Source organism: Vicia villosa, linkage group LG1 (genome assembly GCF_029867415.1).
Source record: "Vicia villosa cultivar HV-30 ecotype Madison, WI linkage group LG1, Vvil1.0, whole genome shotgun sequence".
Taxonomy (NCBI): Eukaryota; Viridiplantae; Streptophyta; class Magnoliopsida; order Fabales; family Fabaceae; genus Vicia; species Vicia villosa.
The window spans coordinates 127177262-127249350 of record NC_081180.1 but is presented as its reverse complement, the minus strand read 5'-3'; the positions used below and the strand labels follow the sequence as shown (position 1 = coordinate 127249350).

General features: G+C 35.0%; 3 protein-coding genes and 1 non-coding gene across 4 annotated transcripts in view; 1 reads left to right on the top strand and 3 right to left on the bottom strand.

Moving 5' to 3' along the window:
- Positions 1-37733: 37733 nt before the first annotated feature.
- On the bottom strand, positions 37734-41770 carry LOC131644149 (transcription factor LRL3-like). The gene is made up of 7 exons (XM_058914567.1): positions 41192-41770; positions 40926-41069; positions 39133-39255; positions 38986-39051; positions 38781-38846; positions 38588-38665; positions 37734-38379 (listed from the first exon to the last, which is right to left on the bottom strand). The coding sequence occupies exons 1-7, from the start codon at positions 41579-41581 to the stop codon at positions 38149-38151; spliced, it is 1098 nt and encodes a 365-aa protein (XP_058770550.1). The 5' UTR covers positions 41582-41770; the 3' UTR covers positions 37734-38148.
- Positions 41771-70306: 28536 nt separating this feature from the next.
- TRNAR-UCU (transfer RNA arginine (anticodon UCU)) lies at positions 70307-70379 on the top strand. Its single transcript has one exon. It is a non-coding gene; the product is annotated as a tRNA-Arg (tRNA).
- A 232-nt stretch (positions 70380-70611) lies between these two features.
- Positions 70612-71406, bottom strand: LOC131644146 (sec-independent protein translocase protein TATA, chloroplastic). The gene is made up of 2 exons (XM_058914566.1): positions 70981-71406; positions 70612-70851 (listed from the first exon to the last, which is right to left on the bottom strand). The coding sequence occupies exons 1-2, from the start codon at positions 71275-71277 to the stop codon at positions 70732-70734; spliced, it is 417 nt and encodes a 138-aa protein (XP_058770549.1). The 5' UTR covers positions 71278-71406; the 3' UTR covers positions 70612-70731.
- Positions 71407-71773: 367 nt separating this feature from the next.
- The window catches only part of LOC131644145 (light-inducible protein CPRF2-like), a 4152-nt gene continuing 3836 nt past the window's right edge, over positions 71774-72089 (bottom strand). Inside the window, exon 6 of the mRNA XM_058914565.1 lies at positions 71774-72089. This exon is cut by the window's right edge and continues 293 nt beyond it. Within this exon, the coding sequence (XP_058770548.1) occupies positions 71984-72089 (106 nt within the window). The 3' untranslated portion in view covers positions 71774-71983.

Below are 72089 nucleotides of genomic sequence, written 5' to 3'. Positions count from 1 at the left end.
TCTTCTTTGTCCAACTGTTAAATTTGGCTGCTACTTGATCAACAATGTATTGGAAATCATGTTTCCTTAGTCTCCGACCACTAAGAGGCACTCCAAGATATTTTCCAAAAGACGTCGTATGACGAAATTTAGACAGATGAAGTAACTTCTGCTGCATGCTTCTCGTGACATTACTAGAAAAAAGGATACTGGTTTTATCATGGCTGACCTCCTGCCCCGACATACGGCAAAAAGTCTCAAGCGTCCTTACAACACAATTTATCTGTCGTTCCGTAGCCTCCCCGAACAGTAATAGATCATCAGCAAACATGAGATGTGACACTTTAATGCCATGCTTCCCAAGTTTAATTCCTTTCCATCTATTATGCCCAACTTCCTCCTCAATCAAATGTGAGAGCTTATCCATGCAAAGAACAAATAAATACGGAGAAATTGGATCTCCCTGTCGAATACCTCGTTGAGGCCGAAAAAATTCATCCCGAGATCCGTTCCAGTTAACATTTGTCTCCACACTAGTAACTGCATTCATTACAATGTTCATCATGTTTTCTGGAATTTTAATCTCCTGCAGGATACGCCATATAAACTCCCAGCTTAACTTGTCATATGCTTTCGATAAATCGACTTTGATAGCAAAATAGCCTACTTTGCCTTTCTTCCTCTCCATTGAGTGCATGGCTTCTTTAGCTATAACAATATTTTCATGAATACTCCTTCCAGGAACAAAGCCGGTTTGGTACGGAGAAATCAGCTTGTCCATCAGATTCTTTAGTCTTCCAACAATGATCTTGCTTACCACCTTATAAATGGTATTGCACAAAGAAATAGGCCTAAACTGACTAACCATGCTTGGATTCTCTACTTTCGGTATTAAGCAAATGTCCGTCTGATTAACTTGAGCAATAGCAGGCGGATTTTTCCAAACAGATTCAACAAAAGAGCACACATTATCACCAACCACTTCCCATGACTTTTGGTAAAAACCGGCTGGAAATCCGTCAGGTCCTGGAGCTTTCCATGGCTTCATGTCAAAGACAACCCTCCTAATTTCTTCATTGCTCACCCTTGCATTCAGATTATTTATCTCCTCAGCCTGCAGCTTCGGAAAAGATATCCTTGTTTGAAACCAGTTATTCCAACCGCCTCCTGTCGAGAACAGGTTTTTATAGAACCCATTGACTAGCTTCTTTAAACAATCTTCATCCTCAATCCACCTCCCACTATCATCTTTAAGCATAACAATCTTGTTTCTTCTTCGTCGCGTAACAGTTTTGAGATGATAATACTTAGTATTTCTGTCTCCGTCAGTAAGCCATTTCGCTCGTGAACGTTGGAACCACATGAGTTCCTCTTTCTTCAAAATCAAATTTAACTCCATCTGAAGCTTCTTCTCAAGATTCAAGAGGCCTTTGTAGTTTTGATTCCCTTGAATACTCTGCTGAATGCCATTCAATCTTGCCATTAACTCCTTTTTAAGCCCAAGCACATGGTTTACATTACATTTCCTCCATTCCTTGGCATCCCTCTCAATTTTATTTAGATTCATCTTGAGATCATCATCCTTATTCCAGTATCCTTTCAGTCTATCCATATATTTATTCTCCACCATCCATGCACTCTCAAAACGGAAAGGCTTTGTCACCCTTACATGATTATTACACTGAAGAGAAATCATGATTGGGTGATGATCAGAAAAATTCACTCTTGTAAGCACTTTAACATGAGCTTCAGCAAATCTCAGTCTCCACTCTTCACTACACAGACCTCTATCTAATCTTTCATATATCCTTTGACCCCCATGATAAATAGGACCTCTCCAAGTGAAATTAGGGCCACTAGCTCCAAGATCACGAAGGTTACAACTCTCCATGTTATCTCTAAAAGCACTGCACCTTCTGGAAGAAACTTGGCCACCTCCCTTCTTTTCACTAGCAAAGGCAATATCATTAAAATCTCCAGCTACAAGCCATGGTAAATTCACATTATCAGCCACATTTTTTAATTGATCCCATGCAACCTTCTTTTTCTGCTCATTTGGAATAATATAAACCGGAGTAAAATTCCAGTTTGTCCCTTGCCTATCTTTAATAGTAAGATGAATATACTGCTCTTCAAGGGCCTCCAGAATAATCTGTAAATGCTCCTCTCTACAAGCCACAATTATACCTCCCGCATACCCTGTGTTAGCAACTGATACAAACTTTTGGAAGCCCATCTTCTTTAACGGATTATAAAGTTTCTTTGGATCGCACCTCGTTTCCATGAAAACAAAAATATCAGGCTTATACATATCATTGTAGTATTTGCTAAACCTGAAAAATTCTTTCCCTGCTGCTCCTCTACAATTCCACACTATAATGCTATGATTATCAATCATCATTAAAACACGCATTTGAAAAAAGGAACTAATATCCATGGCTCAACAATTTGCCATAGTCTCCCTTCCCACATCCTCCACTATTTTTACTGTTGTTAGCTCCTGCATAGTCTCTCCCTCCGTTATGTTTAAATCACCTGTGTGAATACATTCTAGGATGGGCTCCCCAACTGAATCACTATCTATATCATATTTATCTGGGGGGCGTGTAGCGTGTTGTTGTCTTTTGGAGTGCAGTTCTTTGCGAGAAACTACTCCATCCCCATCTATAGATTTTTTATTCTCCATATCACTATGAACATGTGCCTGAAGATGATTATGTGAACTGTTAGCATGTTGCATAGGGATGTGACTGGGAACAAGGAATTCCAAGTTCTGACTTTTTTCATACATATCCTCTATAGTACGCCTCATTAATTCACTTGTTTTTTCTTTAAACTCGCCGTTGCCACGTGTTGCTAGTTTAGTCGCCTTTTGAGTTCTACCCTTCTGATCCACAATTTTCACTTTTTTATTTCCCTTTTTTAAAGCCACCTTTTTGTTTGCCACTATAATTGCATTTTTTGTAGGCCCACTAATGGTTGCTTGATTACTACTGTTGACTATATCATTAACTGCCATATCTGTAAGAGACTGAATTAATTCCTCATCATTACTCCTGTCTGTCTCTTTCTCTTTCCCCATTAAAATATCATCATTACATTCCTTTTCTATTTCTATCCCATGCATAATTCCTTTTTTGACTCCACTTGTTTCGCCGCCGTCAGTTCCGAGGGATGCAAATCTGGAACCAGATTTGGCCACCCATGAATTCGCTTGAGGTTGCTTCTTTTTTGTGTCTGCCGTTTTCCCTCCTCGCCGCTGTTTCTGGACAACCTGCCATGGCCCATCATCTATGTCTCTTCCCTCTACCACAGTTCCATGACTCTGATCTCCTCCAGGACCTCCTTTATCCCCTTGAGATGTCATAATTTCCTTCCCTTTAATTTTCGCTGGACAGACATCTTTATAATGCCCGAACTTCCCACACGTCAAGCATAACAGATGCAGCCCCTCATATTCAATCTTATAACTGCTATTTTTTATTGAGAACATGGCAAGCAAAGGTTTTGAAATATTCACTTCAACACATATCCTTGCATATTTCCCTCTCTCATGTTGCAAGTATTTTTATCAACTTTAATTGTTCTTCCAACCAAATCACCAATAACATGCAGCACTTTTGGATCGTAGTACTCAACCGGTAATCCTGCTATGCGAATCCACACAGCAACGTTAACAATAGCATCACTCTCAGGATGGAAATTAGGTGTCCACTCTTTTACCGTCAGGTAATGATCATAGATGAACCAAGGTCCATCTGATATAGCTGCATTTTTATCTTCTTCATGCGTAAATGCAACCAGATAATAATCATGGCTTAAGTCGATTATGCTGATAATACCCTTTCGTACCCACATTTGCTTCAGCCGTGTTTCCAGAGCCTTGTACCCTATTTTCCTTCCCAGCCGTTTCACAATAATTCCACGTCGCCATGGCTTTTGTATTCTTTTCTCCTCATCTTGTGATAAAATAATCTGTGGGCAATCTTAACCTCCAATCTTGCACTCCTTCACCGTGATTCCCTCTGTTTCAGTATCACTATCAGCTTCCTTTTCCAGATCTTCATCTCCTTCCATATCTAGCATTCCACCATCATTCTCTCCCGTCACTATACTTTTATACATAATCGAGCTTTTTCTTTGACTTGGATGGAGAATCACATCCTTCATGAGATGATTCGTAGCATCCAAACCTCCTTCATTGTTAATATTCGAAATCAATGGCAGCACCGGTGACAGCACCGACACTGTCGCAGACATATTTTAGAAACCCTAGCATAGCAAAATACGCTAATCAGCGTTCAATGCTTTTTTTTTATTGAAACATTTTTTTCTCAATTCGTATATTTTTATATACATTTCTTGACCATAATTATATAATACTTATTTAATATTATTAATATCCTATTCTCAATTCATATTATTAATATTTAGTTTTAGTTTTATTATGTTGTTCCAATTAATGTGATTAAATAGCTATTTTTATGTATTTTATTATTAATTTTTTTAAGATAAATGTGTGTTAATAATAAATATTCCAATCAGATTAATAAAAAAAATTTAAAATTGTTTTTGTCATAACAACCGTAAAAAAAACATTTATATTGTATTAAATAGAATGAAATTTCTTTGTGTCCTATGTTTTTGATTTCATTAATCAATACATTCTTTCCATTCAATTTATTTCTTTGTGTCCTATGTCCTATATTTATGGTAATAGTTTAAAGAAATTATTTTTATGAATTTTTTTTTTATGATCCAAATATTTTTATTAAGATAAATGGAAGATATTTATATGACAATCATCATTTAAGATAAATGGAAGATATTTATATGACAATCATCATTTAAGATATTTTTTCTTTTAATTCGTACATTTTGTCTGACAGACCTATAAAATATTACTTAAATTGAATAGATATTAAAGATCATATGTTTAATGACTTCTGAATTACTGTAACACAATCTCTTCATTCCGAACAAAATAAATAAATAGAAACAGACAATTAAATATCTCTCTCCTCTTTAAGTGCATGAAAATAAAAGATTTGAATGTGACATATTTTTTTAATAAGACATAAAGAATATTTTTGAATTATCATAAGTATTTAATAGTTATAAATTATTAGGAAATTAAAATTACAATTAGGAACATAAAATTTTAAAATTGGGATTAAAATTTTCTCACGTAAATATGGAAGGATAAGATTTCAATTTAAAATTGAGATTAAAATTTTCTCATGTAAAAATTAATTAATTTACTTACCAAATTCTATTTTATTTTATTTTTTACAATTTACTTATCACATTCAATTTTTCAAAAAAATTTCTTTTAAGTTTTTCAACCATTGTTATTTGTCCAAAATTTATGAGAGATTCCTTATATAACTTAACGGTGTTTAAATTTATTTTATATTAGATGATAAAATCATATAATATCAATAGAATCCATAAATTTAAAATACAAAAGAACTTAAAAATTATAGCCATGTCCGACGGGCCAAACCTATTTTTCTGACGGGCCGACAAAATATTTACTTAAATTGAACAAATATTAGAAATTATATGTTTAATGACTTCTGAATTACTATAGCATATAACTTCTAAAACTACACTAATTAACAAACATAATATTATTCAATTCACTAAATCTAATCAAATTATTAAACCAATATGTTTTATAATATATAATATGTTTTATTTTATAATATTTGTTAATAGAAATTGTAAAATTAAAATTATAAACAATTATAAAAATTATAGGCATGCCCGATGGGCCAAACCTGTTTTTTCACCATGAAAAATGCTACCAACACTCTCCCTATCATTCACTTTTTTATTGGTTGAAACATGTGTGGATCCTACCACTTTATGTGTGATCCATAGCAATTACCAAATATATATATATATATATATATATATATATATATATATATATATATATATATATATATATATATATATATATATATATATATATATATATATATATATATATATATATATATATATAGAGGAGGTTATATTAACTCCAGAGTAAATTATTATAACTTACTCCAAATCTAGACCATTGATTCTTCTCAATCTAATGGTTAAAAATAATAAGTAATATTACTTATTATTTTTAACCATTAGATTGAGAAGAATCAATGGTTTAGATTTGGAGTAAGTTATAATAACTTATGCCTGGAGTAAATATAACCCTCCTCATATATATATATATATATATATATATATATATATATATATATATATATATATATATATATGAGGAGGGTTATATTTACTCCAAGAGTAAGTAATCAACACTTACTCCCCATCTTGACCATTAATTTTTTTCAATCTAATGGTTAAAATTAACGAGTAATTAAATATGGAGAGAGAAAATCAATACTCATTAATTTTAACCATTAGATTGAGAATAATTAATGGTCAAGATGGGGAGTAAGTGTTGATAACTTACTGTTAGAGTAAATATAACCCTTCTCTCTCTATATATATATATATATATATATATATATATATATATATATATATATATATATATATATATATATATATATATATATATATATATATATATATATATATATATATATATATATCCTGACAACTACCACAACATAATAAATTAAATTAATATTTGTATGATAATCAATATTGAATTTTTTTCCTATTAATTCCTATAAATTAATATATATTTTTTAATCATAACTATATAATATTTATCAACTTTACGTGACCCGTGCGAACGCACGGGTCCTTTACTAGTTATTATATAAGGAGACTCAAACCTAGTGTTTGAGGTGTGTGTGTATTGAAGACTCTTTGTGCTAGAGTTTCTATTTTTGAGTCTTTGTTTGAGTTATTGTTGTGCACCACTCTATCGCCTGAAATTTGATCTTAAGGCATAAAGTTCGGTTAGTTAGTTGAGTTGTAATATTTTGTTCCAAAATAGTTATTGTTGTGCACCACTCTATCGCCTGAAATTTGATCTTAAGGCATAAAGTTCGGTTAGTTAGTTGAGTTGTAATATTTTGTTCCAAAATACTAATTCTATAAACTTGAAAACAAAGTTTTGGAGGAAGCTTTAGATTTGTTTATGTTATCAATCATATTGTAATTATCTAAACAATTAAGAGAGTGTTTGAAAGAAAATGCGAGGATCCTAATATTAGGAGTTATGAGTGTCTAAGTCTCTCTCATATTTCTAAATCATTTCATTCACATTACTCGCTATTTCTCAAATCATGACGGATCTATAATTTGTCTTTAAAAATTGTCTCAACTTTTTATAATAAAGTACAATTAATTTAGAAGGTTGGAAATAAAATTCAAATGAATTGGACTTCAAATTTATTTTATTGAGCCTTAGTCTTTAAGTGCTTTAGTTATTATTTATTAATAATACTATATAATATAATCTTATTGAGATTGAAGATCAATCAAAAAGCAAATGAATCTCCATCCTTAAAATTTATGGCTTTTATTAATTTATTAATTTATAATTTTTACTTCCAATGAGATGTATTTTTTTTAGTTATTCTATTTTTTATAACTCACCTACTTATTTACTAATATACAAAAATAAAAACAAAATTACTGTAATAAAATTAAGATTGAAAATAAGTCGAGTCAAACTCGCTCAGCTTAACTCAACTCGTTATAAATTGGTTCAGCTCAATCTCGATTCAAATTTGACATGAATCGTTATAAGTTCACGAACAAATTGATTCAACTTGTTAAATTTATCTCATTAGTTTCAAGTTACTTACTTCAAGGTCTTGAAAACTATTTTTTAAAGTCTATTATATATATATATATATATATATATATATATATATATATATATATATATATATATATATATATATATATATATATATATATATATATATATATATATATATATATATTCAACTTGTTAAATTTATCTCTTTAGTTATATATATATAAAGTAAACTTTAAAAAATAGTTTTCAAGACCTTGAAGTAAGTAACTTCAAACTAAAGAGATAAATTTAACAAGTTGAATATATATATATATATATATATATATATATATATATATATATATATATATATATATATATATATATATATATATATATATATATATATTTATATAAATAAATAAATAATATTTAATTAATATTTTTTAAATAGAAATTATAAAAATAAAATAAAAGATTATAATTGTTAAGTTATTTTCTTAAAAAAAAATTATATGATGTTGATTTTATTTGTATAATTATTGTTTAAAATATTTTTGCTCACTTGAGAATATAAATTATCAATTAAAACTGTTAGATAAGGTTAAGAGTTTGAGTAAATTTTTAAATCTATTCTTAAAGACAATATAATACATCTCATATATAATTGAGTTGACTCATAAAGCTAAGGAATAAAATTATGTATAGTTCAAATTTAAGTAATTTAATAACGAAGTTAGTTTTTCGCTCATATTACACTCATTTGGACTATAAACTTAGTTCAACGACTTAATTGTCAAATCGAATTCTAAATTATTTTTCGAGTTGATTTGATTCATTGTGAGTCATAAATATAACTTTATAATTTTTTTAAATGTTGAATTTCTCTCCATATAAATTTAAAAATAAATAACATCAATTTTATTAAAGCAACTCATCAGAAAGATTGTAAAAATCGAATCAAATTAAACCAATTATATTTGTTAGTTCAAATTCATTTTCATCTATAATTAAATCAACTGCACCCGTTACACCCCAGGTCAAAAGTATAAAATTTAGAGTCCCAATTAAAAATATTAGTCTCCACATAATTCTTTTTTTCAAGATCAATCTATGGATCTTCCCATAGATCCGAACCACCATCTCGGGTTTTTTTTTTCTTTTTTCAATAAATAGTAGGAGCTGGGAGATGATTTAATTTAATGAGAATGTAATTTTTTTTTAGCTTAATGATATGTAAGGTAATATTAAATAAAAGATATTTAAGTTCAAATTTTACATAAATACTTTCTTCCCTTCAAATGTTACACATAATTAAATTACTTACCGCATTCTTTTATTTTAATCATTTGCTACTTGTATACCTCTATAGTTGATTTGTTATACCAAGCAATCTATATATCGGGCTTTCTATTATGAACGGGGCTATATAAATAAGCCCACTGTGTTGTAAATGATAAAGAAAAGATAATTTCTCTTTACACCCTTGTTCTATGGGGTGCATCTCTGGAAACCGCAAAATATCTTTGGGTTTATTAGGAGATGAAGATGCATCTCCGAATAAATCTAAGGTAAATTTGCAGATACATCTCTGAAGATATTTTTTTATTTAATTTTTTTAACCACTCAGTGATATGTTCAGAGATGTATCTCTGAAAAAGCCTAGAGGGAACTTGAATTTATGACCACTTTGAATGATCATCTTCCTCACTCTTCAAACTCCTCCATAACCAAAAAACCCTTTAAAAAAATTCATTGTCAATCAATTTTTCAATTCCAAACCAGATTTATTGCATGTTATCACATCAAAGGGAGCAAAATAAGTTATAATTTAAGGTAAAGTTCCCTCATTTCAACCCTTATTGCTTGCATTAATCTTGAGTTTGAGATGAAAAAACGTTCTCCTTGCCCAGATATAAATATCTGAATTCATCTGTTACTGGTTTTTAAGCATTTTCCTATTTTGGTTCTTAATAAATATGGTTCACCTATATATGCTTCCCAAAGTTGATATACATAACGATGTAAAATGGGATGTAGCGAAGGTTGATGTTAAACCACTTGAAGTGAAACATGATGTTAAACTGGAAGAAGTGAATGATGATTGTTAAATCGATTGGTCAACGTTTCATAAATGAACAAATGTTTACTGCTTGCAAACATATGCTTTAATGGGTCCACGTGGTAACAAGGAATTTGGAGTTTGACATTGTAATGGGAAGGTCTGACAATGGTCAAATAGAAGACAAGCATTTGTAGCAATGAGATGCGAGCGAAGTGGCACGTATGTTCCCCCGATTCTGAAGTTGAAACATGAGGACACTGGAACGAGAAAATATGGTTGTCTGTTTAAAGTGCGCGGATATTGTAACATGGATGAAATATGAAAATATAATGTGATTTCTGGAATACATAACCATGCCTTGCAAAAAAAAGCTAGTCGGTCATCCTATCGTATGTCGTCTTAAACCGGGGGAGAAAGAAATTGATTCAAACATGTCTTTAATCAGAGTGGTGCCAAAAAACATACTTGTAGATTTGAAAGGAAAACACCCAGAAAGTGTTTCAAATATCAAGCATGTATACAATGCGCGTCATCAAAAACAACATGGTGATAAGGGGTCCAAGATCCAAAATGCAACAACGTTTGAAACCTTTGGATGAAAACCACTATGTTTCTAGTTACACAATATGTGATGATAAATTCATTGTTCATGACATATTCTAGACTCATCCTGAAAGTATTAGGTTGTTCAATATATTTCCTACTGTCTTTATTATCGATGCAACGTAAAACACCAACAAGTATAGGTCTCCGCTTCTTGAAATTATTGGTGTTACTTCTACAGAAAAGACTTTTTCAGTGAGATATGCTTTTTTGGAATCCGAAAAAGAGGTCAACGTTACATGGGCTTGGAAGTGTGCAATACTTTGTTGAAGGACCAAGAAAACATGTCGAGTAATTGTCACTGATCGAGACAAGACACTAATAAATTTGGTTGCAAAGGTCTTTCATATATCCTACGCATTACTTTGTCGATATCGCATTACAAAAAATGTGAGGAGTCGCTTCAAACCCGTGATAGGCACCAAACAAATCAAGGGTGAAGACAGAAAAATGGTCAAACCAAGTGTGGTGGTTGAAAAAATTATGGATGCATGGACTTGTATATTAAATTCATCCATAGAAGAATTGTATGTTACCTCTGTAATGCAATTTAGGTGTCCGTGTGTCTGATATTCAGATTTCTTGAAATACACTGAGAGTACTATTCTGGACTAAGTGAAGGAGAAATTTTTGTGTGCATGGACCAAATAGGTTAGACACCTCGACAATACAACAACTAACATAGTCGAATCAGCACATTCAACATTAAAGAAATGGTTGGGTGATAGTAAGGGTGATTTCTGTAGAGATTGGGACGAGGTGAACCAATTTCTCCAAAATCCACATTCAGAAATAAAAACCACTTTTGGTTGAAACATAACGGTGCAAGAACATAGATTCAAAGACAACATTCTCTATTCATAATTGGTTGGGTGCGTAGCTCGGTCGGGTTTGAATTTCACCTTTCATGAAGCAAAACGAGCATAACATACAGGTACGAATAAGGCAAAGTGTGGATGCATAGTTAGGAAGACTTATGGTCTTCCATGTGCTTGTCTCATTGCAAAAAAAATTAAAGATTAATTCCTAGATATGTATGGATGAAGTGTATAGTCACTGGAAAAGACTTTGTTTTGATGAAGATGGTATGATTAAGGATGGTAAAACAGGTATAACTATCCAGACCGGGTGGGAAATAATCCAAGATAGATTTGCAAAGGCAGACGACACCATGAAATTGCATATCAAAGAGCAGTTGACGCAGATTGCATATCTGAAACCACAAATTTTAAACCTTATTTGCAACCGGTTAAAACCAAAGGTTCCCTTAAAAAGGTAAAACCAACTCAATATGACAAATAAAACAAAGTGGTCTACATCATACTTTGAACATGTTGATTCATATTTCTCGGATTCTTTAACTCCAAAATCTCAAAAAAAAAAGTGTTCACAAGGCTGCTCGCATTAGCAAACCACTTCCACCACCGATGCTCGAGATTGAATTCATTGATGAAATGCCACTTTTTATACACAAACACATTGAGTGGATTGTGAATTGTGGGGATGATGGTAATTGTGGTTTTTGGGATGTATCTTGGTTACTCGGTAAAGGAGATGATGATCACCAACTTGTCTGAGCCGCACTTTTGAAAGAGTTGACGATGCATAAGGAATTCTACACGAAGTTATACAGAACAAAAACCATTTTGATTCAATTCAAGATGCATGCATTCCTTGTGTTATTGGTAACACACCATTTTCAAAATAGACGCGCTTCCTTGATATAGGGCACCCTATATCAAGTGCATATGACAGAGTATGTATGGACCTGAACAAGATATGGGTTCTCAGAGACAGTTTTTTCATTACAGATTGGTCCACCTAAAGACTCTTCTGGATGCATCATGTGCATAGGGTGGCTTTCAAAATCGCTACATTTTGTTCAGGTTTATTTTAAACATGGGTGTCCAATACCATCTACATCGATGGAATGGATGCAACATTCAACAAATGAGGCAGAAACTCGGTCATATAAGTTTCGGAAGAGGATGATAGAGTTCACCAGTTTCTTAAGATTGTATTCGGTACACATTTTCTATTTGTATTATCGTCAACGATGTAATCTTGATACGATTTAGTACATATTAATTATAGGGTTAATAGCAGTTTACCCCCCTATAATATGAGCGTGTTTTGGTTTACCCCCCACCGTTGCCAAAGGCAGGTTTTGGCAACGGTTTTTTTTGAAAAAATCGTTTTCAAAAGGTAGGGAGGGGGGAAAAGCAAAATTCGCTAACATTACAGGGGGTGAATTACTATTAACCTTTATTATATGGTTTGCTTTTGGTTTACATTGCATGTGCTTGTTTACAAAGTTTCTGGGTTTTTTTCTGGTTCAAGTAAGTTTTTGAATATATATTGAAAATTCTAGTAACTCACACGCGATGTCGTACTGGATGTTATGACATCCACAATTACACAGTACAAAATGTTAAAACAGAAACGCATAAAAACAGTAAAGAACACAGCAAATTGTTCACCCAGTTCGGTATACAAAAATACCTACTTTGGGGGCTACCAAGCCAGGGAGGGAATCCAATATAAGCGAATTAATTCGGAGTTAAACTCTCCTGTTTACAACTCCTCACTTAAGACCTACCCAATGTAATTCCAATCTATTCCTAGACCTGAGTATCTCCACTCACTCCCCCTCAATCGCATCACTAATTACAAACAAACATTAAACAAATTAGAGAGAAGACACACTTTAAAAAAACACACCTTGATCTGCTTAAAAGCTTCAATCAAGAGACACACACTCGTGCTTAAAAGCTTAGAGTGACAAAATACATAAACAACCTATTCCAATACAATCATCAAAAGACAATTTCTTGGAGTACAAGAGACTAAACACATAGCTACAGAACTACGGTTCTTCACAATTAACAAACTTTCTCTCTGGGTTCCAAATTAGGATTACAGTCTTCTTATATGCAGCTCTTGGGCCTCGGGCTTTTTAAGAATCAAATTAGGGTTAACCAAGTTAACCTAATTTACACGTCATCTGGTTATTACAGAATGTGCTATCATCAAAATCTTCTGGACGAAATATTCAGCACACAATAAAAGGTTTCCTAAATTGTAGATTGAGAGAAATAAGGAAACACAATAATAAAACATAATAGCTCCTGCTGTCAGACAAGGATGTCATGACATCGGTCATGACATTCACTAACAGAACCTGTATTAGCTTAACACATATGCAGCTTGCATAACATAATATAAATCATGTCATGACATCAGTCAAGACATTAAACACCCAGGTATGTTTTACCACAAATGCAGCCAACATGAAAACATCTACAATCTCCCCCTTTGGCAAATTTTTGGCTAAAACAACCTGTCACACTATATCAGAGATAACACTTGCAGCAGAAAAAACAACCAAAAACAATCAGAGCTAATACAGTACAACATACCACAAATACCACACAGACATCATACACCATCGTTATGCACACATCGCCCACATAGCTACACTACCACACCACAAGAGCAGCTGTCAAACATATCAACACAAAGCATATCAGAATTTTTGTTGATTACACAAACACCACATACTTGTTGTTCTGGGGTGACATTACTACTTCTCCCCCTGTTTGGCCACAAAAGTTACCAAAGCAAATAACCGTCTTCTCCTTTGTGTTTTTTTGAATTATGGTTCCTTAAAGATGCAGACTCCTAACGTGCTCCGCAAGCTTTCAAACTGTGTAGCATCAAGAGCTTCTTTCTTAGGGCCCTTATTAAGCATGGTGTTAACTTTAACACCTCTTCTGGATGTACTAGTATCACCATCTCCTTTGTCCGCACCACCACTGGAGCCTTTAGTGTCAATGTCATTGATAATGTCAGGAACCTTCTTGTCATTATCTTTAGGATCATCTTCAGTCTTCTTGGTTAAGTCCTCAGTTTTCAAAATATGCACCATTTTTAACTGTGCATCATTTAGGATCTTATTAGAACTAGTTACCTCAGTATGCATATTTAGATAAGACTCTGCTTTGGACGAGAGGGACTAAGATTGTTGAGACATCTCTATGAAGTGAGTGAGTTTTAAACCATATTCTGTGAGGGGAGAGCAATTTGAGATCACACTAGAGTTGTTGTAGAGAGATGGCAGCTGAAGAGTCTTTTTGTGAACTGGGGAAACTTTTACATCTAGCAGGGCATCTAGATCAGTGGTTGACCTTTTTATAGAAGTCTGTCTGTTCTCCACACGATCTTTGATGTAGCAGGGCATAGTTATGACATCCCTCTTGACATTCTGATTAGATACACCTTGATGTATCCAACTTAATTTAGGCCAGTCCAAATTTTTTGTAGGAATCTTGCCTATCATCAGATTCACATCTTCAGTTGTGATAAGAAGGATCATGCTCTTCTTGCTTTCTTGAGTTCTCAGGTTGATTTGTGAACCCTTCGCTATTTCCATCCAAATTCTTGAAGCTTGGTTTATTTCTAGTGGCTCCTCTCTTAAATGAATTTGAGGGCCAATGAATAGCTTCCTTGGGACCAGGTTCAATACAGTAATCTCCCTGTGGAGAACATTTTGGATATTGATTGATGAGCATTCATCAATTCCAGAGGCTTCGTTTGTCTTAATGTTCACAATTGAGTTCTCAGCATATTTTGATGTTAAGACATCTGTTTTGACATATTCATATTCTACTGAGGTAGTAGTCTCACCTTCTTCTGCACCATCCCACTTTATTGTCGAGTTCTTGCTTGTAGAAGGAATTCACTTGTCCTTTTTGTGACTCTCACCTTGTCTAGGTTTCCTTCTTCTAGAGCTTCCTGTTTTCTTTATACCCTCCTCCTCATTTTGGTCACAGCTTGATGTTAGAACAAGAATTGTTCTGATCAATAATCTTAGTTTTGATGATAACAATGTATATGAATTTTGCTCAAGATAATGTGGTACTCTAATCCTATGCAATTTCCTTTTCAGGAAATATATAAAGAGTATGCACAAATCAGCGCTAAGAAGCTTTGACTCAGAAGGTTCAGTATGCAACTTCAGCACATGGTCTGGCAAGACATCAGAAGATGGTCAAGCAGAATCAGAACATGGTCTATTAGAAGCATCAGAAGAACTTGAGTTCAGAAGCAGAAGCACTGAAATCATGGAATCACGCTCAGAAGCATATCAAGATCAGAAGATTAGAAGATGCTCTGCACCAAGCTGTTTGTACTCTGATGATATTCAACGTAGTATTTACAAAGAACAAATCAGAATCAAGTACTAGATGGCAAGCTACGCTGACTGACAAAAGGAACGTTAGAAGCTATTAACTGCAACGTCAGTAGTCACAGCAAACGCAAGGCTCGAGGTAGTTGACAAAAGAGTGAAACATTAAATGCAATGCTGTACGGAATACGCAAAGCATTAAATGCTCCCAACGGTCATCTTCTCAAAACGCCTATAAATATGAAGTTCTGATGAGAAGCAAGGTTACGAATTTTGGACGCACTTTGAACGAATTCTGAAATATCTCTGATACTATCTTGCTGTTCACTTCAAAAGCTATCAAACTTCATCTTCAACCTCACTACATTACTGTTGTAATACTTTAGTGAGTCTAAGCTTAAATCTGTAAGAGAAATACCACAGTTTGTGATTATCGCTTTTAAGAAGCAATTGTAATACTCTTAGAATTTGTTTACATTAAATTGTAAAGGACTAGAGTGATCGGGTTGTGATCAGTATACTCTAGAGAAGTCTTAGAAGGTCTCTAAGCAAATGTTCCTAGAGTGATCAAGTTGTGATCAGAAGACTCTAGAAGACTTAGAAGTTGTCTAAGTAGAAAACCATTATAATCTCGTGTGATTAGTGGATTAAATCCTCAGTTGAGGTAAATCACCTTGTATAGGGTGGACTGGAGTAGTTTAGTTAACAACGAACCAGGATAAAAATACTTGTGCAAATTATTTTTATCTTACGAGTTTTTGAAACTACACTTATTCAAACCCCCCTTTCTAAGTGTTTTTCTATCCTTCAATTGGCATCAGAGCGCCGGTTCTAAGGTGCAAGCACTTAACCATGTTTAGAAAAGATTCAGGAAGAGAAAAACGCTTCAGTAAAAGATGGCTGGTGAAATTCCAACAAACCCACCTGCATCTACATCTGGCTCTGCTGAGCAATATAATGGTAACAATGGTTATACTAGACCACCAGTATTTGATGGTGAAAACTTTGAATACTGGAAAGATAAACTGGAAAGTTACTTTCTTGGTCTAGATGGTGAACTATGGGATCTTCTGATGGATGGTTACAAACATCCAGTGAAAGCTAGTGGCGTAAGGCTTACAAGGCAAGAAATGGATGATGATCAGAAGAAGCTTTTCAAGAATCATCATAAATGTAGAACTGTTTTGCTGAATGCTATCTCTCATGCTGAGTATAAGAAGATATCTAACAGGGAAACGGCTCATGACATATATGAGTCCTTGAAAATGACTCATGAAGGAAATGCTCAAGTCAAGGAGACCAAAGATCTTGCACTAATCCAGAAGTACGAAGCCTTCAAGATGGAGGATGATGAAGACATTGAGAAGATGTTTTCAAGATTTCAAACTCTGACTGCTGGATTAAGAGTTCTGGACAAAGGCTACACCAAGGCTGATCATGTAAAGAAGATCATCAGATGCTTGCCCAGAAGATGGGGCCCAATGGTGACTGCATTCAAGATTGCGAAGAATCTGAATGAAGTTTCTTTGGAAGTGCTGATCAGTGCCCTGAGGAGTCATGAGATTGAACTTGACGCAAATGAACCTCAGAAGAAAGGTAAGTCTATTGCATTAAAATCTAATTTTAAAAAATGCACTAACGCTTTTCAGGCTGAAGAAGAAGATTCTGAAGAATCAGAATCAGAAGAAGAAGAAGATGAACTGTCCATGATTTCCAAAAGAGTCAATCAACTCTGGAAAAGCAAGCAAAGGAGGTTCAGGAGCTTCAAAAGCTCAAAGAAGCCTGAAAGAGGAGAATCTTCTGGAGGCAGAAGAAATGACAAGAAAAAGGTCGTGTGCTATGAATGCAATGAGCCAGGACACTTCAAAAGTGAGTGCCCAAAACTTCAGAAGGAAAATCCCAAGAAGAAATTGCATAAGAAGAAAGGTCTTATGGCAACATGGGATGATTCAGAATCAGATCAGACTCTGAAGATGAGCAGGCAAATCTGGCACTAATGGCCACAATGGATGACGGATCATAATCTACATCAGAATCAGATTCTGAAGAGGTATTTTCTGAACTATCTAGAGAAGAGTTAGTTTCCAGTCTAACAGAACTTCTGGAACTCAAGTCTCAGATTAGTATCAAATACAAGAAGCTGAAAAAGCTATTTGAATTTGAAACTAAGAAGCTTGAAGTGGATAATTCTGAACTGAAGGAAAAAGTTTTAAATTTATCCAAAAATACTGGATCTCCTTCTGTCTCTGAAAAATCTACTCCAAGTCTGAACAATATTCTGAAAGAATATGACTTAAGTTTCAGAAAGTTTTTATCTAGAAGTATTGGCAGAAGTCAACTTGCTTCTATGATATATGCTGTGTCAGGAAACAAAAGAGCTGGCATTGGTTATGAGGGTGAAATCCCATACAAGCTTGAATTTGTGGATGATATGAAAATATCATACAAGCCTCTGTATAACCAATTTAAATTTGGCCACTCCCATGATATTAGGCACACATCACATGCTCAAAGCTTTCACATAACACACACCAAGAAGCATGTGACAAAACCTAAGAAATATCATGGAACTCAGAACATAAACTATCATTCTGTTCCTCCTATTTCATATAATGCTAAACCCAAGTTCAATCAGAACTTGAGGAATACTAACAAGAAAGGACCCAAGAAGATGTGGGTACCTAAGGAAAAGATTATTCCTATTGCAGATATCCTTGGCTGCAAAGAAGGAAAAGCACAACATGTCATGGTACCTTGATTCTGGATGCTCGCGACACATGACAGGAAGAAGGTCTATGTTCCAAGACCTGATGCTTAAATCTGCTGGAGAAGTGAAGTTTGGAGGAGATCAAAAAGGCAAAATTATTGGCTCATGAACTATAAAGTCTGGTAACTCTCCTTCTATTTCTAATGTTCTTCTAGTAGATGGATTAGCTCATAACTTATTGTCCATAAGTCAATTAAGTGACAATGGTTATGACATAATCTTTAATCAAAAGTCTTGCAAGGCTGTAAGTCAGAAGGATGGCTCAATCCTATTTACAAGCAAGAGAAAGAACAACATTTATAAGACAGATCTTCAGGATCTTAAGAATCAGAAGGTGACTTGTCTTATGTCTGTTTCTGAAGAGCAATGGGTCTGGCACAGAAGATTAGAACATGCTAGTTTGAGAAAGATTTCTCAGATTAAAAAACTAAATCTTGTCAGAGGACTCCCTAATCTGAAATACAAATCATATGCTCTTTGTGAAGCATGTCAGAAGGGCAAGTTCTCCAAACCTGCATTCAAGTCTAATAATGTTGTCTCTTCCTCAAGGCCGTTAGAACTTTTGCACATTGATCTGTTTGGCCCAGTCAAAACAGCATCTGTCAAAGGGAAGAAATATGGATTAGTCATCGTTGATGATTATAGCCGATGGACATGGGTAAAGTTCTTGAAACACAAGGATGAGTCTCACTCAGTGTTCTTTGAATTCTGCACTCAGACCCAAACTGAGAAGGAGTGTAAAATCATAAAGGTCAGAAGTGATCATGGTGGTGAATTTGAGAACAAATTCTTTGAGGAGTTCTTCAAAGAAAATGGTATTGCCCATGATTTCTATTGTCCTAGAACTCCACAACAAAATGGAGTTGTAGAACGAAAGAATAGGACTCTACAAGAAATGGCCAGAACCATGATCAACGAAACCAATATGGCTAAGCACTTCTGGGCAGAAGCAATAAACACTGCATGTTATATTCAGAATAGAATCTCTATAAGACCTATTCTAAATAAGACTCCTTATGAATTGTGGAAGAACAGAAAGCCCAACATTTCATATTTTCATCCTTTTGGATGTGTTTGTTTTATTCTGAACACTAAAGATCATCTTGGTAAGTTTGATTCTAAGGCACAAAAGTGTTTCCTTCTTGGATATTTTGAACGCTCTAAAGGCTACAGAGTATACAATACTGAAACATTAGTTGTAGAAGAATCAATCAATATCAGGTTTGATGATAAGCTTGGTCTTGAAAAGCCAAAGCAGTTTGAAAATTTTGCAGATATTGATATTGATATCTCAGAAGTTGAAGAACCAAGAAGAAAAGTTTCAGAAGCTGAAAACCAAAGCAGCAAAGAATCAGAAGATCAAGTTGCTGCATCCTTGGAAAATCTGAGAACTTCTGAAGAACCAACTATCAGAAGATCATCTAGACTCACATCTGCTCACTCAGAAGATGTCATTATTGGAAAGAAAGATGATCCTATCAGAACAAGATCATTTCTAAAGAATGACAATCAGGAGTAGTGATCAGAATTAGAAGGCGTAAAGCTTTTTCAGAAAAATACAGCTGTCATCTAATTCCAGTTGGTAACAAGTGTCTATCCTGTTTGGACAAACATGCGTGCAGTTGAGGAGGCGCCTTTCATAGGTAACTGTTCTATCACTTCATTTGTCATAGTTTCTCTCTCCTCTTGTCACGTAACATTAAATGCCATTCATCATTTCTTTTATTTTCTTTTTCGTTTTATATTCTTCAAATGTTTCAGTTTTTCCCTCTTTCATTTCTCTCTCTTTGCGTTCAGTTTTTCATCGTTCACCATCTTTCTCTATCCTTCTGCATTGTTGCATAAACCCTAGTCTTATATCTTCAAACTAGCATTCATCATGAACCCTTCTTCAAGTACCTCTCGGTCTGAAGAAATGTCTTCATCTCAACTGGTTCTCAACAAGTTTGGCTTTGTTCCTCTGAAAACTTGCTCTTTGTCTCCATCGGAAATGGAAGTACTGTGTGAGTCCCCTGTGGACTTTGTTGACTTGGCTGCATATGCTTGCAAGCCAGAAGCTAGGTTTATGGCTCAAGGATGGGCTAACTATTTGGGTAGATTGGTTGGACCAGTCTTTCCCGCTCTTGTGAAAGATTTATGGGCGCACGCAACCGTCACTCCAACCGCCATTCTCTCTTTCGTGCTAGGGCATGAAGTGGTGGTCACTGAAGCCCTAATCAGAAAACTGTACAATCTTAATGATGAAGAGGGTGTAACTGGCCCTCTTGCTGGAAGGGTTGATTGGAACAAAGTTGAGAAACTTATCTCAACTGTCACTGGTATGAATTCCAACAAGACTGGCACGTTGAGACCTCTATTTCAGGTGTGGGCTGAGATCATCATGGGTTCTCTTCACCACAGAAAGAAGTCTCTCTCCTCCACTTTCATCAATCCAGATCAGAAGTATACTCTCTATTGTATTGGAAAGAGCATTAAACTTAATATTTCCAACATACTCTTTGAAAACCTGAAGCTGGCTATTGAAGAATCTAGGGATGAGTATCGGGAGAAGTATCCTCATCTTCCGAAGAATATTATTCCTTTCGGCAGAATGATCTCAGATATTCTGATTGAAAGTGATTTGCTGGAGTCTCTTAAGACTTGTGGAACTCCTTCTTTCTTCAGAATTGATCAAGGCAATGTCTTCTCTGGCTTTGATCTTTTAAGAATGAAACTGGTGAAGGAAATAATTTCTGTTCCAACTGTTCTCTCTGATATCCCTATCAGAAGAGTCCCTGTTCAAGGCTTCTCAACCATGTTTCAAGCTGAACTGGTTAAAACTGTTAAGCACTATCTGGAAGATTCTGTGAAGACGCAAGCTTCTGTTGATCCTGCATGGATCCGTGGAAGAGTGCTTCCCTCTCAAACTGACCTTCAGAAGAAGGGTCAGAAGAAGAGAGAGAAGAAACTGAAAAGAAAAGCAGCAGAAGATGCTGAGAAAGAAGCTAAAAAGAAGAAGGTCACCTTTGATCCTCTTAAGGTGGATGCTTCCAGAGCTAAGAAGACAGGTATTTACTCCAGGCAGGAATACATCCCAACCCCCTCAGAATCTCCCTCATTCATTCTGCTGTCTCCTTCTGAAACATCAACTCCCATCACACCCCCACAAATTAACCTGCAACCACCCTCACCCCCTATAATTTTGAACCCTACTCCCTCAACTACTATACTTCCCACAAATATTCCATCCTCATCACACCAAACTACAAATATTCCATCCTCGTCTTCTAACCCTCTTCCTTCTGACCCTTGTCTTTCATATCCCATACCTACCAGGACCCCAAATCCATACTCCTGTCTTTACCCTGATTACAGCTTCACCTTTCGCCCTCCTGCACCAGCTACTCCTATCTTTCTTGAGCTCTTACACTATCGTGTGAACCGTTGGTTAGAGCTTCTGGAAACTGCCTACCGCCATAATCTGGATGAGCGTTCTCTTCGCAACCTCTGGAGAGCTCTTAGACAGAGTTTCCAAGTTGAAGCTATGAATGTGCAGAGAAGATTCACTGCTGAAGCACGTGGTGCTCTTGGACTCTTGTTAGAATTTGATGATGGCAGATATCGTCATGTCATCAGAAACAGAAAAATTCTTGAGGAAAGGATGCCTGAAGATGAGTTAACTGGGAATCCCTGCAGAACTCTTGTGGTCTGGCGACCAAAGTTCATGGTTCTGACTGGTGACTTTCAGGGGCTGTTCAACTGGTTCAGAATGAACCCTTCTGAAAGTGCTCCTGATATGGACTTTCCAGTAGTGGTCTATCCTGCAGCTGCAGCTGGTCCTCCTTCTCCAACAAATCTTGCAACCATTCTTCAAGCCCTGGAAGATGGAAATTTTGAGTTCCCAGAACCAGAATATGCTGAAGCTATTTCTGAGTCTGACTCAGATGTAGAGATGGAAGATGCTGAAGAGATTGACTGTTCTCGTTCAGAAGATCATCCTGCTGAGAATATGGTGGTACATTCTAATGATCTCCCTGAAAAGACTGCCATGGAAGCAGCAGTGGAGAATGATATGCCAGTCAACAGAAGTCTGGAAGTTTCTTCTTCTGGTGAACCCTCCTATCTGGTGCGGACTTTGGAGGCCATGCAGAAGAATCAAAATGACCTGGCTTCTCATCTGGATAGGCAAGATGAGACCAATGCAGAGTTCAGAGCCTTCATGGCAAGGCAGACTGAGAGCAACAATGGGATCCATGAGACACTAGCCAAGATTTTGTCAAAGCTAGGGTCTTAGTCTTTGTGTCTTAGTTGTTTTCTGTTTGTTTGTTGCATCTGTTTTCCTTCTGCTTATTTTATCAATGACTATTTGGTTCTCTTTCCATTTGTCCTGTGGTTACATCTGAATCTTTTACATTCTTTTTGATGTTATGACAAAAAGGGGGAGAAATAGTGATAAATGATTTGATTTATATTAGCAATTGCTGGGAAGAAAGCCCCCAAATTACTAACAGAAGCTGCAAGCTTCATATGTTTCTAAGTTGTTTTGCAGGATTGAAAGCTCAACATTAGAAGCAAAATCATGAGGAATCGCAAATTCTGTAAAAGGAATATGCTCATCAATTCCAGAGGCTTCGTTTGTCTTAATGTTCACAATTGAGTTCTCAGCATATTTTGATGTTAAGACATCTGTTTTGACATATTCATATTCTACTGAGGTAGTAGTCTCACCTTCTTCTGCACCATCCCACTTTATTGTCTAGTTCTTGCTTGTAGAAGGAATTCACTTGTCCTTTTTGTGACTCTCACCTTGTCTAGGTTTCCTTCTTCTAGAGCTTCCTGTTTTCTTTATAGCCTCCTCCTCATTTTGGTCACAGCTTGATGTTAGAACAAGAATTGTTCTGATCAATAATCTTAGTTTTGATGATAACAATGTATATGAATTTTGCTCAAGATAATGTGGTACTCTAATCCTATGCAATTTCCTTTTCAGGAAATATATAAAGAGTATGCACAAATCAGCGCTAAGAAGCTTTGACTCAGAAGGTTCAGTATGCAACTTCAGCACATGGTCTGGCAAGACATCAGAAGATGGTCAAGCAGAATCAGAACATGGTCTATTAGAAGCATCAGAAGAACTTGAGTTCAGAAGCAGAAGCACTGAAGTCATGGAATCACGCTCAGAAGCATATCAAGATCAGAAGATCAGAAGATGCTCTGCACCAAGCTGTTTGTACTCTGATGATATTCAACGTAGTATTTACAAAGAACAAATCAGAATCAAGTATTAGATGGCAAGCTACGCTGACTGACAAAAGGAACGTTAGAAGCTATTAACTGCAACGTCAGTAGTCACAGCAAACGCAAGGCTCGAGGTAGTTGACAAAAGAGTGAAACATTAAATGCAATGTTGTACGGAATACGCAAAGCATTAAATGCTCCCAACGGTCATCTTCTCAAAACGCCTATAAATATGAAGTTCTGATGAGAAGCAAGGTTACGAATTTTGGACGCACTTTGAACGAATTCTGAACTATCTCTGATACTATCTTGCTGTTCACTTCAAAAGCTATCAAACTTCATCTTCAACCTCACTACATTACTGTTGTAATACTTTAGTGAGTCTAAGCTTAAATCTGTAAGAGAAATATCACAGTTTGTGATTATCGCTTTTAAGAAGCAATTGTAATACTCTTAGAATTTGTTTACATTAAATTGTAAAGGACTAGAGTGATCGGGTTGTGATCAGTATACTCTAGAGAAGTCTTAGAAGGTCTCTAAGAAGTTGTTCCTAGAGTGATCAAGTTGTGATCAGAAGACTCTAGAAGACTTAGAAGTTGTCTAAGTGGAAAACCATTGTAATCTCGTGTGATTAGTGGATTAAATCCTCAGTTGAGGTAAATCACCTTGTATAGGGTGGACTGGAGTAGTTTAGTTAACAACGAACCAGGATAAAAATACTTGTGCAAATTATTTTTATCTTACGAGTTTTTGAAACTACACTTATTCAAACCCCCCTTTCTAAGTGTTTTTCTATCCTTCACTTGAGTGTTTAGTGTCAACACATGACTTCAGCTGAGGTCGCTTTATCTTGGCCAGATTTTCCTGTTGAGGGATCTTTCTTTTGGTAGGTGTATGAGTTTCAGGATATGAGAACCTCAAGTGACCTATCTTACCCCATTGATGGAATCTCTTGGCTGAGACAGGTGTGTGTTTTTCTGGATGTTGAGGCTCTTGATTGAACTTATTTTTCTTCTTCTTGTTAGGAATGATTGACTTGCTGATATTTGTGTCTTGAGTACTTCCCATTGTTGTCTTCTTGATAGGTCTTGTGTTTCGCAGTTTTCTCTCTAGATCAAAAATGTTTATCGTGAGACTTACTCTTTCTTCTTGTAATAAGGCATAAGCATTTTTGTACACTGTCAGTCGTTTGCTCAGTTCTCCATTTAGTAGACACATCTCAGAATATCCAGCTGCAAGTTCATTAACGGTGAGTTCTTCAATATAAGACTCATCATCATACTCATGCTCTTCTTTCATATGGTTCTTTGTTTTGGGAACAAGAACCTCTAGCTTGATAGCTCTATCTTGATGATTACCCTCAATTTTTTCTTTGGCCACGGGACAAGTAGAAGGAAACTTGGAGTTTTTAGCCTCCCATAGGTAACAAGTATTCTCAGATCTAACTCCCCTCATGATTTATTTATTTTCTCCATTAGTAACAATGCACTCTTCTTTAGTGAACCTGACATAGAATCCTTCATCACACAGTTCGCTGATGCTTATAAGATTTGCAGCCAGTCCTTGTACAAGTAGGACATTGTTCAGGAATTCCATGACCTCCTGTCTTACCAACACCTTTGACTTCTCTTATTTCTCCATCACCAAGAGTCACATAATTGGTTCCCTCAAGTTTGAAGTCTACTAGTGAGTTCTTTCTCCCAGTCATATGATTTGAGCACTCACTGTCAAGGTACCAATCTTCCTTGGCAGGCATTCTTAGAGAAGCGTGTGCTACTAGAGCAACATTCTAAGCCACCCACTGTTGTTTTCTGTTATGAGTATCGTATTTAGGTTTGGCTTGATGAGTTTGGTTTGGATATCCAACTAGTCTGAAATAGAATGACTTTATGTGACCAAATCTTCCACAGTGGTGACACCTCCATATTTGGAATTTCTTCTTTGTATGGCCCCTTCTTCTGTTTTATTGATGTTGTGACATTGGTGCTGACATCTGGTTTATCACACAGGTTTCAGGTATTGATCTCCTGATCCCAGAGGTGAATTCCTCTTTAGCCACAAATCCAACCCCAGACATACCTCCTGATCTTTGTCCAGACTCCAGAATTTCCTCTAGAGTATCAGTTCCATTATTCAGCATTTTGAAGGATTTAGTCATTTGATCAAGATTGTAGTTCAACATGCTCACTTCACTACTGAGAGAGTCTATGGTTGCAAGATGTCTATTCTTCTCAGTTTCTAGCTCCTTTATGATTATCTCTTGCTTCTCTACTTGTTTGCAGACTTCAACATTCTTGGTACACAACTTCTTGTATGAGGCATCAAGTTCATCAAAGGTTAGCTCGTCATCACTGGAGTCATCATCAGATGCATAGACCCTTGTTGGAACTGTGACATGTTTTGCAGTTTCCTCTTCAGACTCCTTCATCAGACCAAGTGGCAGATAGCCCTTTCTTTTGCTCTTTGAGGTAGGTAGGACATTCAGCTCTAATGTGTCCATATCCTTCCCATCCATGACACTGAACCCCTTTTCCTTGATTGAGCTTCTCTTCAGCTTTGAATCTTCTGCTTGGATCATAGGTCTTGCTGATGTCATTGGAAGTGTTCTTGACATTGGATCTGGACTTCTGATCAACCCTTTTAATAAACCTGTTGAATTGTTTTCCAAGCATGGCTATGGCTTTTGATAAATTTTCATTATTTCCACCATTGCTTTCTCTTGAATTATCTTTTGTGTTGGAAACAAAAGCTATGCTTTTGTTCTTCTTTTCAACAGACTCACAAATACTCATCTCAAAGGTTTGTAGAGAACTAATGAGTTCGTCCAGCTTCATGTTGCTGATGTCTTGGGCTTCTTCTATGGCAGTCGCCTTCATATCAAATCTCTTAGGCAGTGATCTGAGGATCTTTCTTACCAGTTCTTCTTCAGACATTTTTCTCCTAAGGCTCCTGAGTTATTAGCAATCTCAATGACATTCATGTAAAATTTATAAATGGTTTCATCGTCTTTCATCTTGAGATTTTCAAACTTAGTGGTAAGCATTTGAAGTTTAGACATTTTCACCTTGGATGTGCCTTCATGAGTTGTTTTGAGAATATCCCAAACCTTTTTAGCTAAATCACAATGTTGCACAAGTCTGAATATTTTCTTGTCAATTCTATTGAACAAGGCATTTAGGGCCTCGGAATTGCCCAAAGCTAGCTCTTCTTCAGTTTTGTTCCATTGTGCTTCGGGAATTAGAACAGTGGTTCCATCTTCCATAATCTTCTCAGGATGTTTCCATCCGCTTTCCACAACTCTCCAGGCCTTGTTGTCCACAGACTTTATGACAGCTACCATACGAGGTTTCCAGTAGTCATAGTTAGAGCCATCCAGGATGGGTGGTCTATTCCCAAACACGAACAATTCCTTCTCCATAGTACCAGAATTTTCTTGTCCCTAGATCTCACCCAGATGTAAACAGGCAGGGTGCCTGCTCTAATGCCAATTGAAAATTCTAGTAACTCACACGCGATGTCGTACTGGATGTTATGACATCCACAATTACACAGTACAAAACGTTAAAATAGAAACGCATAAAAATAGTAAAGAACACAACAAATTGTTCACCCAGGTCGGTATACAACAATACCTACTCTAGGGGCTACCAAGCCAGGGAGAGAATCCAATATAAGCAGAATTAATTCGGAGTTAAACTCCCCCGTTTACAACTCCTCACTTAAGACCTATCCAATGTAAGTCCAATCTATTCCTAGACCTGAGTATCTCCACTCACTCCCCCTCAATCACAACAGTGATTACAAAGAAACATTAAACAAATTAGAGAGAAGACACACTTTAAAAACACACCTTGATCTGCTTAAAAGCTTCAATCAAGAGACACACACTCGTGCTTAAAAGCATAGAGTGACAAAATACATAAAAAACCTATTCCAATACAATCATCAAAAGACAATTTCTTGGAGTACAAGAGACTAAACACACAGCTAGAGAACTACGGTTCTTCAAAATTAACAAACTTTCTCTCTGCGTTCCAAATTAGGATTACAGTTTTCTTATATGCAACTCTTGGGCCTTTGATCAGTGCATTTTGATGCACATTCCTCTACGGTTGTACTTATACATTTCCATGGTTTGCTTGTCTTATTTTTGTATTTTATAATGTTTTTATATTTTAATTTATTTTTATTGTTATTTGATTTTCGTATTTAATTTCCAGCTTTAGCAGTCTGCACGGAAACGATCATAACTGGAGTTCCAGGAGTCCGATTGAGGCGTTCTAATAATCGAAGGAAAGCTAAGAGAAAGAGCTACAATTCTTATGTTGGAGTCGAAGTCAGAATCGAACTGTAGAAGGGCCAGAAAATTCATTGAAGTTGCAGCACTAGTTTTAGTTAAGTTTCGGGTCAATTAGTTTTGGGCCTGGGTCGTATGTTTGATCCAGTTGGATTGTAAAACGGGTTGTACTCTTTCCCCTCACGAAAAATATTGAAGCTTGTACAAATTGATCCATGGCGAACTAATCCTTCTGGTTGATATACCGTATTCAGGTTCCAAAACTATGAGATTATTATAATTTTGCATTATAATTCCAATTCCTTCAATTCTACTTTGTGTTTATCATTTGCTTAATCTGATTATTCGTAGAGTAGATTGTTTGGTTCGATTGATTTATGTTTTCCAATTTATTTGTGTTTTATCGTTGCTTAATCGTTAATCCACTGTATGCTTAACCGAATGCTTAATTTGGCAAACGGGAAATATAATTCTGATAATGTTGTTGCGCTTGTTGATTGATGTTATAATCGAACAGGAATGGAATCCGCTTAGGATAGTGAAATTATAATAATCGATGATTGGTAGGAACTGAATCGGTAGATTGGCTTATCCCATAATCACTTATTTTCAAAACAGCTTATTTTCAGAATCACTTATTTTAAGCATTTTTTCTATAATTCGAAACTGAACCAACCCCCCCCCAAATTCGATTTTACTTTGGTTAATAAGAATAGGAATCCTTGAGAGACGATACTCGAGTTACCGTTACCGTCGTTGTTACTACAGTTTTACAAATTAACTCGTTTTTGACCCGCGTGCGACAGCGGATCAGGCCTCGGGCTTTTCAAGAATCAAATTAGGGTTAACCAAGTTAACCTAATTTACACGTCATCTGGTTCTTACAGAATGTGCTGTCAGCGAAATCTTCTGGACAAAATATTCAGCACACAATAAAAGGTTTCCTAAATTGTAGATTGAGAGAAATCAGGAAACACAATAATAAAACATAACTTCTCCTGCTGTTTGACAAGGATGTCATGACATCGGTCATGACATTCACTAACAGAACCTATATTTGCTTAACACATATGCAGCCTGCATAACACAATATAAATCATGTCATGACATCAGTCAAGACATTAAACACCCAGGTATGTTTTACCACAAATGCAGCCAACATGAAAACATCTACATATATATATTTCCAAAATGTTACCTGATACATGATAAGGTTTTCGAGGTCCTAAGTGAACCAATACTTGTATAAATAGGGTGTGTCTCAACCCTTATTTGCTACATAACACACTAAAACTATAGAATAAATTCATATCCCCACCTTGCATTTGTTTATTTCAATTGCGAGATTCCGCCACTTTCATTTAGGGTCACCGAGGAAACATCCCTCGTATATATGATATTCAAACCGAATACTCTGTTGTGCTTTCCAAAAAATTGCAGAGTTGTCAAACTCGAGTATTGGTCACCCTCATTTGACAACAAAGGGAAGGTCCATTTCACCAACTTTAAACTAAATACGGGTGAAGATTTAAATGTTATGTGGAGTGTTTTCCTTGTTATGAATCAAATGGTCCAATTAAAATGGATACGAAGATTCAAAGATCCGTCGAGGATATAAACATAATGTTGTTACGTCCTGATGAAAGTAATATGTAATGTTGAATTTATTTTAATGACTATCTATGTAATGAATGTTAATGTTGGTGTTGGTTTTGTTTTTTAATTTAGTTATGTCATGTTTCTATTTTTGAGTTTTCTAGAACCAGTCATGTTTGGAGATTTATCTCAGAACACACCCTAAAAAAGACTATTCATTTGCATCTTCGAATTTAATTTAGTAAAAATTGGGATTTGGTGCGTCTGGAGATATATCTATGAATAACAGAGGGTATTTATGACATTTTGTTAGGGACCTTGGAGAATGTATAAGGGTGTAAAGAGAAATTGCCTAAGAAAAATAACTTAGTTTTCTTCACTTTAGTTTAAATTAATTTTTGCATTTTTTCTAAGGTTAAATATGTTTTTAGTCCCTATAAAATTATTCAAAATGGCTTTTAGTCCATACAAAAAAAATATTGACTTTTAGTCCCTATAAAATTACTTTTGCACTCAGCTTTAGTCCCTGTAGAGGGATCAAAAGTGAGTGCAAAAGTAATTTTATAGGGACTAAAAGTCAATATATTTTTCTGTCAATCTTTTGATATCCAATTACTCGAAATATTTTGGAGGATACGTAGGCACAAGACTCTTAAAGCCTTGGCGACCATAAAAATAATAAAATACTTATTTTTTCATCACCCCAATTTTTTGCAAACAATCCAGTTTTTATCATAAACACGGATTTTCAAGAGGTTTCTTTGGAGTACCATAGATGTGAGGGATGCTAATACATTCCCCTTGTATAACCAACCTCCGTATCCAGATCTCTCTTTTGTTTTATTTTGGTGTTGAGTTTTATCGATATTTTCTCTTTTCTTAAAAAACAATAAAGCTCGGTGACGACTCTTACTTTTTGAATTAAGTTAATCAATAGTTTAATCTCAATTTTTTCGCCGCAACATATATCTACTAAGGTCTTTGAGTACTCTTGTCCTTGAGTGGTAACAAGCACACTTGTAGTTTTGACCAACACATGTTAAGCCAAGACTTCAATTATTAAATTGAATCAACTTAGTATAGAAGACTAGTTGGATAATTGAGATAACTTTGAAATACAGGGTTAACACTTGGATAGCATGTAGATATTGCGAGTATATTCATGGAGACGTCAAAGTCAACTCATTAATAGCAACAAAAATGAAAGCATATTGACTACTACGATTAAATTAAAATTTTTACATTTTAACTCGGTTTGGAAAAGAACAAAAAATTCAGAAGCAGGCTTCCATGAACAACCGTCGTGCGCGTCCGTTTCCGGTGGGGTTTCAAGGGACTCCGTTAGGGTTAAACATCATCCGCTCAATTTTGGTTTAAATTCCTGGCCTTAGGGTCAGGGACCTTGTTGAGAAGGTGGGTTGTTTTGACTCTGACTAGGTTTCAAGAAGCTCCTCTTTTCGTCTTTGCGCTCGGTTGTCCTTCTTTCTTTCTTTCTTTCTTCCTTATTTTTCCCTTCGCTTTTCTTCTGCCCTTTAGTTGTTTAGCCTGGTTCGTCTGTTTCTTTGTATTCTGTTCTTGGTGCTTTACCCTTACTAGGGTTTGGGGGTTTTTTGATGCATACTGGCGGTTGGACAGACGTCTCCTACAAGAAGCGATTCGCTCCGAAATGGGATACGTTTCCTTTCGGTGGGCGTAATCGGAATCCGTCTGTTTCACGGGGGGATGTTACGTCTATTTTCGTGTCTGAGTTTCCGGAGGAATCAACCGCGAAGGACTTGTTTCAGCTATTTGGTTGTTATGGCAATATTGTCGAGGTGGCGATTTCGCCGAGGAGAAATTCTTTTGGGAAGAGGTTTGGTTTTGCACGATTTGTGGAAGTATCTGATGGTAGATTATTAGTGGTGCGATTGGATAATATCATCATTGGTAGTAGGAAAATTCATGTCAATTTGCCGAGGTTCAAAAGGGGTTTTCATCGGGAGGCCAGGTTTTTTGAGAGGTCTGTGAGGGGTTTTCACGGTGTCTCCTAGGACAGGGTTGCTCCGTCCGGTGGGGGTGTTGCTATGAATGCTTTCCGGAGAAACCAATCTTTTGCGGATGTGGTGGGTTCTGGTCAGGCGGTCAGGAATTCGAAAAGGGAGGATAACATTTCTTTAGTGTTCCAATCCTCCGCTGAATCTAAAAGCAGAATGGCCAAAGCTTATGTGGGTAGAGTGTGTATCCCGGGTTCGGCTCGCAGTATTCAAACTAACTTTGAAATGGAAGGCGTTTTCGCGATTAAGGTGTCACCCATGGGCAGTGATTTATGTTTATTGGAGGAAACCGAGGAAGGTTTTATTGAGGACTTGATTGGCGAAGGAGAAGTGTGGTGGAAGAGTTGGTTTTCGGAGATTAAAAAGTGGGAGGTTAGTTCGGTGGATATGAACAGGGATGTTTGGATCAGGGTGTTCGGAGTTCCTCTCCACGCTTGGTGTTCTGATTTTTTCGTAGCCTTGGCCGAACGTTGGGGAAGATTCATCTGCCTAGACGATACTACTGCTAAAGGCGAAGAGTTTGCGGTAGCGAGAATTCTGTTGAATATGCCGATAGCTTGTATCATTCCCGATTCGGTTACCATTAAAGTTGATGGTTTGGACTTTAAACTGTTTGTTAAAGAAGATGCTCAGGGTCAGTTTAGAGTTTTTTCTAAGGATACGGTAGATACGTCGTTAGCGAGTAGTTCTACTGAATCAGCAGCAGGTTGGTGGCATGATCAAGATGGAAAGGATGGTAGTCTGCAGGACAGTTTCGATCAATTATCAGATAAATTGTCCGAGGACAGAACGGTTAGAGATGTCGACGTTAAGCTGGCTGGCTCGGACACGATTGAGAATTCAAATCCGGTTCTGTCAGCGGTTAGAATTGCCACCAGGGGCAAGAATATCGAACAGGGCAAGGAGGCTGTGATGGGGAGGTTTGACGCAGCACTCAATAGTGTTAGGAACAGCGACGACATTTCAGCTTGGGATGCCCAGTCTGTGGGGATTTCCATTCCTCTGTGCAGGCAATCTGGTGCCACTAGGATGAGTGAAGCGGAACCCAAGTTGAGGCTTGATGTTCAGAGTGAGGGTTTGAATTTCTCGGGCTCTGGAAATTCGTTATCTGTCGGGATGAATGCAACACACAGTGAGGCAGCAGGCAAGGTTGTTTCTCGGGTTGGTGGAGGACAGATTTTTTCAGGACCAATTATGCAGCCAGTTTTGTTGGATAGCGAGTATAAGAATTCTGAGTCGACTCATTCTCGGGTCTGTTGCTCATTGGATCATGGGGCTGTTAATTCCGTAAGGAAGAAAGTTAAATACAGATTTTTGGATGAAGTGGGAAAGTACTCCAGAGGCGGTAAGGTTGGCGGTAAGGCAGGGGGCCGGAAAGTGGCGTGTTCCAGTAGCAGCCAGAGTCGGGGAAAAGAAAAAAATACAGCTGCTGCCCCTCTTTGTGTGGTTTACGAAGGAGAGAGTTGTGGTGTATCTTCTTTGTGTTACGGTAATCAACAGGAAGAGTCGGACATTTGTAGGAACAATGATAGACAATGGGATTTTCTCAAAAAGGATGTTGGGAATAAACTTTTGGAGGCAATTGTGGCTTTGGGGGTGGTTGATGCGAAAGGGAGGAGTAATCTTGTTAGGAGGATTGAGGAATTGGGAAGGGGAAGAGAGATATCTAAGGTAACAAGGAAGGAGCTTAATGAAGTGGTTCAATGATTATCGGTTCTTTGAACATTAGAGGGGGAGCAAATGCGCTCAAAAGGAGGAGAATTAGATCGTTGATCATCAAAGGTAATGCAGATATTTTTCTTTTGCAAGAAACTAAGATTTCTAATATGAAAGAGGCTTTAGCCAATAGTTTATGGAGACACCCGGATATTGGTTTTTCTTTCTCTAATTCGGAGGGTCGATCGGGTGGTTTGATTACGCTTTGGAAGAATAGAAAAATGGATGTTCTCTTTAGTTTCAAGGGGGATGGATTTTTGGGGTTGAAAGTATGTTGGAAGGAGGATCTTTATTATGTGGTGAATGTCTACTCTTCTTGTGATTTGTCTAAGAAGAAAGCCTTGTGGGATAGATTATTAGATTTGATGGAAACATATTCCGATGGGGAATGGATTATTGGTGGGGATTTTAATGCTATCAAGAATAATAGAGAAAGAAAAGGGAGAGCGGGAGTGAGTTACATAAAGGAGACGGAGCTTTTTGCGGATTTCATTCTTAAGAGTGGTTTGGTTGATACTCCGTGCAAAGGGAAGAAATTTTCGTGGTATAGTGGAGACGGCAAGTCCATGAGTAGGATTGATCGTTTCTTAGTATCCAACATTGTGGTTAATCGGTGGGATGTTATTGGTCAAAGGATTGGTGATAGAGATATCTCGGATCATTGTCCTATTTGGATTATGACGGATAAATACAATTGGGGACCGAAACCGTTCAAATTCAACAATGAATGGTTTTCTTTTGATGAGTTTATTCCTTTTGTGGAAGGGGAGTGGAAGTCTTTGAAGGTGGAAGGAAGGGCCGATTTTATTTTGAAAGAAAAGCTTAGGCTTTTAAAAGACAAGCTCAAAAGGTGGAATAAAGAGGTTTTCGGGAAAATTGATTTGGAAATAGACAAAGGCGTGTCCGAAATCAACAAAGGAGATGAAAGGTTAGCGGCTTCTCATTTTGATTCTTCTTCTTTTTCCTTGGAAGAGAATGTGGAGGCTAGAAAAGAGGCGAGTAGTTGTTTTTGGCGGAATTTGAGGATTAAAGAGAACATGCTTCTTCAAAAATCCAACTTGAAATGGCTTAAAGAAGGAGATGATAATAGTGGTCTCTTCCATAAGGTGATGAAGAGTAAAAGAAGACATAATCATATCGGTCCGATTCTCGCTTCCGGTTGTTTGGTGGACTCGGTGGAGGAGGTTAGGGAGGAGGTTTTCAAACACTTTGGGAACAAGTTCTTTGAATCCGATGAGGTTAGACCGGTTTTAGATGGCATTTCTTTTAAATCTATAAGTGATGAGGAGGCGGGGGAAATAGAGAAACCTTTCGAAGAAAGTGAAATAAAGAAGGCGGTGTGGGAGTGTGGTGATGCTAAGAGCCCGGGGCCGGATGGATACTCTTTTCTTTTCATTAAGAAATGTTGGAGCTTTATTAAAGAAGATTTTGTCAATTTCTTTAACTATTTCTTTCATGGCAAGCCTATCTCTAAGGCTATCACCTCCTCTTTTTTATCTTTAATTCCGAAGTCTAACAATCCCATTGGTTTAGATGATTACCGCCCTATTTGCCTTGTTGGTTGCATCTATAAAGCGGCGGCGAAGTTATTGGCGGAAAGATTAAAAGGGGTGTTGAATTCTATTATATCTCTTTGTCAAAGCGCTTTTGTTCCCGGTAGGCTTTTGTTGGATGGGGTGGTGGTGGCAAACGAGGTGGTGGATTATGCGAGAAAGGAAGAAAAGGAGTGCATTTTATTCAAAGTGGACTTCGAAAAAGCTTATGATAAGGTTAGTTGGAACTTTTTGAGATACATGTTAATTAAGATGGGCTTTGGTGATAAATGGTTGAAATGGATGGAATTGCTCGTTTTTAATAGTAACATGTCGGTGCTTGTGAATGGTAGTCCAACTAAGGAGTTTGTGGTGAAGAGAGGTTTAAGACAAGGAGACCCTTTATCTCCTTTTCTTTACGTTATTGTGGCGGAAGGATTGGCGGGGCTTGTTAGAAAATCCATTGAGATGGGGGATTTTCAAAGCTTTCATATTAATGGTTCTTGTTCGGTGGATATGCTTCAATTCGCGGACGACACTTTAATTGTTGGAGAGAGCAATTGGAAGCATGTGTGGGCAATAAGAGCGGTTCTACGGGCTTTCGAACTTGTTTCGGGTCTTGGAATTAATTATCATAAAAGCAAGTTGATCGGTATAAATTCCAATCCGCATTTTTTGGAGGCGGTTTCTCACTTTTTCTCATGCAAATTGGAAGATAGCAACTTTTATTTCCTTGGGGTCCCCATTGGTTTTAATCCGAGGAAAGAAGCGACTTGGAATCCTCTTTTGGCAAAGATAAAGAAACGGTTGGAAGGTTGGTCGAATCGGTTTCTTAATTTGGGTGGTAGGATAACGCTTCTAAAATCCGTGTTAAGTTCTCTTGCCATTTTCACCTTGTCTTTTTACAAAATTCCGAGAAAGGTGGCCATGAAGATCACTAGCATTCAAAGCAAATTTTTATGGGGAGGTGTGGAGGAAAAAAGAAGAATTCATTGGGTTAAGTGGGATGATATCACTCTTCCTATGCAAAAAGGGGGTCTTGGAGTTAAAAATATTAATTTGTTTAATATGGCTCTTCTCAACAAGTGGAGATGGCGGATTATTCAAGGTCAAGATTCCTTGTGGTATAAAATCTTGCTCTCGCGGTATGGAGATGTTTCCACCAAAGTCTTTGGAGGAGGAGGATGTATTGAAAAATCTTCAAAAGCTTCTTGTTGGTGGAAAGATTTATTAAAAATTATTTTTTCTTCTTCCCGTGATCCCTTTGTTGATTCTTGTAGGTTTTCCGTCCATAATGGTTTTTCTACCCCTTTTTGGGAAGCTAGTTGGTTGAACGAGAACTCCTTGAAAGAATCGTTCCCGGAATTATATGAGATTTCTCGGTTAAAGTTCGTTTCGGTGGCGGCCATGGGTGGTTGGAAGGAGGGATTGTGGGTTTGGGGAGATTTCGGCTTGTCGGAGCGGGAAGTGGGAGAGTTATGTTTGGAGGCGGATTATGCGGATTTGGTTGGGCGGTTGGAGGGATTTCTTGGTTGGAAGGAGGGAAGGGATTCCGTTGAGTGGAACTATTCCGAGGAGAAGGTTTTTACGGTCGCTTCTTGCTACAATTTCTATAACAATATTCGCCTTCCTTACGGTCCCGCCATAAGAAATGAAGAAGCTTTTGGGTTGTTGTGGAAATTGGAAGTTCCGTTTAAAATCAAGGCTTTCGGGTGGAGACTTTTCCTTGGTAGGCTTCCGACGAAAGATTTGTTGAAGACTCGAGGTATCTCTATTCCTTTAGATGATTTAAAGTGCTCTTTTTGTGATAATAGTTTCGAATCTAGTTCTCATTTATTTTTTAGTTGTTTGGTGGTGAAAAATATTTGGAGTGAGATAGCTTATTGGGTTGGTAAAGGGGATAGAGTAGAAGTCGAGTGTTTGTCGAATTTTATGGATTGGCACTTGATTTTCGGTAGCAAAAAAGTTAAAGTTAGGAAGTTGGGCGTGGTTTGGCTTGCAACCACTTGGATTATTTGGTTGGTGAGGAATGGAGCTTGTTTTCGGAAGGAAGCTTGGAATGTGAATAATACCGTATGGAATGTTAAGCATTTGGTCTGGAGGTGGTCTTTTTGCGGGAAAATTACTCACCCCAATTATTCTTTCTACGAGTTTTGCAAGGATCCCTTGCATTTTTTGTCGTAGTTGTAATTGGTTTGTAATTCTCTTTTTGTCGGGTAATCCCCGCTCTCTTCGTGTAATCAGGTTGGAGAACCCTTAGTTCTCCGTTTATTAATATATCTTGCTTACACAAAAAAAAGCAACAAAAATGATTTTGAAATATATTAACGACACAATTGATAGTTGAATCTTATTTCCAACATTTGGTGAAAGAAGGATATGCAAATTGATTGGCTACACTAATTCAAACTAATGTAATGACTTAAATGACAGAAAATCCACTGCAAATATTTTTTTTTTTTTTGAATGCATTGACTGAGATGACAGAAAATTCACGGCAGACAATTTTTCTTTTGGTTGGAAGAGAACTAATCTTTTGGTGCTCAAAAACAAACTAGTAGTGACACTCTCCTCTTGTAAATGAAGAACTCAACAATGAAAAGTGTGATATTGTGATAATAAGAATTGGCTCTCTTCTACTGTTGTGAAATCTGATTTGTCTATTATTAACCCTATATACTTACCTAAATTGAGAGTCCTAAAACCAAAAGTACTTGAAGACAAAAATTTCCCCAAGAATAAACATACATCAATTAATAAAATGGGAGATTTTATTCTGTCATCAAGCATAAACTTTATATAATTAATATTTGTAAGAAGATAAGTCCTACTTTAATTTTGTTTAGTAAATTAACAAAGTGTCATTTTCAACTAGACTTGGTTCAGTTATCTCTCACCTAATTTCGTGGTGGAATTCACTTTGCTTTAGAAGCAAACAAAACTCTACTAGTTAATAATTATTTAAAATCACATTTAGCTTTTTCCAATAATCAGATGCTTCCAAACAGCTTTTCTATGTAAAACAACAATATTTAAATTCAACTTGCATTAAAATTTCTCCAAATACATGATACATTACAAACCTATATATCTCTTTTAAATGGTCCCACTTTCCACTTACTCAAAAAAAAAATATTACTAAGAAAAAGAAGCCTCCACTACAAATATAAAATATTTTTGTTATACTTCACCAACCCCACCACAGATATTTGGTAGAAAAAAAATCAATAGTCATTGAAAATATTTGATTTTTCACCATGATAATGACATGACATAGCTCCTCCAATTTTACATTTTATTGGCAATAAAAATTACTTCTATAGTTTGACAAAATTTGAAGAAATAAAATAAAAAGTAGAATAATTAACCTTATGAAAATGGAGGAAGAAATTTATGTCAAGTTTGATGTGGTGAGATTTTTCTTTGTTAGCTAAGGGTAATGGTCTATGTGTGGTTGTTTGATTCAGGCTTGATGTTTGATGATGAGTCTGATTGAGGCATACGAAAAATGGCTGAGGCTAGAGATATGGGCATGATACAAAGTGCTTTTGATTGGAGAAGTTGCATGGCTGCACCAACATCTTCTTCCATAAGTTTAGCCACTTGTTGTTCGGTTCCATCGTTCGACCACTTCGCCCAGGCTTGCTGGTTGGTTCCGCCTTCTATGTCGTCCCCCTAAAGATGATAAAGTTGTGTTAAAATTTATGAAACATTGACACAGACATAAGACCAAACACAACTCTATATTGATACGTGCCAGACACCAAGCACGCGTTATGTAACTCTATATTGATACGTGTCAGACACCATGCACGCGTTATGAAGTAACATTGTAAATGTGATATTAAAATTTCGGGGTTGAGGTATTTATTTTAGTTATTACCTCCACTGCAGAAACAGGAACATCAGCTACAAGTTGAGCAACTGCACCAGCTCCACCAAGTCTACTCATGCTCAAGACCTGTATGAACATATCAAAAAAAAGTTAAATGAAATGTAAAAGACAGAGTTTCATTTATTTACTTAAGATTTAGTTGCTACAAAGAAAATAAAACAAGAAGGATCATTAAACATACCTTAACTTGGAGCCTAAGGAACTTCACATAATCAACAATTTCGTCGAGCATAACCGCTTTGTCCGTCTACAAACCATATTTTCAAAATATTAAACATAAATGCAAATTGTGTGATCATAAAAATACTATAGACAGAATTTTTTTTTTAATGGCACTATAGGCAAAGAATGTGATAATATTATAGACACATTGGAAATCCACCAACCTTGTTGATGCTGGGGACTAATTCCTGTAATGCCTTCATTCTTTCAGCGATTCTTTCACGACGCAACTACATCCATTAAAATTTTATGTGAAACATGCAAGCATTGCATTGATAGGCTTTACAATGGTTTAAAATAGCATGGTTTACCCGCTCAGCGATGCTGTGGGGATCCGTGGCTTGGCCTCTTCTTGCTCGCACTCTTGGACGGATGCCAGGTGGTTGTGGCATGGCAGTAACAGATGCTGGATTTGGTTGCTGGCTCTGAAAGTGCTGCAATGTAATGGGATTATCAAGTAAGAAGTGACTTAAAAAATCCATAGATAATCAAATTATGCAAAACTATGATTATACTTGTAATAGAGACTATCCTATTTTTTATAATCATTTCTAACCACTGTCGTACAAGTACTAAATTTGGTAAGACCCCGTGATAAAAAAAAACTTCAGCATTCGTGTTTTTTCTTGACATGAACGTTGGATGGAGGAATTATTACCGACAATTATGATTAAGATTCATGATAAAAGTATAAATGTTGCACGCTTGCAAAATATTCACCCCTAACAAATAAACCCTGACATAGTATAAAATTAGGGTCCCAATGCCCTACTGTCTCTAGGCTAACACTAGTATACTTTTTGCTTTTTTAATTTTCTATGCATATTATCATAACCAATTAATTTTTGGGAATATTAATTTTGATATTATTATTTATCTTTTTATAATATTTTTAAGGTGGTAATTTAATTGATTCCGATATCCTTAACCAATCAAATAATACTAATATCAACTAACTAATGGGTACTAAAGAATTTACCTATTTTTAAACATTTCTTATTTTAATTTTATGCAGTAAATAATTAAATATTAAATAATTAATTGATAATTAATTTTACATTTAAATAAGTAAAAATAATTAATACAAATACAATAATTAAAAAGAAATTGATGGAGTAATAATGTGAAAATAAAACGAAAGAAAATGCGTTGGCGTAAAGAAAAATTCTCTTTATTATCATTAATCATACACTAGGTAGTGCTGGTAATGAGTTAGTACTCATTAATCACTGATTGCAAATAAAAAGGATTTTTTTTTAATTATTTAAGTCAGAATAAGAATTTTACAACAGTTATTATGCCTTAAAAACATTAACTTAAAAAAATACAATGTACTATTTTTAATATATTTTTTTTAATCCCAATGTAAGTATGTGTTTTTAAATTTTTATCTGAAACGCCAGTTCATTCATTTTTCTGCATATATATTAAAAAATAAACTTTTAAATTGTAAATAATATAAATTAAATTAAAAAAAAGTAACACATAATATTTTTGTCTGTATTGTAATGTTCATATTACACAATTTAAATATTTTTAAATTACATAAAAACTAAGTATAAAACAAAATCTAGAAAATTTTAAACATGAATAAAAGAAAGAAAGAAAAAAACAATGACTCTGCGAATGGGAATATTGCCCATGAAAAATAATTGAAATGAACACAATGAACGCATCCACAAGCAGAAAGGCCAAGGCCAAATTGTAAAGAAGGAAAAAGGCATTGTATTATATTTATACATACATGCTTTCATAAAATATTAGGATCTGTAGTAGCTTTATGTATTATATATCTCATTATTATTTATAAAATGAGTGAATGAATGAACGGCCATGGATGAAGCACTTTAAAATATTAAACATCCAGACAGAGGCATCTTCTCTTTTTGCTTTGTAAAGTAGCTCAACTTTAAGGCAAAATATATGATAATAATAATATCTTGTCTTTATATAGGTTTTAGGTTTGAGTGGGTTACTGACGGAACTGCCAATTGGCTAATGAATTAATTATTGTTATCAAGATGCACTAGTACTATTTAGATGAAAAGATATAGATGAATGATTGAAAAGGGAGGGACAATATGGTCATTAAAAGTATATTTACCTGTTGGTGTTGATGGTGAAGATGAAGCTGTGGTTGAGGAGTTGGAGATGGTAGCATGGGGCGTACAGGTTGAGCATGAGTTGGAGTATGCATTTGTCCAAACGTTGAAAACAAACCCCTCATGTGCTGCATCGAATCCCTATCCTGTGCCATATAAAAAAAAATACATAAATCACACTTATAATACTACTCCCAATTTTAGGGTTTAACAAAATATCAAATAGCATTCTACAATAAAATGTAAAATAGAATTAAGGAGAACATACGTTGATGATTCCGTTGATTCCAGGAGTAGAAGAGGGTGAGGAAGAAGCAGTATTGGTATTGACATCATGAAGACGAAGATGATGGTGCTGATGGTTGTTGTTATTGTTGTTGTTATTGATGGTAATGTTGGCTTCAACATCAACAACGTTGTCAACAAACCGTGTTGCAGCAGCATCTTGGTGTCTGAGAAACCCATGATGAGTTTGTTCCAAATTCAACCCCAACGGCATTATTCCTCCTCCTCTAGCAGGATTGGACCCCAGTTGCAACACACCTCCAACATGATCCATGCCTGTATTGTTCCTCCCATAACCAACTCCACTTTCAGGCACAGCTAAGATCTGTTCAAAAAAATCATCTCCTAATCCCTCCGAACAATTACCAGCCATGTCTGAGATGATTCTTGTTCACCTAGAGGGTTGTCGGAATATAACAGTTTTTGGTAATGAATTTGGGAGTTTGTTATATAGTACTAGTTTGGCAGTGGTTGAAGCTTTTTCAGGGTTTGGTTTTGCTTTTGTGAGAGGATGGTGAGTGAGTGCGCTACGGTTTTAAAAAGAGTAAAAATGACGTGAGAGAGACGAGACGACCCGGAAAACTAAATAAATATACGAAGCAGGATAGTGTAGAGAAGAACAGACAAAACGGCAAAAGTATGTTGGGGAAACGTTTCGGTTTTTCTTACGTGCACGCACGCGCTACTTTTTCTTTTCTTTTCCAAAATCAGTAGTACTACCAATTTTGTGATAACTTGGAAAATTACAAATTTTAATATGTTTATTTTTTTAAACATATGAGATATTGCTTGTCAAATGAAAATTGTTGTAATTATCTTTAAGAATTTATCTTGATAACACACTCACTAATATTTTTTTATTGTTTGAAAATCAAATTAGACATCTCCTTAATTCAGCTCAGTTGATAATGGTAAGAATATAGAATTGCAATAACGTGAGTTAAAACTTCGATACTTCACTTATTCATATTTAAATGATAAATGTTGATCATTAAACTATTTGACTAAAAAAAATTTAATTTGAATTTAATTGAAATATTTTGACAGTGTAAAGATTTTTTACACTGTCAGTGAATCACAACCATTGATAAGTATAAAAGGTTTGACTTTTAAAATAATACAATTGGATGTTCATGATGTAATGATGGTGTAAAAAATTTTACACTGACGCTGTATATCAATTAAACTCGTTAAATTTATGCAGAGGCTACTCGGTTTGGTGTAATCTATTATAATATAGTCTCATTTTTATTTTTCTCCTTCATTGTATTTTAATTTGGTTAGTTATTTGTAGGGGTGGCAAAGTGGGCGGCCCGCCCCGTTTAGGCCCGCCCCATTTAAGCCCGTCCAAAAGCGGGGTGGGGCGGGGCGGGCCTACTTAGGTGTCCGAGCTCAAAAGTCATGCCCGCCCCGTTTACTAACGAGTTGGCGGGTTGGCGGGCCGGCCCGCCAATTTTTATTTATTTATTTATTTTATAATTTGATTTACAACATAATTTACAAAAAAATTAATTATAACCAAAAAGGTTGATAAAATATATTTTTAAAAAACGCACAATAAAACTTCAACATATCTTAAGTCCAATCAGTTCAAAAAATAAAACAAATAAAGATCAATTATAACAAAAAAATAACGAAATAAACTCAACCACAGTAAAAAAGCGTATCAAAATAAATAAATAATACATATCACTTTAATCTTATTTAAAAACTAACTACTAAAAAACTCAATTAAGCATTTACATAAAATAGACAGGGATAACAATTACACCGCATAATACATCACGGTGCATAAAATAGTACTGCATAGAATATCAACACCTAACTTTCTCACTAATTACTTCATATAAACTTTTATATTAACCGATTCCTTAATAGTTAAATCTAAAATTTGTCACACTTATAGACTCATCAAATTCCTCCTTTTCTTAAAATCAACATCTATTTATAAAGAAAACATGTGAACTAATGTATTAACAACGTAATAATTATGCATGTTATACAACTTTTCTTTTATTTCAAGTTTTTCCAATCAACACATGTATTAGAAAGTTATAGAAAGAACGTTACAATTATAATTCAATTTGTATGTATAATAATTTAGAATACAATTCAATCAATATAATTCTAAGAGAAGAGTGTTATTTTTATAGTTAAAGTTGTTTTAATTCTAAATAAAAAATAATCTTTTTAACAAAAAGCCCGCGGGCAAAACCCGCCCCGCCCCGCCTCGGCCCGGTTTTTTAAGCGGGTTAGGCGGGCCGGGCCTACTTAAGGTACCGAGCCGAAAACCTCAGCCCAGCCCGCCCAAAATGGCGGGTCAAACGGACCGCCCCGGCGGGCCTGACCCGTTTTGCCACCCCTAGTTATTTGTAACAATTTGTTATAAGGGGTGTACAATTCTATCAAATTTAGTCAAATCGATCAAAAAAGTGGATTGATTCAGGTTATTAGGTCAACATGATTTTCAAAAATAAATAAAAAATTATTTAAAATAATTTGGTTTTGAATAAACTCGGACCCAATTTAGAAACCTCGTCAACTTACTCAATCCATAAATTTTACCACTGATTATTAGATATTTTTATTTTTTTTAGGTCTCTTAATGAATTGATATATAAAATAATATTAATATTTTTATTATTTAAGTTTGGTTGAAGATATTAATATTAAAGTTATGACTTATTTTTGAATTGTGGAGGATATTTAGACAATGTTCACTACTAAAAAAAAATCTTAAATAGTGACGGGAGTCGGGGACGGATAATTTTTAATCTCTGATAGAGAGGGAATTTGAGACGGAAATTGACCATTTGAGACCGATATAAAATATTTGACATGGGTGACGGAATTTAGAGACGGATGACGTCGTCTCCAAAAATATCCGTCTCAAATTCGGTCTCCAAAAAATAAGATATTGTTTTTTATTATTTGACATTTACTCAGAGACGGATGGTAGAGACAGAAATCATTTATGGTCAATTAACATTCGTCTCTGATTCCGTCTCTGACCAAAAAATGTTTAGAGACTGATTTTATCCGTCTCTAACATATAAAATTTCAAATAAAAAACATAATATGCGTGGGGTCAGAGTTCTATCTCCATGATGATTTTTTTCTTAAATATTTCATCCAATAATTTAAAATTGGTCGAACTGGTCGGTTTAACTTATTGGATTAAGAACCTGCTGATTTTTAAAATTGTGAACCTATTATTATATACTATGAAATTTAATTTCATATTATAAATTTAAATTTTTTTTTGGAAAAGGAAGAGCTGAAGCCCAAAGAAAGGAAAACAACTACATTAAGATTAGACGGGGAATAGACTTTCCAAATAAATCATTATTTAACAATCTCCTAAGAAAAGTAGGACACGAATCAAACTGTAAGAACTTTCCCTGAAGATTAATTCCATGTTTAGCTAAAGCGTCAGCGCACATATTTACCTCCCAATAGCAATGCTGAAGAGTAATCTCTTTGACATGCTTTTGTAACAATTCAACTATAGATTTAATCGGTTGAATCAATTTAATATTAAACCAAAAATTTTATCGGTTTGATTTCCGATCCGTTTTTAAAATATCAATTTCATAAACATGATAATATTTCAAAGTAAAATAAAGAATAAAATGTTGGGGTCTCGTTAAAAGAAAAAAAGATAATATTTCAAGTAAAATAAAGAATAAAATGTTGGGGTCTTGTTAAAAAAAAATTATAATGTTTAAAAATAAAGGAAAGAATAAAAATGCCAATTATTCGTATTAGTGTGACATTTATTTACAATTATTCGTATATGAAATATAATTATTTGTATAAAATTAAAAATAAAAAATTTTAGAATACATTAATTTCTCCCTCTCATAATCATTGAAGTAACCCTAAGGCTCAAAACTTTCCCTCATTCTTGTTTCGTGAAATTTCAAGTTACTCTAAAAATTAAAAGAACAAAATCCTAAACACTTTCCTCTTCACGTTTTCATGCCATCTATACCGTCACCCTTGCTGATTTTTGGTTGCAGAAACGATTCCTCTTCTTCAGCTTGCAAGCCTCCAAATCTTGGTAATACATCGATTCAACTTTTGTTCTAATAGTTTCATCTGAATTCCTTTCCCATGAGGTCTTTCTTACTAATCTAAGTCATTTCATCTCATGTCTCAGATTCGTTCCTTTTCGTTATTTATTAAGGTTGAGGATAGTTTATTTTTCTTCAATTTCAATTTTGTTTATATCCCTTACTTATAGGTTTAATACTCATTTCAGCAAGCTTGAAACAAAGAGATTTGTGGATTTAAAAGGACATAATCCCAAAACAAACAAAAAAGGTTTATTCTCAATTTTATTTATTTCACAAATTACTTTAACCTTTATTGTATATTGGTTACTGGTTTTTAATAATTCTGCACATATGAGTTAGAATTTAATATTAGTGTTCTTAGTTAAAGATTAATAATATTTTCTTTATTGTATATTGGTTACTGGTTTTTTATAATTCTGCACATATGAGTTAGAATTTAATAGGGAAATGCTTAATAGCACGACATACATTTCGTGAGTTTCTCACGAATGAACAGACTAGTTATTCTTATCAATGTTATGTAGTTTCTTTAATTTTTTCATATTAATTTAATGTATATGTTGGTTATTGTTTTAGAGGGTGGAATTGCATAGGGAACCAACATGTTTTGAGCTTTACCAACGACTTCATAGGCCTAAAGGGAAGGCCAAATGAGTGGTTTAATGAAGAACAGGCTAAAATAACTGTATGTATTCATTACTTTTATTTAAATCATTTATAAATATAAATAAATACTAATTGTCTATTTTTTTAGGAAATGTACCAAACTCAAATGTTTGAGAAAAACTCACAAAGTGGTGAGGGTAGCAGCGAGCAATCTACCCAACAATCTGATAACAATATATACATGAAAGTTGTAGGAGGCATTAACAAGAAAAGCCACATATTTTGATTAGGATCTCAAGCTGTTACTATCAAAGAATCTTTAAAATCATCTTTTATACCTAGTGATATGTCTTCAGATAAAGTTGCTTCTATGGAGGCTAAGATTGAAGCGTTAACTGCCGAACTTGAGCAAAAGAATCTTGAACAAGAAATGCTAAAACAAAAGATTGGAGCGAATGTTTGAAAGAATTATGTCTAATATTAATCAAAACTCTCCACTTGAACCAGAACCAAAAGGAGAAGGTGATAATGAAAATATTGAGATGGGTGATGGTGAACTTTAGTCTTATTTACTTTGATTTTTTTTAGATCAAATATATGGTCTTTAATATTTTGGACATGTTAAAGTTTAATATCATGGAATGCTTTACTTAATGAATTGTAAGCACAACATGCATTTTGAATATGAATTTTAGTCTTAGTTATTTGATATTTGTTAGATCAAATATATGATCTTTTCATATTTTGAGTATGTTAAAGTTTAATATCATATAATGGTTTTACTTAATGATATGTAAGCACATGTAGGGATAAATTAAATTTATGTCTATGACGTTTTTTATTTAAGTGTATCAAAAAATAATCCAAAATTTTTAGTATAGATATTCAAATAAAAATAAACAATAATATTTTATTAGAGACGGAATTGTAAGTGTTTGAGATGGAATAGTGGAGAAAAAAGTACCAAGTTTAGAGACGGTTATCTTCGTCTCTGATAGAGACGAACTTAAATAAAAGATATAGGTGCAGGAATTGGATCACCGGAGACGGAAAAAATTCGTCTCTGGTCAGAGACAGGACCAAATTTTCGTCTCTAAACACTTTGAGACGAATTACTACAGATGTTGATCTGTCTCGAATTCTGTCTCTAACATGCTCAGTGACATATTTTTTATGTTTTAGAGACAAATTTGCCCCGTCTCTATATTCAATTTTTCTAGTAGTGGTTCTTGGCTTTTTTTTTTTGTAATTTAATAAGTGATGACTTTGATGTGTTTATACTTGATTGCTTCAATTTTAAGTTTTTGAACATTTTCTATCTTGTTAGTCATCAATTTAAATTATTTAGCATGTTAAACTTTAACTATTTTAATGCTAATGCTAGTAAATTCTAAGTATTTTATGTAATTTTAAATATTACCGTAATACAACTTTGATTATGACATTGGCTGTTAAGACAATAGTGGTAATAGACTAAACTATTTTGTAAGAAAAAAATAGTTTGACCTTTTTAAAAAAAGAATATGACACGTCATTTATAATTATATAAGAAAAAATGAAAAATATGGGTAACCCACAATTCAACCCACAAATTTATTGTTTTATCCAAACCAATTCGATAATGTTGTGGTGGTTATTTTACCCCACCCAAACCGATATACTTTATATGGTTTGGATTCTAGTTTTGACTAAACCCACCCCAAACCGACCTATGTACACCGCTAACTTGTTAGAGATTTTTCCTCTAACTAACTTTAGTCCATTATGCCTATAAATTAACACTAAGCTCAGCTTGTATTTTTCAAGGATTAAATTAATATTTCTTCTATTTTTTGTCTTTTTCTTTTAAGTTTATTTGATTCTACCATTATAAAAAAATTATCTTTAGTTAGGCAAATATAAACATGATATTAGAGAGAAAGATTACTCTGATATCTCCTATCTTCTTTATCCATAAGTATTGCTTTCTTATTGGCTCAACATATTCCATCCTTATCCTCATTTTTCTTTCTTGCAGTTTATTTGATCATATTGTCTCATTTGATCACATTTTTTCTCTATCTAGCTTTTCTCTCTTAATCTTTCTTCTTCGTCTTCATCTTCTTCAACAATGGCCATCATTGATGGTGCCATCTAAAATTATTCCCCGTCTCCACCCATTACACCACTTACAACATTTAACCCAACATGAACCGATCCATTTTCCACCACTTTCGACCCCCAAACTATCTCATATTCAAACAAAAACCCTAATCACAAATACCAAAATGACATGTTGAATCCTTTCTTCTTGGAGCCTAATGATAGCTTGTATCTAGCCCTTATTTCACCATCCTTGAATAATTCTAGCTACCATTCTTGGTCCTATTTCGTTAAAGTAGCTCTTCAATCTAAAAAAAAATTAGGGGTCATATATGGAACATTAATACTCCAACCACTTCCAATTGCACACAAAGTACATGGGATCTTTGTAACACAATGGTGATGTCATGGATCACAAGTCCTATATAAAGTGAAATATCAAAAGACTCTCTTATGAATGTACACAAATTTTGAAATCTTGCAAGAACTTTGCGAAATATACCATCAAGGTGATGTATTATGCATTTCCAAACTCCAAGAAAAAATCTACTCTCTCACACAAGGTGAGAACAACACCATACAATACTTTACCAACCTTAAAAATATTTAGCAGGAGTTTGGTAGTTTTAGGCCTCTCCCTACTTGCACATACATTGTTAGTCACCTACAACTATCAACTTCTTCTTAACACCAAAGTTAACATGGAGAGTGATTATGTCATTGGATTCCCTAAGGAATTTAATATACAATATGCTCATGTGAGATCCTAAATAATGTTCATGCATCATCTTTCTTCCATCAACGAAGTTTTTCTTTACTAATTCACCAGCAACATGAACAACTCTACCATCTCAACAAAGAAAACATCGTTGCTCACATTAACAAAACCCAAATTCAAGGAGGACCCATAGATAATGGTTCAAGAAACTTTGTAGATGGAAGAGGATGGGGTATAAAAAAATTCTCCCATTACAACAAGCCATATCACATTATAGAGGTGTGCTATAAGAAACATGGGTTTCCCTGTATATGAAAAAAATCCAGAATAGCTCAAGTTTCACACGAAGACAATGATCCTGATGAGTCCCAACATACCTCTGCTGAAGACACTTCTCAACAAACATATCACATCAACTTCATGTCGAACAAAAAAAAGCTCTCCTTACTCTTCTTCAACATAATTCACCATTTCCATCCTCAAACATACATCATCTTCCCTCCAACTACGACATTATGCAAGGTAATTTGTATCTATTAACTCTTTTCATGATCACACTAGACCTAATTGGATTCTAGAAATTTGGATCACTGAACATGTGTTCCATTCTACGACATATCCACATCCGGCTTCCAAATGGATCCACCATTTGCACTAGTTTTTGCATTGTTAATTTTGACAATAACTTCTACTTAACTTATGTGCTTTATATACCTAAATTTTTAAAACTAATATATGTACCTAAACTAACTCACCACCTTAATTGCAAATTAAATATTTCCTCTTTTGATTGTATCATAATAAGGAACCATACCTTGATGAAGATTGGTGCAATTAAGCTCTATAATGTCTTATACATGTTCACCTATCATACCATCCCTAATAATATTGATAACCCTAGTGTTAATACCCCTGTTATAAACATTCGTAATATGTGGCATAGGCATCTAGACCACCCATGTAATAACATTATTGTTACCATCAATAAAATATTTTCTTTATGTAATTTTTGTGGGCTTATTGAACCCTGTGATACATGTTATTTTGTTAAACATAAAAGACCTCCCTTTTAGGACAACAAATCTAAATATATGTCTTGTTTTAATTTAATTAGCATGGACATATGGAGTCCTTTTCCTATCCTTTTTTTGAACATATCCTTTGTTGCTTATTTCCAGACATAATTTCAAGCTAAAATCAAGTGTATAAGGTCTGACAAATGGCCCTGAGTTCATTTTTAAAAGTTTTTATATGAGTCATAAAATCTATCATCAAATCTCATGCATTGACACACCTCAAAAAAAAGGCTTGGTTGAAAGAAAACACAAACACCTTTTAAGTGTGCTCTTCTTTTTTAATCCAAACTCCCAAAAAAATTGGGTTCATGCACTTTCCCAATTTTTTCACATTATAAATAAATTGTTTTTCAAGTTATTATCCTTTCGTTCTCATTTTCAATTACTTTACAATACCCAATCCGACTATGTTGCCATGAATGTTTTTGGTTTCCTAGTTTTCACATGTAGACCTAAAAGACATAGAACGAAACTTGATCATAGATCTAAAAAATGAGTTTACTTTAGCCTTAAAAATGGTTTAAAGGTCACATTTTGTATGACCTTCATAATAAACAAGTCTTAATCTCTAGGGACATCATTTTTTTAAACATTGACCCCTACCACACTTCTTCAACCCATTCTACCAATACACCTAGACCTATTTCTCATCCTACTACTGGATTTTCCTTATATTACCTAAACAATCTTGTACCATTGATAAATGCCAAAATATCATTATTTTGACTATATATTTGTGGCACTTATTGATTTTATTCTTTCTATTTTTATAATAAAATCTCAACTTTTATGTAAATATTAGTATACTTGAGTTTTGATTAGTTTTATGTACCGTTTGATAGTTTTTCCTTTATTTTATAGGTATTGATGCATATCGGAGCCTCGAGAAATAAAGTGTCGAAGGCACGACTTCAAATACACAATTTTGAAGCAATAATGAGAAATTTCTGCAGAAGCTCGCTAAGCCAAGTTGTAGCATGCTTAGAGATTCAATAACAGAGGAATAGCATTATTAATAAGCTCTCTTAACGCGGTCAGCTCGCTAAGAAATGTCTCTTATAAAGTACTAGATATTTAGGAATAAAGTGTAAACTCGCTTAGCGAGACTGTGCAAATTTTATTTATATTTTCTTCATTTGTAACATTTTAGGTTATGCTTTTTGGGGGAATTTTTACCCAAACTCCATCAATATCATTCTTAGGTTAGGTTATATTAGGTTAGAAAACAACTAGGGAGCTTGCATCTGGGTAATTAGAGGTGGATTGATCGTCGATCGAAGTTGACAAACTGGGAGATTTTCGGTTCATTTCTCTTCTTCTTTGTGTATTATTATTAGTTAGGTTTTGTTATATTTAATCTGCTTTACAAATCTTTGTCGATTGTTGTCTTGGATTTTTTTTCTCTGTGCTTGGGGTTTTGGGTTGCTATAGACATATACTGCTCGATTCCTTATCTAGGATGATTATCTGTTAGTTCCTAAACTCTAGAGATTGATTTATAGCTAACATTCACTTGGGTATATGTGCTTAATGCCTCTATGTTGGTTGTGTTATGTTAGAGATCGTCGGCGTGAGCAACACGATTGTCTTGGGTGTTGTCGAGGTGTGATGAGAGATCGCTGCTGAGATGATACAATGTGGTTGATACATGATGACATTGACGAGTATCGTAGGTTAAGTATAAATGGTCGATAAGTTTAAGTTTGTGACCAGTGAGTATGTTTGCATGCTTGATAAGTTAATTATATCCGAAGAATGTATTTATTTTTTGTTTATATCTTTTTATTTTCTGCTTTTACTTTCAATCCATTCAAACCTAAGCTCAAAAACATCGAAATCGTTGAATGGAATTCTAACAACCATCTTTGTGGACACGATAGTTCCAAGAATAATACTTCCAAAATTTTTATTACTTGCCGCTTCAACAACCATCTCCAACTCATCCCAATTGTCACCCTCTGATCCCATCACTACCCTATCCTACATCTAGCCAAATTGAACCTGTAATTCATTCACTTGTCCCCATCAATACACTACTCACCCAACACAACATATATCATACCCAACCATTCCCACCAACCCTTCACCCACCCCTTCCAATACTACCACCCTACCAACTCAACATGTATCCAATGTTCTCCTAACCTCTTACTTACCTCCAAGACTACCAATGTTGTGTAATTAAAGGTACTACCCTCCTTTACCTATTGCAAATTCAAGCAACACTCTTTATCCCTTATCTCATGAATTTCTATCTTACACTAATTTATTTACCACACATAAATTTTTTTAATTTAAAAATATCAACTATTCATGAACTTACTTCTTATTCCGCTGCCATAATTGACCCTGATTGGTAACATGTTGTCAACAATGAACTTAAATCCATAATTGACATCAATACGTGAGATTAAACTATCCTTCCGGCAAACAAAAAAATCCATTGGTTGTAAATGAATATCCAAACTGAAATTTTTAACAAATGGTAAAATAGAAAGATACATGTCATGCCTTGTTGCTAAAGGATATAATAAAATAGAATGCATAGACTATTTAAAAACATTTAGCTACATTATTAAAATGACAATCATTAGACTTCTCTTATCTATAACATCATTCCAAAATTGACACCTTCACTAATGGACATTAATATTGTCTTTTTACATGGTGACCTAGATAAGGAAGTTTAAATTAAATGTCCATATGGTATATATGTTCCTGATAAAAGTTTTGTATGCAATCTTAATAAGTTCATGCAGGTAACAACATCACAGACATCAATCATATCAAGTTAGTTATATACCACTAGTTCAATATCAAAGACTTGGGAAATCTCAAATATTTCCTTGGATTTGAGATTGTAGGTCTTCCTTGGGTAGATCTCTTTGTCATCGCAAATACAACTTGGATCTACTTCAGTATGTAGGGTTACTAGTAGTCAAACATGATTATACCCTAATCGACCGAGACCACAAGCTATACATTGACAATAATCCACCTCTGTATGATCCAACCCAATTCAAAAGTCTCATAGGTAAGATTTTATATTTAACACATTCACATTCTGATATAGGTTATTCTATTTATATGGTAAGTTAATGCTTGTCAAAGCCAACAACTACTCATATGAAAGTGACCACAAAAGTTATAAGATATATCAAGAATGTACTTGCTCTAGAATTATTATTCAAAGTTGACTCTAACCTCAAACTCACATGGTTCATATGTTCTGATTGGGGCGCATATCTAACTACCATAATATTAACCATTGGTTTCAATTAGAACCTTCCTTAAAAGTTGGAAAAGTAAAAAAATTACAATTTTTCTCAAGATCCTCCCCCAAAGTTAAGTAAAGAGCTCTTGCTAACACTTCGTGTGAAGCCTAATGGTTACTTTATCTACTGAATGATTTTTTTATCCTTCATCCTTAGTCCATAAGCATTTTCTACGATAATTGAAACACAATTCACATTGCTTCCAACTCAGTCTTCCACGAACAGACAAAACTCATAGAAATGGATTCTTACCTTGTACGCGACAAAATACAAGAAAATATCATTCATCCCATTCTCGTTGACTCTAAAAACTAAACTACAGACTTATTCACCAAGCCCCTTCGTCTTGACCCTTTCTCTTATTGGAATGCTTGACATCCATTCAATTTGCAACTTTCGCGCTTTTGGACATCAAAAAACCTCCAACAATAACATTTAGTGACAACTTAGGTTGTTATTGAAGACCATTTCTAAGAATGTGTATTTTCATGAGTTCGTAAAAACCCTGGTTTGGACATCATCTCATCATAGACTTATACATTTACCATGCTTCACATAGAGTTTCTGTTTCGCCTTAGGAAAACACTGTGAATATAGTCTTTGCTTCCATGAATTTGTGATGAGGAAAAAATCTACCTAAAAATTTTCCTCCAATAAGTTCCAATTTGTCATCATCGATGTGGATTGGTCAAAATACCACTCTTTTTCTTTTCCAATCAGTGAGTGTTGAAAAAATCGTAGGAATATAGCCTATTCCTCATCTTCTAACGCTCCTAGCATACCAGCAATCTCGTTGAATTTTTGTGTTTATACAGGTCTTTGTTGTTTCTGTGTTGGCAGCAATTTTGGCAAAACATTCTGATCAGGAAATGTTATGAAGAGTTCTGTGACATGTGACCAAAACATCATAGAAGATTTTAAATGATGTCAAAGAAGATGTCTTAACATTGTTAGCTAAAATTGTACTGTGATTTAGTTTATGTTTTAAGTTTTTATCAGGTGGAGGAAATTTCTGCGCAAACTCAGGAGGAGTCTTGTCACGGACTGTTCCAATAATATTGGAGTAATCCTGTCCTGGTTTGATGGAATTATTTGTGGGAAGCCCTAAAACGTTTTGCTCTTGGCCCAAGCCCAAGTTTTCCGCTGCTGCTACTTTATAAAGTCTGACATAAATCCTACTTGTGCCGCAACTCAAGAATTGAAGAGTGTGTGTTTATCGTGTTTAGTCTTGAGTCTGTTGTTAATTGTAATCCTCTCTTATATTGTTTTGATATTAGAGTTGGAGTATTTTAGTTGAGTTGTGATTTGTCAATTATCAATAAGCTTCTAAGCAAGAGATGGTTGTGTGTTCTTGAAGAGTGTCTTCTACAGTTGTTTAATTGTGTCGTTTATCACTGGTTGTGATTGAAGGGATTTGAGGAGGGCCTCATATCTAGGTGAGTCTTAGGTAGAAGTCATAGGAAGGGTAGTGATTAAGTGAGAAATTGTAAACTGGAGGTTGTTTAGCTTCAAATTGATACTATCGTATATTGATTTCATCCCTGGCTTGGTAGCCCCTATAGTCGGTGTGTTTGTCACCGAACTGGGTAAACACTTTCTTGTGTATGTTTATTTCTTTATGTTATTATTGTTGTTGTATTATCATGTTCCATAGTGGCTAGTTTTTCCGATATTTGTGTCGTGACATCTCCTTCGACATTACATATCTGATACCAGAATTTCAATTGGTATCAGAGCAGGCATCCTGCTCTGTATTTGGGTGAGATTTAGTGAAGATATTTTTTGGTGTTATGGACAAGGAAGGAGGATTTGTGAATAGACCACCTGTTTTGAATGGAAGCGATTATGATTACTAGAAACCACACATGGTGGCCTTCTTAAAATAATTGGACAGCAGGGCTTAGAAAGTTGTCTTGAAAGGTTGGAAGCATCCTATCATTATGGGAGCATATAAACAACCCACTTCTGAGTTAAAGCCTGAAGAAGATTGGAATAAAGAAAATGATGAATTAGCTCTTGGAAATTCTAAAGCCTTGAATGCTATATTCATTGGAATTGGCAAGAACATTTTTCGATTGGTGAACACATGTGAAGTACCTAAATATGCCTGGGAAATTCTCAAAACTACTCATGAAGGCACATCCAAAGTGAAGATGTCTAGACTTCAGTTGCTCACCACTCAATTTGAGAATCTGAAGATGAAGGATGATGAAAGTATTCATTACTTTCACATGAATATCCTTGATATTGCAAATGTATCCAGTGCATTAGGAGAAAATATGTCTGAAGACAAACTGGTGAGAAGGATGCTCAGGTCTCTTCCCAAGAGATTTAACATGAAGGTGACTGCCATAGAGGAAGATCAAGAAATCAACAAGTTGATGTTGAGGCAGTTGATTTCGAAACCCCTGTTACCATGGACGCCCTCCTCTTTAAGGCTCAGGCGTACGTTCAATACGAGGAAAAAGAAATAGCCAACACTTCCTGGGATTTGAGACACAAAGAGAATGCAAAGTCCTCTAGGCCCAACGACTCCTCCGCATCTTGCCAGGGAGGAGAGAAAAAGAAAGAAGAAATATCTTATGACTCTCGGAAATAAAAGGGATCACCTGGCCGTTTCCACGAGTGCACGCCACTAACCGCCTCACGTGAAAAAATCTTTTACGAATGCGCCAACTCAGAGTCCCGTCAGGTCGGGATTCGCTTTCCCCGACAAACGCCAGCAAAACCAAACGCAGATAAAAATAAAACTTAATACCACCAAAGACTTCATCCACCTCAAGGATGTCATCGAGATCCTGATCCGAGATGGCCATCTCTAACAGTACACGAAGAAAAGGGATGATGCTCGACAGGATCCCCGAGAAACAAAACAACGTCGATGAGGAAAACCCCTCTCTGATGATGTCAGCATGCCTGTGGCCTTGAGCATTACGCGACCAGAGGACTTCTATATCCCAGACAAAGTCGCGTTCTCCCTATACCTTGTGGCACACATCTCCTGGGAGAACTTTCCCTCCGCCATGGTCATATCGGGCTGGGGAAGAAGCAAGATGACCGTGGGAAAGAAAAAAGTACATGGAAAAGATTACCTGGTTCATTGTTAACAAAACTACTCCAGTCCACCCCTGACAAGGTGATTTACCTCAACTGAGGATTTAATCCACTAATCAAACTGATTACAATGGTTCTCCACTTAGAACTCTCTCTAAGTCTTCTAGAGTATTCTGATCACAACTTGATCACTCTAGGAATTCCTTTTACAATTAATGTAAAATAAATATTACAAGAGTTTAATTTGCTTCTAAGAAATCTGTAATCACCAAGTGATATTTCTCTTAAGTTCTAGTTCTTAACACTCACTAAGATATTACAAAGTTGTGAAGTTGAAGATGAAGTTCTTCTTTGCTTTGTTTGATTTCAGTTTGACAGGGTTTTGGTTCTTTTTCGCAAGAGTGTCGTTGCTGCTTCTGAATCAGAACTTCTATATATATGCGCTAAGGCAAAGTGACCGTTGGGAGCATTTAATGCTTTGCATGAATAGTACAACGCTGCATTTAATGTTTCACTCTTTTGTCAACTACCTCGAGCCATGCTTCAGCTGCTTTTTACTGACTTTGCCTTTTGTAGCTTCTAACGTTCTTTTTGTCAGTCAGAGATTTGACGTTATAGCCTTTTCATCTTGTACTTTCTTTTAGACTCAGATTTTGTAGATTAACATTTGAATATCAAAGTCTTCAGCTTTGGTGCAGATGCAACTTTTGTCTTCAAACTTTGAAGTGCTTTGAGCGTGATACAATCAGAGCTTCAGAGCTTTGCTTCTGACTGCCATCTTCTGATGCTTTCCAGATCATGTTTTGAATCTTCAAGACCATCTTTTAATGTCTGAACAGAGCATGTTCTGATGAAACCATCCAGAACTTCTGGGTCAGTGCTTCTGAACGCTGATTTGTGCATACTCTTTTATACTTTTCGTTAAATGGAAAACGTGAATAATTAGAGTACCACATTGTCTTATACAAAATTCATACTTAATGTTATCATCAAAACTAAGAATATTGATCAGAACATTTCTTGTTCTAACACTCTCAACGTTTATTGAAAACTTTCAAGATCAATTCTTGGGGAGAGGAGCAGGTCCTTTTATTTTGACTGAACCTCTATAATTCTTGGTGTTCCTATTTTCCCTTAATTTTTTTAATTTCTACAATTTATTTTCTTCTTTTTATTTTTCGTTGCTAAGTTTTCCAAGATGTTTTTAAACTCTAATTTTTTTCCCAAAGATTTTCAAAATCACCTTTTTTGAACCATACAATTCACCCCCCCCCCCCCCTTTTGTGTGAAGTCGCAAATCCAACAGTAATGATAGACACCTTTTGATATCAAGCCACACCATGAAAATAAGTTTTAGGTTGCAAAGCAAAAACAAGCATTAAGATAAAAGAGTCATCTATATTACAACAAGAGTATATTTATATAGAATGACATGACCTATTTAGTACATGAATATAATGACTACATCAAACCCCAACAATAGAAATTTTAGTTATACTTACACATTGTTAGCATAACAGCTAGTCTTTCTAGGGAAGTTAACTTCGGAAACGATATCTACCCTATCACCTAAGCAGCGTGTAACACCTCAAATTCTACCCAAAATTATAATGCAAAAATCAGAGTATTTTAAAAATTATCAACAAGCATTTGGGATATCACATTTACTTCATATAAACAACACATAATTAGATACGCAACACTTCAATCTCAGAGGATCAAAAACGACTTATATATGTTAATGTCGTGATTTATGTAATTGGCATTTATGTTTGGCTAAAACATAGAAGCAGCAATATGTAATAGAATGTATAAGTCTTGCAAATATAAAAGAACAAAATAGGTACAAAAGCAAGATGTTATATGGAATGTCATGACATCAACTCATGACATCGCGCCTGCAGAACTGGAACATGAAGATTCAGTCTGATACTCAACAGATACAGAATATTCTATAGAATATTATGTAATCCTATGTGGCGCAGATTTAAAGGTCAAAAGAATCAAGTCAGAATATTGAAGAATCAAATCAGAATATTGAAGATTCAGCAGTTTCTAATTTAGGAGATAAATTAGGAAACTTATGATTGAAGACCTTTCTTTTAGCAGAAGATATCTGCTGATTTGTAACAGCTAGTAATGCTGCGATTGTGAGCCCAAGTCCAATTGGGAATAGGTTATAAATAGGAAGTTTTGTAACCTAGTTAAAAAAAGCAAGACGAGTATTGAAAAGATGTAAACATTAGGGTTTGTTAAGGTAGACCACTCGAATCCTTTAGATAAGAGTTTAGATAGTTGTTTCTTGATCAAAGCTTTTAAGCAAGATCAAGTAAGTTTTTCTGGTTGATTGTTTAAATAGCTGTTACAGGGTTGTAACAGTTAGGTATCACTAGGGAGTGAGTGTAACACCCGGTATTTAATTAATTATTTAATTAAATACTTTCAAATTATTTCGAATTTAATTATTGAATTTGTGGAGTGTTGAGAATTGTTGACATGGGTTTTTATGATTAATTAGTTGATTAATTAATTGATTAAGTTGTAGAAATAGTATTGAAGAAATACTAAATTTACTATATGGACTTAATTAAGTGATGGTGGTAGTAAAACGTGGGGTGTGAATGTTAGGCCCAATAGATTTAATGAAATTAGGTTAAGATAAGGATTAGGCTAATTAGAAGAGAAAAAGTCTTGGGGAATTGGTCATGGGAAGTTATAGAGAAGAGAGAAAATAGGAGAGAAATTCATTCCCGTTTTTCTTGCAGCAGTCTCACTAAATCGAAGATCCCCGATTCGTTAACCATTGGATCGTCGCCAAATTTTGTGGGTAGGTTCGCAACACCTATAGCTAACTTTTGACCGTTGGGATCTTCAAAATAAGGTCTGAGTTGTGAGATATGATCATCGCACTGTAGCTGCATATTTGGGAAAATTTTCAGCTTTTTATTCGGATTAAAAGAGGCAATGTTTGGGAGCTAAGGCTAGATGGCTTCGATCAGTAGAATTGTAGAATGGACTCCGAATACAAGGTAAGGGGTGGGGTTCTAACTCTATAACCGGACTCATGATGAATGATATGTGGGGGTTAAATTCGTAGGAAATTATTCCTGATTATTTGTTGTGATTCTGTCGTGTTGATTCGAAGAAATTAGTTGTTGTTGTGGTGATAATTGTTGTTGTTTTATGTGAAGTTGAAGGATGTTTCAGTGACGATGTATACCTCTATTTATTAGTATAGCGACGATATAGGCTTATGCCTTTGTGACGGTGATGTTGTTTTGTTTGTTGTGTGTGTTTGTTGCATTCATATACATATGCATTTTGGTGACGGCCAAGATTGGCAAATTAGCGACGAAGGCTTATGCCTTGATGCCTCAGTTTAACTGGCAATTGGCGATGGGGGCTGAAGCCCTGGGTACCACATGCATGTGCAGTTGTAGAGTCTCATTATATGTGGCATAAGTGTGATTTAATTGTGATGTGATGTGACTTGAGTTGTTGTTAAATTGTGATAATGTGGGGTTGTAATTATAAATTGTTACACTAATGACGTGTTGTGACAGGTATTGTCTGGAAGATGAGAAATAGTTGTTATAACTATTAATATGTTGTTGTTATTGATCTTTGTTAATTATATCTGTTCAGGTTAATTGTTATTACAAATGTTGTCTGAAAGCTGTAACGTGATAATTTCGTATGATTAAATTCTAATATATTGCTTATCATGCGTTTGTTTATATTGGTAGATATCTCACCCTTTCTGAATGATGTTTCCCTACCATGGGAAATTGACAGGTACTCAAGATAGCGGTGGAAGTTTGAAGTGATTTTATGAAGTCTTTAGTTGCTGTTAGTCGAGTTGGTGTCTTGCTCTGATACGTAGCACTCGGGGGGATAAAACGATTGTTTTATTTATTAATTCTTTTGCTGAATTTTTATATGGTTTTGGTTTAAATTGTAACTTAAAGTTACCGTGCAATGATGCTACGACTTGATTTGAATAGTTATGAAGTTTGTTGATTCCGCTGCGAGTTAATTATTGAATTTAAACAAAGTGATTTTTAGTAATGATTTGATTATCATTTTAAATTCTTGTGCTATGTATCTATATGAAGGCAAATAAGCCGTAACTGTTTTTGAAATGACGAATATGTGATACCTCAAATGAACTTGTTTGGAATTTATACTCTGATTTTCCGTATAATTTATCGGGTAGATTTGGGGTGTTACATTAGTGGTATCAGAGCAGGTCGGTCCGTCCGGCCAGAGTCGTTTAATTGTTGTTTATCCCTTAGTACGCGACAAGTGCGTATAACACTGTCGGTACTTGTTGCTTTCTGGTTGTTGCAGGAATTAGTTTGAGCGAAGTGGGGGAGAAGCTTTGCTTCTCGGATGTGGTTCAGTTGCAAGTTCGCAAAGAGGATTGTTGTCTTGGTGTTTCGGAAACTGAATTTCGGCGAAAGAATGTGTCTCTCGAGTTATAAAAAGTTTGGGAGTGAGGAGATATGTTAAGAGTTGTTTGGAATATGTTTAAGTTGAAGAAAAATGAGTTTTTGAGTGGAAATTCCGTAAGCAAAACGCAAGCAATTGCTGAATTTTTTGTGAAACTTCAAAAATTCATAACTTGAGTTCTGGACATCCGATTTGAGTCCCGTTTGAAGCGTTGGAAAGCTAACGAGATAAAATTTATTTTAAAAATGGTTTCAGAAGCTGTAATAGACTTATTTATAACAGGATGATGTTGGAAAGAGATGGAATTTGCGGTTACGCTTGTCCTTGGAACTGGACTTGTTTGTTGGTGTCGCACAGGACGTCAGCGTCAAAGTTGAGTGAATTTAAGGAGTAATTAATAGGTTTGTTGAAAATAAATTTTAAGAATTAGTGTACCATTTGAGAAGTTTTGGAGATACCGTAAAGAGTGTCGCTGCATGGCGTCGATGTTCGCACTTTCGAATAGCGTTGGAATAGTTTACAAGTTAGTAACGGTTATGTTGAAGAAGTACCGGAATGGTCGACATATGTGTAATCGATTTGAGATGTGTTAATGGGTTGTTATGTTGGATGGTTGGACGTGGAGGTGAAGTTGATGATGGTTGTATCGAATAAATTTTCGAGGACGAAAATATTCTAAGTGGGGGAGAGTTGTAACACCCGGTATTTAATTAATTATTTAATTAAATACTTTCAAATTATTTCGAATTTAATTATTGAATTTGTGGAGTGTTGAGAATTGTTGACATGGGTTTTTATGATTAATTAGTTGATTAATTAATTGATTAAGTTGTAGAAATAGTATTGAAGAAATACTAAATTTACTATATGGACTTAATTAAGTGATGGTGGTAGTAAAACGTGGGGTGTGAATGTTAGGCCCAATAGATTTAATGAAATTAGGTTAAGATAAGGATTAGGCTAATTAGAAGAGAAAAAGTCTTGGGGAATTGGTCATGGGAAGTTATAGAGAAGAGAGAAAATAGGAGAGAAATTCATTCCCGTTTTTCTTGCAGCAGTCTCACTAAATCGAAGATCCCCGATTCGTTAACCATTGGATCGTCGCCAAATTTTGTGGGTAGGTTCGCAACACCTATAGCTAACTTTTGACCGTTGGGATCTTCAAAATAAGGTCTGAGTTGTGAGATATGATCATCGCACTGTAGCTGCATATTTGGGAAAATTTTCAGCTTTTTATTCGGATTAAAAGAGGCAATGTTTGGGAGCTAAGGCTAGATGGCTTCGATCAGTAGAATTGTAGAATGGACTCCGAATACAAGGTAAGGGGTGGGGTTCTAACTCTATAACCGGACTCATGATGAATGATATGTGGGGGTTAAATTCGTAGGAAATTATTCCTGATTATTTGTTGTGATTCTGTCGTGTTGATTCGAAGAAATTAGTTGTTGTTGTGGTGATAATTGTTGTTGTTTTATGTGAAGTTGAAGGATGTTTCAGTGACGATGTATACCTCTATTTATTAGTATAGCGACGATATAGGCTTATGCCTTTGTGACGGTGATGTTGTTTTGTTTGTTGTGTGTGTTTGTTGCATTCATATACATATGCATTTTGGTGACGGCCAAGATTGGCAAATTAGCGACGAAGGCTTATGCCTTGATGCCTCAGTTTAACTGGCAATTGGCGATGGGGGCTGAAGCCCTGGGTACCACATGCATGTGCAGTTGTAGAGTCTCATTATATGTGGCATAAGTGTGATTTAATTGTGATGTGATGTGACTTGAGTTGTTGTTAAATTGTGATAATGTGGGGTTGTAATTATAAATTGTTACACTAATGACGTGTTGTGACAGGTATTGTCTGGAAGATGAGAAATAGTTGTTATAACTATTAATATGTTGTTGTTATTGATCTTTGTTAATTATATCTGTTCAGGTTAATTGTTATTACAAATGTTGTCTGAAAGCTGTAACGTGATAATTTCGTATGATTAAATTCTAATATATTGCTTATCATGCGTTTGTTTATATTGGTAGATATCTCACCCTTTCTGAATGATGTTTCCCTACCATGGGAAATTGACAGGTACTCAAGATAGCGGTGGAAGTTTGAAGTGATTTTATGAAGTCTTTAGTTGCTGTTAGTCGAGTTGGTGTCTTGCTCTGATACGTAGCACTCGGGGGGATAAAACGATTGTTTTATTTATTAATTCTTTTGCTGAATTTTTATATGGTTTTGGTTTAAATTGTAACTTAAAGTTACCGTGCAATGATGCTACGACTTGATTTGAATAGTTATGAAGTTTGTTGATTCCGCTGCGAGTTAATTATTGAATTTAAACAAAGTGATTTTTAGTAATGATTTGATTATCATTTTAAATTCTTGTGCTATGTATCTATATGAAGGCAAATAAGCCGTAACTGTTTTTGAAATGACGAATATGTGATACCTCAAATGAACTTGTTTGGAATTTATACTCTGATTTTCCGTATAATTTATCGGGTAGATTTGGGGTGTTACAGTGAGCAGAGGTTCTCTTGTCTTAGATGGAGTTTTAAGATAAAGGTTTCATTGGGTAGTGAATAGGTAAACCAGAGGTTGTTTATCTGTAAACCAGAGATTGTTTACATAAAATAGTACTACTGATAGTGGAATCTTCTTCCTGGCTTGGTAGTCCCCCAGAATAGGTAGTTAGACCGAACTGGGTTAACAATTCTGTTGTGCTTTTATTGTTTTCCTGTACTGTTATTTGTACTCCTACCTTGTCTATTTTATAATGTCAGATCAAAGGTCAAGACATCCTTATATGACATCTGAGTCTGCTGTCACCAGAATTTCGATTGGTATCAGAGCAGGCATCCTGTCTGTTTCTGGATGAGATCCATGGGGGATACTTTCTGGTTGTGTACAAGGTAGAAGATTGTTTGAACAAGGAGTGTTCATATTGTATGGTCCCTTGAAGTGGAGGATGGACCTAATTTTGGAAGACTAGACCAACCTGACCAGGGCCGTTGTACCTTCTTGATGAAAGAAGATAATGATGCTTGGACAAGAAGATTAAATTCAGAAACTTCATGCGGGAGTGAATACTCTGATAAGGTAATCTCTGTAATTAAGGATTATGATCAGGATTTAATGTTTGGAGTAAAGTCTAGAATGTAGCTTGTTGAAGAAGCAATCAGCTTGTAGAGTTGATTTATTCTCAATCCCTATGTGTCATGCTTACAATAAAATTGGGGAGCAAGCATTGTGAATTCTGTTGAAGAATGGCTATTTTCCGCTGCTTAGCCTTTGATACAAACCATATATTAAAGGAGAATCCTAGGGTATTTAACAGAATGTATGGCAAAACCTTACAGCTATAATTAAAGTGTCAAAGATACTTGAGTAATCTCTCAAGTCCACACATAATGGCATGGTTTATTAAGCTGATGAATGTCAACTGATCAATGATATTCATAATCATCTGCAAGTGTGAACCTTGGAGAGTTTCAAGGCTGGAGTGTTCCTAGAAGGAGGAACAGATGTCCTACTGGATGTTGGGGCATTAGTACTAGTATGCAGCTACCAGTTAAAGAACAGATGTTCTGGTGCTAAACTAATGTAGTGTGAGTACATTGGTTTGGAACCTACTCCTGACTTGGAAGAGGAGACATCTGATTATAAGTTGGTCAGGACACTATCAACATGTACTTCTACTCCAAATCTTAATTTATGGGAGGATTAGAAGTAAAAACTTAGTGCTAAAGAAAACTCATGAAGGTATTCCTTTCTGATCCTTTATGTTTAAATCAAGATGAGCTTACATCTGGTATTTTCCTCTGATCAAAGGAACCGGATATGTGAAATTTTCATTCATAACCATAGAGCAGTTGTTGGAACTGAATACTGTGTCTCAACCACAATGAAATATGGTTACGAATGTTGACTGCCCTAGTAGTTATCCAGAAAGGGTAGTGTTATTTAGAATCCAGGAAGTCAGATGGCTCAAAAGAATCTGACTAATTCAGTGTTATGCCATAACTAAGTCTATTCCAAAAACCTAAATGAGGGAATCTCCTCTATAGGTACAGACTATGGCATTCATCATCTCAAAATCAGAATGAAAGTCTGAAGAAAAGCCTATTGAGATGTTGGTTATTCTATTCCTTGATATGTCTGGATGTTGCTGATCATTACACTCTACTATTTCCACCCCAAGTGCTATGAATTAGATGTTAGAGATGTTAACCCAGAACCATGAAGGATGATGTCATATCAGATGTTACAACATCATCTCAAGATCTTTAGTTTTTTTTTGGAAGTGTTTATTGCCAAGGGTAAGCAAGAAGGTGATCAGTCAGAATATTCTAGTGAGAGTAGTAAATTCTAACTGACTAACTAATAAGTACTTTGACGGGAGACTTAGTACTTATTAGGTGTAGAACCTGGATGCAAGACTGTGAAGAAGAAATCAGTCAAGATGAACTAGTGTGAGTAGTAAATCTTACTGAGTAACTAATGAGTACTTTGACGGGAGACTTAGTACTTATTAGATGAGAAGCCCGAATACAAGTTCCAATTAGGTGTTCAAGGACTAGTGTGAACTAAATGTTAATGTTCACTGTTATCTTCACAAGTTTAGGAAGTTTGGCAATGGTATCTGGTGGAGCATATTGATACTGTTAAATATCTTGATGGGAGCTGGATATTTGCAATAACTGTATGAAGAGAACAAGTATGTGATGAAGAAAAAGCTCTACATGAAAATACATCATCAATATTGTTGAAGACACCAGAGAGATAAGGTTCAAACTTATCTGCTGAAGATTGATTTATGGTTATACAATTATAGTTTCTTCTACTTCAAGTTGCAGAGTGTGGCAATCTGAATCTTGTGTAGCAAGCAAACTGAAGATTCTAAATTTGGAAACTGTGACAAATTTCAAATGGAGGGTGCTTCGAGGATGAACATCAAAGATGTCCTAAATTTGTATATCTCAGGGGGAGTAAGAGAGTATGAAGATCAGTAAGGACAATGGTATTCTGCTTCTAATCAAATGGAAATTCTCTCAAAGACTAATCTCTAAACCAGAAGAACAATGTCATACAAGATGTCAGAACATAACTCAAGACATGTTTTATCCTTGAAAACCAGCAAGGATCTTTCTTTGTATTATCATCTAAAAACATGTATTGATGGTATATATCACTTGTTCTGATATAGTGCATGGTCCAACCATTGCACAAGTCCACCTGATGTAATTTTCTAGTTCTTTTCACATGTTATTGATAAATGCATGCAAGAAAAGATCTAAACGGGTGTTTTTTTACTTTTCATTGATAAATTGGGGGGTTTTGTAACAATTGTTTGTGAAATAATAAGTCAATTAGTGTTAGCGTATTAAACGTAAATCTGACACTTATCAATTGTTGGTGTTTGTTGAAAATATATAACATGTTAGAGAAGTCTCGTTTGACGTAGTTTTATAAAAGAATAGGCAGTCTAAAGCTATATTAATAGATTCAAGTTTTTCATTACAAAATGTACCAATAGAAAACATTTTAAACTTGTATTTGACTTTTTTTTTTCTTTTTCCTTATACTTTTTGTTTTAGAGTATTAAGAGATATAATTAAATAGTATTTATTTTAGAGAATGTGCATGCACTGGAATCATGGAATAATTAAATGTAATTTATGTATTATAACAATTTTTACAAAGTGTTATCCTTTGATTTTCAAATGCCATGTGATTGTTACTCTTGTTTGAAGATCCATCTTATATTCATATATTGTTATTGTGTGTTTTTTTTTTGTTATATTCATATATTCTAATTTGAGATCAATTACCACTTAATGCTAAATTGTTAATCACCGTAAAGCTAATAGTTTTATTTCACATATTTATAGAACGGCATATGGTCACTTTATTTACTTTATTGATGACACGTATCGATTTTTTTTATTATCAATAAGTATGTATATTATTTTGGCAACAATCAATAAGTACTCATGTATATCTTACATATGAAAAAATTATGAAATGAAATTAAAGTGGTATACAGCACATCATACTTTTTAAGAAACTAGGTCCAATGTATCATTGTTTTAACATATAAATAAGTCATTCATACATAAGTCAATGATGAATCATTAAGTTGTAAGTAATTGCTTTCTACATGGCTTGATGTTATAGTTTGTCATGCCAGGATATGAATTGTTTGTTCTTTTGTTTTGATATTTCCTAAGAGACGTGATTTAGAAATTATATATATACTTTTTCTAAAATATTGGCAAGGGATAATATTGTTAATAAAAGTAGTGCTTTTTATATAAAGTAAAAATATTATATTAAGCATTTAAATATTCCTTGAATGAAAAATATTAATTTTTAAAACCATATTCTATTGTAGTATTTGCTGCTATTTAATAGTGATTAATTTAAATAGACTTGTGTAATGATAAGATTAGTAACATATATTTTGCTTGATTTGACTTGTATACTATAAAACATTAGTAATTTAGCTCTCAATTTAACTCCGTTACTTCGCTATTTCAAATGAGATAAAAAAAATTAGGCAAAATACCCTTTTTGGTCCCTTAAAAATACCCAAAGTGAAATCTCATATTCATAATAGTGAAATTTTTAAAAAATCGATATAAATTATCATTTTAAATAATACATATAAGATACATTAATTAATAATTCTAATATGAGTCATATAAAAAATGTATGTCTTTTTTCTTTAATGGTTGCTAATATATATCAGCAATCATCAAAGGAGAAGAACATACACTTTTTATACAATCCCAAGAATAAAAATTGTTGGAAAAATACATGTCTTCTTCCTTTGAAGGTAAAATGTCCTCTTTCTTTCATGCACTTTTCATGAAAGGTATTTGACCCAATTAAGCTAAGACCTAATTTGATGAAAATTCAATCATAACGATCCAAAGTATAAAAGTTATTGGAAAAATAACTTCAATCATAAGAGGGAGAGTGAATTGTGATATTCAAAATTTACGATTTAATTTTAAATTTTTATTGCTTAAGAAATAAACTACGTTAGTATTCTTTAATTAATATTGGAGTAAATTGAGCAGCGGAAAGTAAAAGTAATACATTAAATAGCAGAAAATAAAAGATAAGGGTTCAGAGAGATAGTACCAATGATTTATCCAAGTTTGGTTGAGCGTTGACCTACTCTTGTTCCTAAGAGATATTCTTGAAATTTTTACTATAAACTTTGAATTTTTGCAGGTTTTGTCCATGAACCTTATACAAGTTGATCTTGAGTTTTTACACAAGCTTATTCTCAACCAAAATGAAAGCTTTTAATCAGGCTAAGCTAACGAACCCAAGGACTACGTCTTCACCAAAGATCTCTTCCCTCTCTGGGCGACCGAACACACTCATGATGGCATGGGTATAAATGTATTTCTTCTTCTGATAAGAAGATGACACTTCGACAGGGACAAACTCTTCCTCATAGCCAAGTTTCCGGTATAGAGACTAAAATTACCTCTTCATCATAACTTATTTAGTAGTGAAGGAGTCTAGTTTGACGTTGTACGAATGGGGCTCAGAATGAAAATGGGGCCAAGCCTAGTATTTTCAAAAACCTGCCCTTACAAGAGCGAAACAATCCAATAGGACTAGAACAGTAGGCAAAGTGATCCTCCCGAGTGCGAGGCCTCACTAGCACAAAGCACCCTAGAAAATCACCACATTCCTTAGAGAAAGGGCTAAACGAGGGAATACAATGACAGAGCTCAATAAGCCCTTGATCTCGGACATAATTGTGGGAAATGTGTATGATTCGGAACAAATTGAAGAATTAGCCGGTAAAAAGGTTTCCAAGACCTGTAATCGGCCCAAAATTGGAACACCGTTATATAAGCCCGGGACTCGACTGAAGTTGAGAGAGGGGAACCTTTAGGTACTTCAACACCTCCACCTCAAATTCAGATAGAGGCAACCACTAACTTATCCTCATGAATCATAAAAGGGGATTGAATATCCTTCAAAGGTGTTGCATATCCTTTTTCTGGATTCACTAGAAAGACCAACCAATTAAAAGGACAATCGACTGCGATGTTGTCCGCATTTACGGTCGCATGAGTACTTAAATTGGAGTGGGGCCCTCACTATTTCTACATCCACCCAACTGCATTTGTTCATGTTGGTTGGCTCCACTAACATAGCCCCTTTTTAGGGATAGTTCATCGACTTTAAATTTCTCAAAGGGTTTAAGCCAACAAACTTCGTTCGGTGGGGCCCCACGCTCTAGATGATCCTTGATGTCGGTATTGTTAGGGTCTCAATTATAGGTTTTTTAGTAAACCTTGATGTCGTCTCTAGTGTCCTCCCTCCTCATAATAATAACCTATATTTCTAGAGTAAGCAAAGCAAGCGAAGTCAAAGATCATGCAGCTTGGGATGAAGTTGCCATGTAAGCAAGTGCAAACCACCTTCTAAATCGTCATTAGAGAAGAGAGCATCGAAAAAAATTGTTGGAGAAAGCTCCTCCATTCGGAGAGCCTCTAGAGAACCTATGTGAATGAAAATCATCAGTTATAGGTATGACTTTATGGGATGACTGATCAGTAATTAAAGGGAAAGAGTGTGAACCAAAGGATACTTCCACCCTAACTACAGAAGAATCATCACTTCTAGAGCTTCTAGACAAACTTATTGGGATATCGCTCATATTGGATACAATAAAGGAAATGCTAAAGATAGGGGAAAACTTAAGGTTATGAGGGTACCTAATAAAGCATAATATGACGAGAAAAGCGAAGTTCAAGTGAGGAGACGAAGACTTTGCTCAAAACAATAACAATCACTATAGGAAATACTCTTGAAGAAAAAGAAGGAAATGCTCTCACAAGTAGAAACTTATTCTTAAGGGTAGTAGAAAGTTTTATAAAAAATGGAAAATCCTTATATATAGGCGAATGTAATCAACAAACCATATCAGCTGGAGTCGGATGTTACAAGATCGACTGGCAGGTTTCTCTTAAGGAACTTAAACAAACTCAAGTGCACTTAAGTGTACTAAGAAGAAATGTTGTGTGAACTTATTAACTGACCCACAAGAGATAACATCGATACTTGGGCCAACATGTGCGTATGAGAGAAGCCCACATGTGTGGATTTGACCGAGGTTTCTCCACAAGTGAAATTGAGACTTTTACTGTAGAACATGCAACCTAAAAATCACTTCAAACAAAGATGTCAAACATGAAAAATTATGTTATGACAATTAATCTATTTTTATATCATTTGTAGTTGACATTTTTTACTTCCTAACTTCATAGATAATAGATCTTTTAAAAAGTTCAAAAAAACATCAATACAAATGTTGTGTCTAATATGTATATGAATGTAGTTTTTTAAATGATTAGTTTTTTGTTCCCAAAAGAAATAGATGTCCATCTTATTGTTTGTTTTCCTTTCATTTCAATGTAAATAATCACTTTTAAAAATTATACAATTTATTCTTATGTCTTATTTAGTTATTTTTTTATAAGATATTTACTCAGTCATCGTCATTAATGTAAATGTAAAATAATTATCAAAGTAATAATATATACTAGTAACTAATAAAGAAGTGGTTAATGTAATTTAAAATTGTATTTATTTATTATTTTACCAAATGAAGTCAACAATTTTAAAAATATAAGCAATTGAGGTATAACTTTCGGAAAATATTGTAATACATACTTTACATAAATGAATAAATTAGAATGTATGACAACTCTATACAACAAAGCGCCCATGGCCTAATGGATAAGGCGCTTGACTTCTAATCAAGCGATTGTGGGTTCGAGTCCCACTGGGCGTGATTCTCAAAAACCATTTTTTAAATCTAAATATTGGTTTACTCTGCTACTTTTTTATTGCATCAACGTTGGTGTGATTCAATGAATCGTCTTCAACAGATATATTCTGTTTTGTTTTAGGTAAAGTTTCTTAATTATATACCTAACCTACCCATGTTCCTTGTAACAGAAAAAGGGTAACTCAACTACCACAAACGCCATCAAATATTATTTCTTGTCATGGTTAGTTAGATAGAGATGAAATCAGAGACTTTTTATATATTAATTAATAGAATAACACTACTTTTAAATCCATAACAATAACATCATAATACAATTTTATTACTAAGAAATCTCTACTTAGCATATGTCATCTCATACATTATCCTTTGTACTAGAAACCTTAATGTCTTGTTTCTCTTGCTCACTCGCAACAGGGATTTCTTCTGTAGGATTTGGTTCCTTTTTTAGCTCTGTCTCAAATTCCTTTGCAGCCTACAATATTTCAAAATCTAATTAATAAAAAACTTACTACACAAAGTATTGATGTTAAAAAATTTTATGCAATTATTTAAAAAAAAAATCAATCTGTTATTTAGTTATATAATGAAGAAAATATGGAACCTGTTGAAAGCTTTTGACAGTTTGGCCGATACTGCGACCGACTTCGGGCAGTTTCTTGGGACCGAAAACAAGCGCGGCGACTCCTGCAATAACAACAAGCTCGGGCACGCCTAGACCGAAGAAGGCATTGCAGGTGAAACGCTTTGTTGTTCTGGTTTTGATTCTGGCTTTCTTCAAGAGAAGTGAGGAAGTGTTGGAGTTGGAAGCTGAGAAGGATAAATTGGAATAGGATGAAGAGGTTATTGGTAGCTTAGTTGGAATAACTGAAGATGAAGAAAGGGAAAGTGTTATCTCCATTTTTGGTTTAGATTCTATTTACTGGTTTCTGCTAAATGAGTGGATAACAATTATCAGGAATATTGTTTGGGAAAAAGGATGAGGTTGCGGATTGGGTGGGACTATGTTAAGATTTTCAATTTGTGATGTCAGTGTATACCACTTTTTTTTTATAACTATAGTATTTTTCAGTTTTATTTGATCCAAGTCCATTTATTTTTCCTCCATTCCTTTGAATGGATGAATCAAAATAATTATTTTTACAAAAATCATATATCCTCTACAGCCAACTAGAGACTAATTTCTAATCGAACGAGATCTCTTACCATACTATCAAAGTACTCTTGAATAATCAATGGAGTTTTTTTTAGCCAACTAGAAGTACTCTAACCCGATTAGAAAAATTTATTTATACTATAAAACTGATTAAGAGTAATGGAAAAAATGTTTTCTATTACTTTTATTAATATAAAACAAAAAATGTACTTCTCCGCTCCCTCTCATCATTGACCAAACGTTTTGAAGAAATAGGTAATTGTTAACTATAAAAGAGGGTAAATTTTATCTAACCCAAAAGAAGATCTGGAGTGCACTGATTGAGTACAGCATCATGTGCTCCATTAAATTGATTTGCAAGTAATTAAGAATAGAACTTAACTTATAATACATAAATGAGTGTTCAAGAGTAATTTCTTGACTAAATCAACCCCAATTTATGGCTATTTAATTACTGCTCCCCATTAGAAGGTCCACAAGAATCGGCGCCTCCACGAATCCGATTCTGAAGATGTTCCAAGCTAGCCACCCGGTGCACGGGAGGAGCTGTTTGGCCC

Coding starts and splice junctions, on each gene's coding strand:
- LOC131644149 (XM_058914567.1), bottom strand. CDS start 41,581: ATGGCTGGTAATTGTTCGGAGGGATTAGGAGATGATTTTTTTGAACAG. Junction 38,847..38,985: donor TAGTCCCCAGCATCAACAAG/GTTGGTGGATTT, acceptor TATGGTTTGTAG/ACGGACAAAGCGGTTATGCT. Junction 38,666..38,780: donor TCCTTAGGCTCCAAGTTAAG/GTATGTTTAATG, acceptor ATGTTCATACAG/GTCTTGAGCATGAGTAGACT.
- LOC131644146 (XM_058914566.1), bottom strand. CDS start 71,277: ATGGAGATAACACTTTCCCTTTCTTCATCTTCAGTTATTCCAACTAAG. Junction 70,852..70,980: donor CTGTCAAAAGCTTTCAACAG/GTTCCATATTTT, acceptor GAAATATTGTAG/GCTGCAAAGGAATTTGAGAC.